Below are 72,089 nucleotides of genomic sequence, written 5' to 3'. Positions count from 1 at the left end.
TGACGTGTGTGTAGGCTTAGATGTGAGTGTGTGTGAGAATTTAGATCTAAATGTGACCTATGGAGGGCAGTAATACGCTTAACAGCGTCTATACTGCTGAAATCCTATAAGAAGAAGATGTGAGTGTGGGGGCGGGGATGTTTGTTTTTGTGCGTATTATTACAGACGGAATCTGCGGTGAAGTGGGACAAAAAAATCTACCGGGAAATTTTGTAGACCACCGGCCCTTGGGGGGCGGGGAAGAGATGAATGTTTGGAAATAAGAGGTTGCTGCGGCCCGCTGTACATGTTAGTTTGACCAGCGGGCAGCAGCAGCGGCTGTAGCAGGCAGCAGTGGCGGCCGGAGCAGGCAGCAGCGGCGGCCGGAGCGAGCAGTGGCCGGAGCAGGCAGCGGCCGGAGCGGGCGATCACGGGGGGACATCCTCAGCGGTGTACCGGACTATCTAGCGACCAGGCCTGCTGCTCTATCGTCGGGTAAGACTAGCTAGTGGAGGTGGGCGGTGTTAACACGGACTGCAGAAATAGGGTGCTTGTATCCAACTAACTGCTAACTGCTGGTGGAGTTTGTGACTAGTAAATGCCGACCATTCTACATTCCACACTAATTTACGGCTGTGTTTATACTCTGTGTTTATAGCCCACCAAGCGCTAATGCTAGTAGCTATGTGTTAGCTGAACTTTACGGAGCCTATAATGTGTGTGCACTAGCTAAATGTAGCCTGTTTCGTATGTCGTTTTTATACATTTTAAATGTGTAACCATTAGAGCCACAGTGAAACGTTGTTTCGTGTATATGGTTGAAATGACAATAAAACACATTTGGGTTGAGTTGAATGCTGCCTCACTGTCTGTAAACGGTAGGCGTGGCTTGGGAGTGGAGTCAAAGCAGCGAAGCAAGTGCATTCTGGGATTTGGTGTCTTTCATCCATATGAGCCAAAAACACATTATCTGGCTTATCTCGGCCTAGAAGGCACACATTTCTATAATTTTTTCACATTTCTACTACATAAGTGACCCAATTTAAAGATATATTTGTCTTTCCAACAGTGAAATATCCCTTTAAATAGTTCTTTATTTGATTATCATAAAAATGTGTTTATCGACATCGGTAAATATCGGTATCGGCCATAACAGCAATATTAATATCGGTTATCGGTATCGGTCACAATTTTCACATCGGTGCATCACTACTATTGAATAGTGTGATGAGTAGGGTTGGGTACTGAAACCCGGTGCCAATATGGCTCCAGTTCCTAAACGACCCGTATCTCCTGGATCAAATGATGACAGATTTTGGTGCCTCACGGTTTTTCCTGCATAGAGAAAGTTTGCTTTGGCTCCCCCTGAAAGAGTTTTTTTTATTTATTTTTTAATTTTAAATATTAAAGATTTTTTGGCAGTTTTAGGCCTTTATTAGACACGACAGCTGAAGACATGAAAGGGGAAAGAGGGGGGAATGACATGCAGCAAAGGGCTGCAGGTCGGAGTTGAACCCAGGCCCGCTGCGTCGAGGAGTAAACCTCTATATATGGGTTTTTGATTGAGAAAGATATGTCATTCCGCAAAGGACTACATAGATAAGGCTGTGGATGTGAAAAATAGATTTGCACAGATGGGGTACCCATCACAGTGGTTCGATCAGGCATATGAAAAAATATTGATAAGACGCGTTGTGATTTACTTTAAAAGAGAAGAAGTACTTTTATGTGAACCACTCAATACTCTGTCCACTCTACTGCCATAAATCTGCCATCATTCTTCCATGCTCTTAAAATAATCTGTCTGGCTATCATTAAACTAGTCTGGACCCGGCTTCTTATGTGCTTATCCATCCGGTTTAGGATTGACCCATCTACGAGAACAAATAAACTTGGGCTGAATGGAACCTGGGTCCCTGCAATCAGACATAGCTGACCCGCCTCCGGACCCTGGCCCAGCTGACTCGTCGCCTGGCTCCAGCCCCTGACCCTTCGCCTGGCTCCAGCCCAGCTGTCCCGTTGCCTGGCTGCAGTCTAGCTGATCCTTCGCTTGTCCAGCCTCCAGTGACAGTCAGCCTTCGCCGGCCTGCCCAGCCTCCAGAGGGTTCTGTTATAGTTTTTCCTGTTTTATTGTGTTAATTTATTCCCCGTTTCCTTGTTGTTTATTGTCTCTTGTGTTCTCTGTTGCGTTTTACACTGTTTTCAGTCATCATGTTCACATTTATTTACAATAAAACAAGCAATAAAACCTAACTGGTAAAACACAGGTAAGAACACAGTTAATTAAAAACAATTAATTGTATACAAAATCTAATACATTTCCATCCTGCCACTGCTGGAAGCAGTTCTTTATTTAACACAGGTAAGAACACAGGTAAAAAACAATTACTTTTATATACACTAAACAGAGGCATAGAGGGACCAGCCAGGCACTTTCTGCAGTAAATAGGCGTCTTCACCCTTGGCTCACAATGTCAATGATAAAAATGGTTATCATGGGCTTTTAGCCAAGTTTTGTCCCGTTAAGCAGAGATGCTACTTGAATATGTTGCTAAGTGTTTAGCATGCCCATATATGGTGTTTGCTGTGAGTTACATCACCGCGATACTGGGTGCACTCGGGCTTAAGAGCTTAAGTTCTAAAATACTCAATGCTTTAACAATGGACATACTGTACTTTAATGTAGGCTGCTTAATGTGTATGTTATGATATGGTCTAACATCCATAGCTTCTGTGTAAGTACTGTAGGCTTTATAGCTAAGCTACATAAAATGTCAAACAAGCTACAGATGTCACAGATTTTATTTTGCACGATTGCTGCGCCGTCAGTTGAGGGGGGGTGAAGGATTTCTTTTCAGTAGGAGATGAGAAAAAAAATAAGATAATAATAAATAATGAAACGATAATAAAAATATGATAACAAAAGATCAAAATACCAGAACACCTACTGAAAAAAATACTTAGGGGAATGAAAAAAATGTGTGTATATATATATATATGTGTGTAGAATACATTTTAAAACCTACATACATAGTATTTATAACAATAAAATATGTATAATATTAAATATAAAAACCAGTGTGCAAGTAGCATAATAGTGCAATATTCCATAGCAGATGGTGGAGGAGAACAGAGCGCTGGCCACAACAGACTGGTAGAAAATCTCCAACATTCTGCTGCACACGTTGAAGGATCTCAGCTCAGTAAAAAGAGTCTGCTCATTCCCTTCTTGTAAACAGCAGTGCTGCAGGTCTTCCAGTTTGATGTTGACACCCAGGTATCTGTACTCCTCAACCATGTCCACATTTCCAGTCAATCACCATCTCTCTGGTCTTATCCACGATCAACAGCAGGCGATTCTTACCAGCCCACTCCACAAAGTTGTCCACCAGCGCTCTGTACTCTTCTTCCTGTCCATCCCTTATACACCCAACTACTGCAGAGTCATCAGAAAACTTCTGTAGGTGACGTGACTCTGAGTTGTACTGGAAGTCCGAGGTGTATAAGGTGAACAGGAAAGGAGACAGCACAGGCTCCTGTGGAGCACCTGTACCACTTGCAACCACATCAGACACAACACGGTCCAGACAGACAAACTGTGGACAAACCGACACCCATCAGCTTCAGCTTCTCACCTAGCAGTGGCTGGATGGTGGTGAATGCACTGGAGAAATCAAATGTGATTCTCACAGTGCCGCCACCGCCATCCAGGTGCAAATGAGCTTGCTGCAGCAAATAGATGACAGCATCGTCCACTCCCAGACGAGGCTGGTAGGCAAACTGTAGCTGGTCCAGAGAAGATTTCACCTGCGGCCTCAGGTAGGCCAAGAACAGCCTCTCGAATGAAATGAAATATTGACATATGAAACTGCAAATCAGATTAATTTAGCCTACTTATTAATCAAAAGTGCGGGAACGCCATTCTGGAGCATCCCGGCATTTTAACTGGTTACGTGAAAAACATCTTAATTCTTAACATTAACATAATACTGATGCCTTTTTATATTATTCTTTATTATATTTATTTAGCAATATGCTTCTGTAAGTTTGACATCTGTAATCAATCCAAACTCTCCATGCCATATCTCCCCCCTCTCCATGAGTGGGTTAGAGATTAGGTTCAATAGTTGAATAAAAATGTCACACCTCCCCCATGTGTTCAGCCACATCTTTTGTTTTGGTAATGACTCTCCTGCTGCTGCTGTCTGGTAAAAGTAGGAAGGTAACAGCTTAAGGTGCTGACACACCAACCTGATTACCAGTCAGGCGAGGTCGGTGACCCGAGTCTGTTTGGTGTGTTCCGTGCCGTCGTCAGTCGGAGGAGCCATTGGCATTCATTTGGGCCAATTTTACTTGTTGAATCGGCCAGTGGGCAGTCGGACTCAATGACCAATTACCGGATATAAGGAGCGGGATGAGCGTGACGAATGCCTCTCGTAATCAGACAAAAATCTTTTAAACTGATCTTTGTCAATCTGAAATGAAGACAGATTCAACTGCAACTGCATGGCCTATTTCTCGCTTAAAATGTTTTCAGAAACACGTTTTGGTAAACTATTTTCGTAAAATATGAGATCGTATTCCGAACAAGCCGCCATTGTGGTCTGGCTTTGAAATTCGGGAGAAGCCAGACCCACGTGACATGTTCATCCAATCAGCTGCCGGTTTTCATTTTATGGGCGACAATACAGATTAACGCTGCCTGCTGTTATGGAGACGTATTATGTCTCGCGCACGCGCAGAACGTACGCTCAAGTTGGCGTCGCTTCGGTGTGTTCCGAGCCACTTTTTTGACCAACTCGGGAGACTGATCAGTCCGACTGCCTTTTCTGCTGATGGTCGGTCGGTCATCGGGTTGGTGTTTTAGGGCGTTTTCACACCGACAGCCTTTAGTTTAGTTGAATCGAACTTGAGTTTGTTTGCCCCGTTGGTGCGGTTCGTTTTGGCAGGTGAGAACGCAAGTCTGAGCTAATGTCTCCTGTAGTCAGGTGTTTAGCAATCTGCAGAAGAGCAGCAAACTGTAGCAGCTTGTAGTGTTTCTATTACAGAAATAGACTGCAGTCAAGCTTGCCGTCCGTCACTCATATCTCCATGGTCAAACCAGCTGCCGCTAAAATTGGAGACAGACACCGGCATAGCAGTGCGAAGTCTCGGTGACCAGAGCAGACGTAGTCATGTCTCTTGCAAAACAATGTCTGATAATTTTAATGAAATTAGCTGGTTTGGTTCTATATACAATATACGGGTTTGACCACTAGACCAGAACATAGGACTTTCTTCCTGTATTTACTTTCTGCTTATCCAGGGTCGGGTTGCGGGGGCAGCAGCTCCAGCAGTGGGAACCCCAAACTTCCCTTTCCCAAGCCACATCAATCAGCTCTGACTGGGGGACCCCTAGGTGTTCCTGAGCCAGGGTGGAGATATAATATCTCCACCTAGTCCTGGGTCTTCCCTGAGGGCTCCTCCCAGCTGGACATGCCTGGAACAACTCCCTCGGGAGGCACCCAGGGGGCATTCTTAACAGATGCCTGAACCACCTTTAGAAGGTGAGGGTAGAATGAAAATTGACCAGTAGATCGAGAGCTTTGCCTTCTGGCTCAGCTCTCTTTTTTCGTCATAACGGTGCGGTAAAGCAAATGCAATACCTGAAGGTCTCAGTCCGAGACATAAATAAATAAATCCAGGGCCTGTTGATCTTGATTCGTAGTACAGGCCTCAGGTCTGTCCAGAGTTTTACCCCACCCCCTGAGCCAACTCACCACCAGATGGTGATCGGTTGACAGCTCCGCCCCTCTCTTCACCCGAGTGTCCAAAACATGCGGCCTCAGATAATAATAATAATAATAATAATAATAATTTAATTGATATAGCACCTTTTACAGACAGAGGGCCCTATCTTTCACCCAGCGCAATTGACTTTGTACACCAACGCATGTATCATTCCTATTTTGCCCCTAATGCACCGCTGACTTTTCCCTCAACAGACTCACGTCGGTAAATTAGGGAATGAACTTGCGCTCCCGGGGGCGGTTCAGCAAAAAGAGGAGGCGTGTTCTGGCGCAAACGTTCCCTAGTGCTATTTTGCAGTTTCAGAAAACAGTTCCGCCACAGACCAGGAAAAACCTAGTCTAAAGTCAGTGGCGCGTTATTCAGATGCTATTTTAAGGGCGCATGCTTGGCACACCGCGCATACACTTTGCTTCTCTCATCTCACGGACCCAGCAGTTCCCATTTTTGCAAACCATAGATAAATAAAAGGAAAAATATGACCTTGTTTTACACATTTCCATGAATCATGGATGTGTTGATGACATAAATGAGGAAATATTAGAGGACTTAAGGAGATGTGATGTTGAACTGCATATGCTGATGCCACTTAACCCAAATGCCCCAGCAGCAGCACAGGAGAGGAGAGACAAAAGAGCTGCATCGTCTATAGTGAGGTAATCCTGGTCTAATGTTAGACTACATTGTAAAAATATCACAATGCATTCATAATTCAGTGAGAGTGAGCCCAGAACATCGGAAAGTATGTTTTTCTTTATTTACATTTTGACAAAAAGAAAAATCAATAGCAAACGTCGGTCTCCTCGGCTGTAAACCGCTCCTGGCGTGCGCCCATGGATATATTAAGAGCGTGCGCCTAGCAAATTCGCCATTATCATAGCAATCCGCCATGGAACAAGCGCGCCTGCTTTTAAAGGGAATGTGAGATAACGCTCTGATTGGTTTATTGCACGTTACGCCCAAACCACACCTATGAGTAATGTAGCTACTTCAGACCAATCCATTTTAGATTTGTGTCGGGCACAAGAGTCATTTATCCCGCCGGTATAAATAGCAATAGCGCCCGAGATCCGCCCACGAAGCTACTTGCGTTTGGCGTTTGATACTTGCATTTCAGAACGTAAATTAATAGGAAGGGCGTTCCACAGAGTCGGAGCTACCATTTCAAAGGAACGGTCACCTTTAGTTTTCAAACGAGTGCGTGGGACCACCAGTAATCCCTGGTTAGAAGACCTGAGGGACCTGTTAGTAGGGTACGTATTAGGGATGAGCAAGTACAGCATTATCTGTCTCTGTATCTGTTAACCATATGAATTATTTGTATCTGTATCTGTACTCGGACTGGGCAGGGTCTAACCCGGAAGTGGACGGGATTTAACCCAGAAGTGGGTCGGGTTGTCTTGAAATGGGCGGGGCTTTAACCGGTATGTTATTTTAAGCATGCAATTGATATGGGTTGATCAGAAATTATATTTATTGCTGATTAGAAAACTATTTACATGACAGCATAAGCATTGAGCTTCAGATCAATGGTTTTGATCACGATAACAAACAAACTATATACAGAACAAGTTTTGCAACAATGAATACAACACATGCGGTTGCAATTATGAAGTAAAATGTAATGAACAAGAGTTTTCATACTCAATATAACTTTCTTTTTTTAACTTATAAATTTGTTATGATCAGTGTGATTTTTTTCAGTCAGCTGACGGTTTAAAAAAGAAAAAAAAATCTCCGACAGGCAGAGACGCAACGTGAGTCGCATTCTATCAAGCACCAGGTCTGAACAAACCCCACGTTTACCAGAACTCTACTGGTTAATAAGTAAGTACTACAAACCGAAGTAAAAAACAAACCTGCAGCTGAAGAAACCTTAAACGTTAACGGAGCAGCAACACAATAAATCTGTATGTGTGTAGGGGAGGGGCGCTGTGACTGACTAGCCTATCACAGAACGCAGACACAGTCAGCTACCCAATGAGGATTTTTATTCAATCCGAGCACAGATATTACTCATATTACTTGTATAATACTCGGCAAAAGTGCTTTATCTGTACCGGATACTCGTTTCAGCCGAGTATCCGGCTCAACTCTAATATATATATATATATATATATATATATATATATATATATATATATACTTATATACTTATATTGTTTGTTCTGTTTAACCTGTTTGTTTAACTTATTTTAGAGAATGTGTGACATGCACCTACAACTTGCATGTGTAAAAAACGTACTATAATAAACAATAAAGCTTTTCTGATTCTGATAATTCTGAAGTGCAAAATAGTTCAGGCTACAGCACAAATATTTCCATCCATAGATAATAATAATCAAGTCTTAACCTCTGAATTTCTTTTCAAAGTGCACCAGATTGATGCATTTAAACGTTAAAATAGACAATTTTTTCTTACAGGGGAGCATGCCCATGGACCCCATGTGCCCCAGTGCAGCTCTAGGTCTAGTGAAGCCCCTGGGGCAGTGTTCCCGTTTTAAGTTTTACAAAAATAAAAACATTACCTGTTTTGGAGGTATTTACGCTTCTGAGCTGAAAATGTCCCGGATTTTGTCTCAGAAATCTGGTCACCTTACCTTAACTTAGAAATGACTCCACACTTTCTGACCTGGGACTGCAGGCCATCAGACGTTGACTCAAGCCATCTGTCTCCTTTCTGGAAGGCAAAGCTTGTCGACCTGTTGGACAAGTATGAGTCTGTCTTCTCCCGCCACAAGCTGGACTGTGGCCAAGCCAAGGATTTCGTCCACCCAACGTGACATCATGACTTTGCGTAAACATACACGCCACTTTCCTAAAGCCAAGAGGCGTGTTATCTGTACGCATTTTCAGCTGTCCGCGTGTAAGTCTACGTTGTATACAGCTGACTGCAGTCTGCAACGTCTTTCTAAAGCCGTGTGGGGGTTGGGTTGAAAAGAAAAAGCGGTTTGGATTAGGAAAAGAAGAACGGGGTTGAGTTTAGGTTGAAAAGACGAAACGGTTGGGATTAGGAAAAGAAGAACGGGGTTGGGTTTAGGTTGAAAAGAAAAAACGGTTGGGATTAGGAAATGAAGAACGGGGTTGGGTTTAGAAGAACAAACGTGGAAAGGAAACTTCACACGAGGGACACAAAGGAAACGCCACACGCAGGACGCAATCCCTGCTTTCCTGGGTGAAAGTCCTGTGTTTTACCAATTCGCCACCCCAACCAATCTCCTTACACGGATTTTTGGACTTTCATACGGCGTCAATTCACACGCAATCGCACAGTAATGTAAATTATCCATCCACCCAACCCGACTACGCCTGTCCATAAATACTACAAACAGGATTGGTGACAAAGCACAGCCCTGGCGGAGGCCAACCCTCACCTGAAACGAGTCCGACTTACTGCCGAGAACCCGGACACAGCTCTCGCTTTGGTCGTACAGAGATTGGATGGCTCTGAGAAGGGACCCCCTCACCTCATACTCCCGCAGCACCACCCACAGTATCTCCCAGGGGACCCGGTTATACGCCTTCTCCAGATCTACAAAGCACATGTAGACCGGTTGGGCATACTCCCAGGCTCCCTCCAGGATCCTTGCGAGAGTGAAGATCCGATCCATTGTTCCACGACCATAGGACGGAATCCGCATTGTTCCTCTTCAACCCGAGGTTCAGCTATTGGCCGAACACTCCTTTGCAGCACTTTGGAGTAGACTTTACTGGGGAGGCTGTGGAAGCGGAAGTGTGATACCCCTGTAATTGGCACACACCCTCTGGTCCCCCTTTTTGAACAGGGGAACCACCACCCCGGTCTGCCACTCCTTAGGCACCGTCCCAGACTTCCACGCAATGTTGAAGAGGCATGTCAACCAAGACAACCCCTCCACACCCAGAGCTTTAAGCATTTCTGGACGGATCTCATCAATCCCTGGGGCTTTGCCACTGTGGAGTTGTTTAACTACCTCAGCGACTTCCACCAGGGAAATTGACGACAATCCCACATCATCCTCCAGCTCTGCCTCTACCATAGAGGGTGTATTAGCTGGATTTAGGAGTTCTCAAAGTGCTCCTTCCACCGCCCTATTATCTCCTCAGTTGAGGTCAACAGCGTCCCATCCTTACTGTACACTGCTTGGTTGGTTCCCCGCTTCCCTCTCCTGAGGTGGGGAATGGTTTTCCAGAAGCACCTTGGTGCCGACCGAAAGTCCTTCTCCATGTCTTCTCCGAACTACTCCCACACCCGCTGCTTTGCCTCTTTCACGGCAGAGGCTGCAGCCCTTCGGGCCCTTCGGTACCTTGCAACTGCCTCCGGAGTCCTCTGGGATAACATATCCCGGAAAGACTCCTTCTTCAGTCGGACGGCTTCCCTGACCAACGGTGTCCACCACGGTGTTCGAGGGTTACCGCCCCTTGAGGCATCTATGACCCTAAGACCACAGCTCCCCGCCGCAGCTTCAGCAATGGAAACTTTGAACATTGTCCACTCAGGTTCAATGACCCCAGCCTCCACAGGGATGCACGAAAAGCTCCGCCGGAGGTGTGAGTTGAAAGTCTGTTGGACAGGGGCCTCTTCCAGACGTTCCCAATACACCCGCACTACCCGTTTGGGCTTACCAGGTCTGTCCAGAGTCTTCCCCCACCCCCTGACCCAACTCACCACCAGATGGTGATCGGTTGACAGCTCTGCCCCTCTCTTCACCGAGTGTCCAAAACATACGGCCTCAGATCAGATGAAACGATTATAAAATCGATCATTGACCTTCGACCTAGGGTGCTCTGGTACCAGGTACACTTATGAGCATCCCTATGTTCGAACATGGTGTTTGTTATAGACAATCCATGACTAGCACAGAAGTCCAACAACAGACAACCACTCTGGTTTAGATCAGGGAGGCCGTTCCTCCCAATCACGCCTCTCCATGTATCTCCATCATTGCCCATGTGCGCGTTAAAGTCCCCCAGCAGAACTATGGAGTCCCCCACTGGAGCCCCATACAGGACTCCATTCAAGGTCTCCAAGAAGGCCGAATACTCCGAACTCTTGTTTGGTGCATATGCACAAACTGTAATGTAAGTTAATGGAGGCCAAACGGCGTTGATAAACAGGCGAAATAGCAAGTATGTATCTTTATAACACGCAAATCATGGTATATGAATTGGCGCCATACATACGCCACATCATGAGATCAGTCTGGTCCACGGCATTCGTCTGAGTGACAGCAAACCCTTCAGACTCCCATATCGCCGCCTGTATCCATCACACTACGAGAAGCTGAGGTTCGCGTTGAATGAAATGGAGGAAAGTGACATCATCAGGAAGTCTACAAGTGAGTATGCCTCGCCTCTTGTCCTCGTCTGGAAAAAGAACGGCCACCTGCGGCTCTGCACTGATTTTCAGTGGTTGAATGCCTGCACCACCTACAACCATTACCTCATCAGGCTGACGCCTTGGCTGCCCTTGGAGGAAATGCGTTCTTCTCGACTATGGACCTAACCTCTGGCTATTATAATGTGGAGGTCCATGAGGAGGACAAGAAGTTCACAGTGTTCACCTCTCCATTTGGGCTCTAAGAGTACAACAGGCTGCCTCAAGGATTGTGCAATAGCCCAGCCACATTTATGAGGATGATGATGGCCATCTTCAGTGATCAAAACTTCTTGAGCCTCCTGTGTTACCTGGATGACATACTTGTGTTTGTTCCAGATGAGCAGTTGGCGTTGCAAAGGTTGGAGTTGGCGTTTGAGAGTTGGATGGAACACAACCTAAAGCTTGCTCCCAAGAAGTGCTTCTCCATTGATGCATCTGTGAAGTTTCTTGGGCATAGTTCGAGGAAGGATGGCATCTCTACTGACCCTTAGAAGGTAAAAGCCATTGTTGATCTGGATGAGAAGGATTTGATGGAGGAGGGCATCAACATCCTCTCTCCCTCCTAAATCAGATCCTTCCTCGGAATGGTGGGATTTTATCAGCAGTTCTTTGAGGGATACTCCCAAATCTGCAAACCTTTGATAACGCTGACGTCTGGCGTGAAGAAGCTGCGACCTGCCAAGGGAAAAAGGAACCAGCCTGTGTCCAGGCAACTTTCCTCTGCTGACTGTAGTGGAGCATTCAGTAAACTGAAGCCGGCGTTGCTGAATAATACCACTCTCGCACATCCCAACTTCAGTAAGCCATTCCTCCTATCAGTCGATGCCTCCTCTAATGGCCTTGGGGCTGTGTTGTCTCAGTTGGTCGACGGTGATGACACTGCACATCTCATTGCATTTGCCAGCAAATTACTCAACTATGCCATGTCACGCTATCCAGCTCACAGGCTGGAATTCCTCGCACTTAAGTGGGCTGTTTGTGACAAATTCAGCCACTGGTTGAGAGGCCAAAGATTTACTATATGGACTGACAACAACCCGCTCATTTACATTCTGAGGAAGCCGGAGCTGGATGCCTGTGAACAGAGGTGGGTGTCGAAGTTGGCCCCATATGACTTTGGAATCAGATACATCCCCGGCCCTAAGAATGTGGTAGCAGATGCCCTCAGCCGTGAGCCATTTGTGTGATCCACCATAGGGGACCCAACAGTCCCCTATGGTGCACTTCTGGAGGAAACAAATGCCTTGGACCTTGACTGTGTGCAGGAGGCTTTCCGTCTGTCCTGTGATCTACTGAACCGGCTACATATGCACCATCCACCATGCCAGTGGCCTCAAAGAATGCATCCATCTGTCTCCTCGCAGGCAGTGTCTGCAGTTTTGGAACATTCCTTGGATCAGGACCATGTGTTTTCTAATGCTCTCCACTTGCCTCAGCTCATTCAGTCCATCCAACCACCTGAGCTGTCTGGTTTCCGTCCTCTGCCCACAGAGGAACTGTCAGCAATGCAAAGTGCTGATCCCTGTTTGAGTCGGGTGCTTAACTTTGTGGAATGTCAGAGGAAGCCTTCAAGACGGGAATGCCCACATGAACCTGTTGAGGCTCTGTGAGTCTTTCGACACTGGGAACAGCTCACCATCAACATAGGTGTACTATATTGCACTTCCAAGGATACGGTTACTAAAAGAAAGACTTTCCGCTACATTGTGCCCTCTGCTTTGACAGAAGTTGTTCTTAGGGGCGTACATGATGAGGCAGGTCACCAGGGGCAGGAGAGGACACTCTATCTGACAAGACAACAGTTCTACTGGCACAGGTTGAGAGGTTCAATCGCATGCTTGGAAATATGATCAGAACCCTTTCATCAAGAGCCAAGCAGGGATGGCCCACCTTCTCCTACAATGCCACAGTCCACGAAACCACAGGCTTTGCTCCCTTTCAGCTTATGTTCGGCAGGACTCCCAGGTAGCTTGTGGACATGATGTTTAAGTATGTGCTTATGGATGGTCAGGTGGTGGATTATGATGCCTATGTGCAGTTTCTTTCCACCTCACAGCAACAGGAGGGGCAAACTGAGCTTTACAATCGCAAGCTGAGAGGTGCACCTGTGGATGTTGGAGATAGAGTCCTGTTGGCTAACAAGGAAGAACGAGGTCGCAGGAAGTTGGCTGATCGTTGGGAGAGCCACCTCTACACTGTCGTGGAGAAACAGGAGAACACTCATACTTTCAAGATCAGGAACTGTGAAACAGGGCAAGTGAAGGTGGTCCACAGCAATATTATTATGCCAGTGGATTTCCTGCCTGTGCCGACTGAGCCTGAGGATTGTGGCTTTTCTGTCAATGTCCTGACTGATGGTGATGTGGATAAGTCTGTTCTGGATGCGGGTGATAAGTCTGTCATGCTGCCTGAATGTGGACCTGAAGACAGGACTGTCTCTTGGATCTCTAAGCTCCCAGTTTCCACTGTGGGTGGGAAGTGGGTTGACTGATGCAGGTGATGTTCCTGCTGATGATGTTGTGCAACCTGTCAACAGGCCAGACGAGGCCACATCAGACAACCCGGACAACACTGGGCCTGACAAAACGACCCTGACTACTCATGACAAACCAGACCAGTCCAGCTCTTGTAACCCTGCTGTTGACACTGACTGTTCTGTGGACTTGACTAAAAGTTCTGTAGTCACATCAGAGGCAGGACATTCCCATTTTAGTGACAATGTACAGGGATTGAGAACGAGGTACGGGAGGGTTGTTAGACCTGTTAGGCTTATTGAACACATGCACCAGAAAGTTGTTGCTGGTCATTAAAGCCATTTATGTTGGGTATTTGCCTTTGTGCAAATTGAACACCTGTAAGTGATAGTACTGTGTATGTCAGTGTAACCGATGTGTTCTTAATATTTGTTATATTTCACCAAAAATCCATCTTTGTTGATATTTTGTTATTTTTCTGTAAAAAATCTGGTTTAGTATGTATTTTTGTTTTGGGGAGCTTTTATTTTGTTAATTGTATTCTGGCGGTGTGACCGTTGACCTGTTAGTGATGTCACTTCCTGTGTTGTCGCGCTATTCTCCTCAGTAGCAGTACGCTATGCTGAGGAGAGGTAAGACAATCCGAGCGCTCTGGTTCAAAGCGACTTAAAACATGTTAAAACCGCTAAGTAGAAGTTCTTACTATACTTTAACTGTCACTAGCTTTGTTCTTTGTCATGGTGATATTTGTTTGAATGTGTACATACAGTTTTATTGTGTACAGCACTTTATGTGTGAGATGCTAGCTCACTTCTCTCAGGCTAGCTTAATGAAGAGCACACGTGTGGATTCTTATGCGCTGGCTCTTTTCTCCCTCCCATTTAAAGGTGTGCGTGTGGGAACCCTGAGTCGCTGTACTGATGTAATGTGTGTTGTACACAGGTATGTGAGAACTCCCCGTGTTTTTTTGTGACACAAATGTTATTTTTATACGTGTAGTTTTTTGTATGTTCATGTTTATATTTTACATTTATTAATGAAATATAAAAATTGCCGTTGGTATGTGGGGAAATTGTTTCGATTTTAAAATGAGATTTTGACTATACGATCACATTGAAATGTATTTTGTTATATTATTTTAATAAGAACACTGCACGTGTTACTCGGTAGCAGTACGCTATGCTGAGGAGAGGTGTGCGTGTGGGAACCCTGAGTCGCTGTACTGATGTAATGTGTGTTGTACACAGGTATGTATAATAAACTCCCTGTCCAACTGGCAAAGCAGAAGATGTCTGTCGTCCATTACTAGGCAAAGCAGAAGATGTCTGTCGTCCATTACTACGCAGAGTCAAATTAGAGGAGTGTCAGGCCAGACCGGCTACATCAGGTAGTTCATGATTGTACTGTCTTTATGATATGAAACTTAAGTAGTTTAACATGTAGTTAGGCATGTTTTCCTGTGGTTGTTGGAAGGCTTTGCAACCCTTTCACATTCTAATTCTTAAGGAATGATCTTCTGGGTATCTTTTATCTGTACAGTACTTTGCACACAAGGAATTGTTGTTTTGTTATTTTCCCTGTTGTATACTGTAAGTACCTGGTGTGTTGGGTTTTAAGGTAATCCCACAGTTCCGTCTCCTTTCTGTGTTCTTTTGTTTTGGATGTGCAAGTGAAGATCAGTAGGGGGGAATGTAGCTTTAGAGCTGTAGAGTTAATGATTATCACTTGCCATCACTGTGTATTAATTTCAATATACATTTTATATGATTTCTTATCAGTCATCAGTTTATTTTAATATTGTTAACTGTTTCAATGTATACAGCATTTTATCTTGTTTTATATTAGTTTATTTTTCGGAGATTTATTGTAGAAGTGTTTGCAATGGAGACCTGGTTGTGTGTATCGGTGGTGGCCTCTGCTGTACCCCTGCAGATGAACGGTGCACCCTGACATTTCTTTACAGTCTGCATGTGGCGTCTCCATGCATTCCGTGCGAGACTTACTGAACTGTGGTGAACTACTGTAACTGTTATCCTGTGTTACTTATCAAGTAATAAATGGCTGGTTGGAGCCAAAGTTAAAACATGTTTCATCGATATACACAACGCACAAGAGTACACAACCGCTACATACATCAACTACAAAATGCCTTAATGCCATAGAAAGTACTTTTATAATATAATAATATATAACATGTTTTTTGCTATTATGAGCATACAGTGATATAGGGAAATTACTTTTTCTTTGGTGTTTGGAGTGTGTTTTCAGGTAAGGACAGTTTCCCTGTGGTCTGCAGATGGGGTGACAAAAGGAGGCCCTTGTGTTAGAAATGGTGTAAACAGTCACAGGGACGGGTCTGTCATTTAATTGGCTACAGAGGAAATACATAAACCCTGTGTATACTACCAACAATGTTTGGGTATGTTATGGACCAAAAACTAAAATGAAACCTGTTGACACTATAGGCAACATGGCATATACTTACTTGGTGCTCCAACAGCTGTTGCAACAGCCTCCCAACATTTACTATTTCTTTTTTGCTGTTGTCCTTATAGAAGATGTGCTGAGGATCAAACAGCTCCCTGTACTGCACCACTTCAACAATTAGCTTTGTGTCGTCCATTCCAATTCCTCCTTTGGTTGTCAATGTATGGGCTCTCTTTCTCTCTCTCTCTCTCTCTCTCTCTCTCTCTCGTTGGCTGTTTGACAGCCAAAATCACCATAAACCTGGGTGTTTTATTTTGAAATTTGTTTTATTTTGTAAAGTGTCCAGCTGCACTGTGGCCTTCCTGTGTGATTACTTAACTTGGGTGACACATTGGCAAGCGGAAGAAATAGAGGAGACACCGAATCGATGACTGCAGCTGGTGTGGCCGGACAAATTGGATAACATGGGCGGCAAAATGAAAATAGCTCCGCTCCATGGCTATTCGCGCCGCTTCAGTGTGCGGTGTGTGTAGAAGCTGAGTCCAAACTAGTTTAATGATAGCCAGACAGATTATTCTAAGAGGATGGAAGAATGAAGGGTTGCCGTCAATCCAGGAGTGGGCTTGTGAGATGACTAGGGTGGCGGCGTTAGAAAAAATTTCATATAAACGGTTTGCCAGATTGGATGTCTACATGGGAAAAGTAATTACGCTTTCTGGAGGGCTCCTAGTAAGCTATGCGCTGGGGAGAATCACATACTATTTGCTTATGGTGTTATCACATATACTGTACATATGTTTATTTGGTTCACCGTTTATTGTCTATTTGGTTATTTATTTATATTGTCTTTTGTCTATGTAAGTGGTGATGACGAATGGGGGATTCAGGTGGGGAGGGGATATGTTCATGTTGTAAAGGTTATGTTTTGTATGTTGTTTTACAAAACAAATAAAAGTTGGTAATCACTGAAAAAAGAATAGTTCACTAGCAAACAGTGTTGCACTCAATTTGAGAAATGGTCCCAAGAAAGGAGTGTACAAGCTGCAGGTTTATTGCCATCTTTTTGTGTAGGATGTCAGTCGAGCTGCGCTCAAAGGTAAAGCTAAAAAGGCATTAAAAGCAATCATTAACAGCAACTTATTTTGAAGAAATATAGCACATTAACATTTTGTCTGTGTTCTACAGGTTCCAATGTATATTCTCAGATTATCTTAATGTTCTACAAAAGCGGTGCAAATTAAAACCTCCTGCTGTATCTAAAAAGGTTACTTATGTGACCGTATTTACCTAAGTTTCCAGTGTTGACCAAATTGGATCGTGCTTTTCAGTTTCTAAAGTTACATTATGCTACTTCTACTGTATGTTGTAACAGACTGGGCTAGCAATTCCTGGAAACTTGGTTTCACCTTTACTCTACAAACCTCCCACAATCTCAGTGAAGCCTTATGCAGGTATTTTATTATGAAAAACAGTCAGACAATAATCCCTTCTCAGTGAAGACGTTTCACCTGTGTCTTGTGCCAATAGTGCAATAAAGACCTAAATATAGTAATGGAAATAATATATAATATTTGAAAATGTCACAGTAAAAGCTCTAAACAGTATGTTTACTGTATTGGGCTGAGATTTAGTTGTATAAACCCTAGTTTCAATTTTCCAGACCCTCCTCCAAAGCGTGCTGTACACCAACAGTAATAGCAGTTACCTTATGGAAGTCACTCTATATTAAAAAAAAAAACTCCTGCTAAAACACTTCCTCAAAGCCCTCTTACTGCATTATATTCTATAATATTTTTATTTTGAATTGTTACCTTTTACCAGAATTTTGTGTTTTCCTTCACGTAAATAGATGTTTCCACAATACATTGGTGCATAAAAATGTATCAGAATGCAGGAAATTAACTCTTTGATTGGGGGAGGACCCCCAGACCCCTTACTTTAATATGTGTCCCCCAAAGGCCATTCTGAGCATTAGCATACATTGTAACAAGGGGAGAACTGACAGTGCTTTAGATTACAGCCTGCATACCCTGTAATTACCCAAAAACATTTTGCAAGAAGTAGCTAACAGTGCAGTTCTCGTGAACTTGTGAAACATTATTAGTCGCAGCAAAGTACTGTTCCAAATCAATAGTCCGCATCTAGCCAAGTACAGTCCAAATGCCCGGATGTGTTTTGCTCTGCCCACTTTGGCAGTGATGCATTGGACTTCGGACAGCTAGGTATTCCAGAATGCATTTCACATTAATCACAAAAGACATGGTGGAGGAAAAAACGCACTGTAACTAAGTTATAATTTTCGTAATACTACTGTTGTGTCACAAAAAGCAGTTTTAAGTGCTTGAGTGAACTTGTGTAACATTTAAACAGCTTAAATCTTAAGTAGATAATTAATAGCGTTGGGTATGATTCGGGTTTTTATTCCAATACCAGATGCTGCGAGGGGCACGAGCACAAGGGGACTACTGGTGTGATGGTTAGGGTTAGGTGCCTTGAAGTCAACGGTCGCAGCGCTGCCTGGAAGGAGACGTTGGGGGCTTAAAACACCATCGAGCGAGAACACACCGAGACGCGCTGTGGAAGATGATCAAGGACTTTGCGGTTTGCAAAGAGCTGGGGGTCGCCTTCATCGAGGATCTCTGCAAAGCTGAAAGGGAGGCAAGAGCTGCATTATGGCGAAAAATACAACAAGCAAGAGCAGATGGGAAACGGGCATACTACAGAGGCGGTGATGGCTATCAATGGACAGAAAATCACCTAGGAGCGCCACAAAAGAACATTGTTGGTGGTCTATATGACTGAGCAATAAGCAGGTGCTTTGCCTTCTAAACAGGTTGGATGGTTCAGTAAATATGTTTTGATATTGAAGGGACATTGCCAATGTGCAAGGCTCTCTTCGGTGGACTTTATATTTCAACTGGTTGGAATAGGTTTATAGCATTTGCTATTTTGTGTTCACAATCAGTGTTTCCTTTTCCTGTATCTCACTTCATGCTAGGGGCTTGAGAGAAAACGCTAAGAGAAAATCAAGGGCGTAAGGTAAGGGCGTAAGGCTGTAAGGGTGAAAAAGCTAACTTATTTTTTTTGCAAGAAACGCACTCGAAACTTGAGGATGAAAAATTCTGGATAAACCAATGGGGTGGCAAAATTATCTTTGACCACGGTTCTACTAATTTAGATCAACAGGCTTGGCTATTCTGTTTTGTAACTCCCTGGGTAAATTGATCACCTCAAGAATGAGTAATAATGGTCTTTGGCTAATCTGTGTCCTGGAAGTTGACGAGCAATTCTGTGTTTTGGTTAATATTTATGGATTTAATAATCTAACTCAAAACAAACAGGTGATTTTGAGATCAATTTTATATTAGCAACATTTATCATTCAGACATACAGAACAAACTCCACAATGTATGACAGTCAGTGTAAATTGGTGCATACAACAGAAAAACACAAACAAACAAAAACCCTTGCCCACCCCCCCACCCTCTGCGGTTTCAACGAAAACAAAACAAACAAACAAACAAACAAACAAACAGAAATCACACCTTGCCTAATCACTCTACTCTAGTTCTTGTGGTACTGAGGTGATTAGGTCTGATATTTGTGCTGCTGTGCTTTTCCATTGGTTGATAGTTGATTTGGCTTTGTTTATCCTTGCTGTAGAGAGCTCAAGCATAACTATGTCTAGAAAATATGCTAACCACTGTTTTATATAAAGCGTTGAGCTGTCATTTTCTTGGTTGTAGTTGAGCCAAATCTTCTGTCTCTCGAGCAGGTGTAATTTAGAGTCATCATTAAGTAACAAAACAATCGGGTCAGTAGGAATTAGACATCCTATCACATCACATAGTATTGATGTTGTTTTATGCCACAACTCCTGCACCTGTTCACACTCTCAGACCATATGCAGGAAAGGTCCAGTTTGTTCAGGTTGACAGAACGTACAATAGGGAGTGGGAATGGCTTTTGAGACGTATCTCTTCTGAGGAGTCCAATATGTCCTATGGCATATGTTGAAGTGGATATACTGGTGATTTGGGTTCTTGGAACAGTGGAAAATGTCCCAAACTGCCTCCCAATTAATTGTATTTCCCTCAGGGCTCAGCTCTCGTTCCCATTTCTTTACTATTGGGAGTTCTCCTATGGATACTTGCAACAGCTTAGCATAAATTGTGTACACCTATCCTCTCACAGGGAAATAAAAAAAACATTTAATGACTAGGTGCACCTCAAGACTGTTTCCCCATGGCACTCCATGACATTTTAGGGCTGATCTTAAGCAAATATAAAAGTAAAAGGATGTCCTGGGGACCTCAAAACTAGCTCTCAGGTCTTCAAAACTCAACATACCTTTCTCATTGAATAACTGGTCTAGAGTATAAATACCTCTGTCACTCCACTGCTTACAAGCAAAATGTTTGTTACCAGACATTAAGTGTGTATTGTGCCATATTGGGGTATTCACGTGCCACTTATTGGTGTAGCGCAGGTGCTCCTCCACCTGTTTAAAGTTGGCCAATGTGTTGGTGATAATGGGGCCAGAGGTTAGCATACAATTTTTTGGACAAACACGTGCAAAGGTCTTGCAGTCTTAGACTTCCAATGAGGTTTTGCTCTATTCCTCTCCATGGAACTGTGGATGAGGGAGGGCCTGTAGTTGAAAGGCCTTGTGATACATTTTAAAGTTGGGGAGGGCGAGGCCTCCAGTGTTTGTGGTACATTGTAAGGTACAGTATTTTAGCTTAGGTTGTTTATTGTTCCATATATACTGCCAAATTAAAGTATCAAGTTTCTTCCAGAAAATGTTCATTTTAACAACAGCAATCCTGGACCGCAGTGATGCCGGCAGCGCAGTCCACCTGGCCAGATCCCTTTGAACATTACTTAACATAGTTTTATAGTTGTCCTGGACCACTCGCTGTAGTGATGCATGTATGATGATGCCCAAATATGTAATTTTGCTTTGGGTTGGTATTGTACCACTACTAGCTGATGTCACATGCCTGTTGTTCAATAAAAGAAGATTAGATTTATTCCAATTAATTTTATAGCTGGAGATTGAGCCAAATTCATTGAAGATCTTAAGAATTTTTGGAATAGAGTCCTCAAGATCAGAGATGTACAACAAAATATCATCTGCGAATAATGATATTGAGCTGTTATTGGATTTAATCTGGACATTACATATTTTATTTTGCCTTATGGCTTGGGCTAACGGTTCAAGAGAGATCGCAAATACCATGGGGGAGAGCGGGTATCCCTGTCGAGAGCCCCGGTCGATGGGAAATGGCTGAGAATGCAAGCCATTGGTTGAGACTATGGCCGTGGGATTCGCATATAAAGTATGCAGCATGTCAATGAATTTGGCCCCCAAACCAAGCCTCTCCATTACTTGCCAAAAGTAGTTCCACTCTAGGCGGTCAAAAGCCTTTTCCGCATCCACTGATGAAACTGCTGCCGTTGTTGAAAGGTTTCTGGCTTACATGAAATAATCTGCGTACATTGTCTGCACCGTGACGCTTTGGTATAAAACCTGATTGGTCGGGGTGGACTAGCTTCTCAATAAAGTGTTCTAAGCGGAGTGCCAAGACTTTGGAATAGAGCTTAATATCAGTCCCAATGAGGCTGATGGGCCTGTAATTTGAGAACTCCGTAAGATCTTTGCCCTTTTTGGGTATAACAGAAATTAGCGCAGTGTTGGTTTGTTGGTGAAAAGTACCCATCTCTATGGCCGAAGTTAAAGCTTGTAAAATGATAGGTCCTAATATGTCAAAGTACTGTAGAAGAAGTTCTGATGGAATTCCATCCAGCATCCCGGTGTTTTCACTTTTTTTTAATTGTTTTTAATGCTGATTTAAGTTCCTCTAACGTTATAGGTTGACCCAGTTCTTCTGCCTCTTCTGGGTCAAGAAGAGGCAGATTTAGCTCTTTTAGGAACTCCTGACACTGTGTCGGATCTGGGTTGCAGGAGGACTCATACAACTTTGAATAAAAGGACTGGAAAGTGGCGTTGATACCTTTAGGATTTGTTGACATACCTCAGTCTGTGCGGATGCTGTTGACAGTAGTTCTGGACTCGCTTTGTTTTAATTTCAGAGCCAGCAATTTGCTTGGTTTGCAACCATTAAAATAATAATTTTGCCTCACTCTGTGCATTATGAATTCAGCTCTCCTTCTTAGCAAATCATTTAGCTCTGTTCGACTTGTGACTAAAAGAGTATGTGTAGATTTAGAAAAACACGTCTTTAGAGACTGCTTTAGAGATTTACAACGTTCTAATAACTCCGCAATCCTTGCCTCTCTTTTTCTCTTCAAAGATGTGAAATCTCTAATATAATACAATCCTTCAGTTGCTTGCCAAATGAGTGCCGGGTCCGAAACTGAGTCAGTATTGATTGATATAAATTGGCTCTAAACTCTGCCTCAAAAGCTGTGTTCTGGAGAAGGGAGCTATTAAATTGCCACCTTTTAGATCTGTTTGTGATAAAACAGAATTGCTGGTTGTATTGCTATCGTGTGAAACATTGCCTTAAGCTCACTAGAACACAAAATATAATCAATGCGGGAATGACTTGCGGAAAAAAAGGTGTAATCCTTGCGAGTAGGATTGTGCATCCTCAATATATCTGTAAAATGGTGGGATTCTACAACTGCTCTGAACATGTCTGATGTTGCCCCCTGATCTATCCTGATTTAAATCTAGCACTGCATTCATGTCTCCCCCTATAATTATAATTAGTGAATATTCATTGAGAGAGAGAGCAATTCGTTGGTTAGACGCGGGAAAAAGCTTACCTCATGTAGACGGTGCATATATCAAAACAAAGGCTATTTTCCTTCTACTTATTGTGGTGCATATATAAGATATCCTGCCTGATAGATCTTTACTACTTTTATCTACAGTGAGTGCGCTTTTCCGCGACAGTAACACAATGGAACCCTTGGTTTTGGTGTCGTCACTAGATGAAGCAGCAATCTTGTAGTAATTATTTTGTAGGTGATTTACATCTTTTACGTAAATGTGACTCTTGTATAAGCGCTACATCTATATTCTTCCTTCTTAAATAGTCCAGGAATTTAGCTCGTTTAATCAGCCCGTTTAGCCCGCTGATGTTAACTGAAAGAATTGAAAGTTCAGCCATCTTCAAAATATACACACATACATGTCTTGTGTACCCTACCGGACTTGTCTCGGCCCCTGGAGGATTGCTTGGCGCTCCTGTTATCTCAAACACCTGAAAATCTCAGTATGTGTCGTTGCACCCTTGCCGTAGATTCTGTGTGCTCTGTCAGGTTCAATGATAGCCCTGTTTGTAAGGAGGGGATCCACACCGGTAACTGATCTTGCAGGAACCCAACTGGGCCATCCTTTTCGCTGCCCTCTTTTAGTCCAATGATGCGTACATTGTTGCATCGGACTCTGTCTTCCATTTCGGCTAGCTTATGCTCAAATTTCCACTCACCATGTTTCTCATCTGCCTGTTATCCCCCTGCGTCTTGTCCATTCGTTGCATCAGATCACATACCGTAGCTCCCTGCCTCTCAAGCTCTGTCCTGATGTGTTGCAGCGAGGTATTAATTTCTGCTAGCGCTCCCCTCACTGCACTGTGGACCACCGATTCAAGCACACTTCGTTGCCCCTCCAAGACCTTGGCTACAATGTTTTCCAAGTGTAGGTCCGCGCTAGCATCAGTTATCAGCCATGTTAGCCGCCGCCATGTTAGCAGATTTCTATGTCTGGGTAAATTTGTCAGGGTTTTGGTATTTTGTTCGGTCTTATTGTTGTAATCTTGTTTTTATGTTATTTTCTGTTTCCTGTTTTATTTTGTAGTCTGTCTTGTCTCCCTTGTCTTGTCTAGTTTACTTCCTGTCTTTGTTTGTTTCCTGCCTTTTTTGATTGTTCCACCTGTTGAGTCACCTGTCCCTCATTAGTCCTCGTTAGCTGTGTATTTAGTCCCTGTTCTGTCTTTGTCTCTTGTCGGATCATTTCATTCTGTTTCCCGTACATTCTGTTTGCCTTGTATTCTGTTGCCGTTTTTCCTGTTGGATGTTATTCTCTGTGCTATTGTGGACTCTGTTTTTTTCGTTTGTTCCTGCCTGGATACCTGCCTGAGGAAATTTTGTGTAAGACTCTTTTTGTTTTAATAAATCCTCTAACTGCATTTGGGTCCAAGCCTAGTCTTTCCTGACCAAACGTGACAGAATGATCCGACCACAAATGGATCCAGCAGTTTTTGAGCCTCTCATTCACCCGTTGGACTCTAATGGTGAATTCATGATTACATTTTTTCGTGATCTGTATGAGGAGGATCCTGCCCTTGCTAGGCACATCATGGAGGCTCGCTGGCAGGCTATTGAAAGAGAGTTTAGCTTTCCAGTCTCCAAGCCTGTCAGTCTTCCAGAGTTTCAGCAGCCAACTCGCCTCTCTGTCTTCAAGCCTGACTGCCTTTCCGAGCCTCATGTGCAGCAGACAACCAGCCTGCCTGGTTCACGGCCTACTAGCTTCCTAGCTACTTGCTCTCTGTTCCTGACCCAGCCTGCCTCCTCGCCTGCTTCCCCGGAACTTTTTTCTGTTAGCTCTACTGCTGCCTGTCTGGCGGGCACCCCCAACAGCAAGCAGTCCTTTGAGGGGACCCGCCTGGCTGTGTTTTCTGGGACTCGTGGAGGCCGAAGACGGAGGAGGGGAAAACATGGCTCCCAGCGCCATGCCCTGCATCAACCTCTTGTCGGACTTGAGCTGACCTGTGTTTCTGAGCCTGAGCTGACCTGTGTTTCTGAGCCTGAGCTGACTTGTGTATCTGAGCCTGAGCTGACTTGTGTATCTGAGCCTGAGCTGACTTGTGTATCTGAGCCTGAGCTGACCTGTGTATCTGAGCTTGAGCTGACCTGTGTTCCTGAGCCTGAACTAACCTATGTACCTGAGCCTGAGCTAACCTATGTACCTGAGCCTGAGCTAACCTGTGTACCAGAGCCGGTGCTGTGCGGCGGACCTGAGCCCGTGTTGTTCGGCGGACCTGAGCCTGTGCTGTCCAGCGGTTCCGAGCCCGTGCTGTTCAGTGGACCTGAGCTCGTGCTGTCCAGAGGTCCTGAGTCCGTACGGACCAGAGTTACTGTTCCTGAGTCTACCAGTGTTCCAGAGTCCGAGTTCACCATTGTTCCTGAGCTGACGTGCAGCCTTCCAGAACCTCCGCTGATGTACAGCATTCCAGAACCTCCGCTGACGTGCAGCCTTACAGAACCTCCGCTGACGTGCATCTTTCCAGAACCTCCGCTGACGTGCAGCCTTCCAGAACCTCCGCTGACGTGCAGCTTTCCAGAGTACCAGCTGACGTGCAGCCTTCCAGAAGCTTCGCTGACGTGCAGCTTTCCAGAGTACCAGCTGACGTGCAGCCTTCCAGAACCTTCGCTGACGTGCAGCCGCCCAGAACCGCCGTCAAGAGTCTCAGATGACAGCTCTTCAAGAGTCTTCCAGTCATCCAGAGTCTCCGATGACCGCTCTGCTAGAGTCTTCCAGTCGTCCAGAGTCTTCGATGACCGTTCTCCCAGAGTCTACGTCGATTGACCTCCCAGAGTCTATGTCGACTGACCTCCCAGAGTCTGTGCTGACTGTTCTCCCAGAATCTACGTCGACTGACCTCCCAGAGTCTGCACTGACCGTTCACCTAGAGTCAACGCTGACCAGTCTCCCAATGCCTCAGCTGACCAGTCTCCCAGTGCCTTTGTGGACCGCGGCCCCTGAGACTGTGCCGTTGCCCGGCACTTCAGAGACTTTGCCGTTGCCCGACACCTCAGAGACTGTGCCGTTGCCCGACACCTCAGAGACTCTGCTCTTCCCCGGTACCCCTGAGACTTCACCTGTCTCCGGCATCCCAGAGATTTTGCCTTTGCCCTGCCCCCCAGAGACTTTGCCTTTGTTGTCGGTCCGACCGACTCCTGTCCCCCATGTTTTGTCGGTAGTCCGGCCGACTTCTGCTCCAGTTACCCTGTCGGTGGATTTGTCGACTTCTGATCCTGTTGCCTTGTTACCTGTTCCTGTTGCCTTGTTGGCGGACCCGCCTACTCCTGTTTCTGATACCTTTTTGGCAGACACTGGCCCAGCTGATTCGTCGCCTGTCTGCAGCCCTGCTGACCCGTCGCCTGACTCCAGCTCAGCTGACCCGTCGCCTGTCTTCAGCCCAGCTGATCCGTCGCCTGTCTTCTGCCCAGCTGACCCATCGCCTGTCTTCAGCCCAGCTGACCCATTGCCTACCCGGCCCACAGAGGGGTTTAGCCTTCGCTGGCCCGCCAGGTCTCCCGAGGGATTCAGCCTTAGCCGTCCTGCTTGTCCGCCTGAGGGATGCTGCCTTCGCCGCCAGCCTCCAGAGGGGTTTCGCCTTCGCCGTTGGTCTCCGGAGGGGTTTCGCCTTTGCGGACGGCCTCCAGAGGGGATTCGCCTTCGCGGATGGCCTTCTGATGGGTTTTGCCTTCGCAGCCGGCCTTCAGAGGGGTTTCGCCTTCGTGGACGACCTCCAGAGGGGATTCGCCTTCGTGGATGACCTCCAGAAGAGATTCGCTTTCGTGGACGGCCTTCTGATGGGTTTCGCCTTCGCAGCCGGCCTTCAGAGGGGTTTCGCCTTCGCCTCCGGCCTTCTGAGGGGATTCGCCTTCGCCGCCGGCCTTCTGAGAGGATTCGCCTTTGCCGCCGGCCTTCTGAGGAGATTCGCCTTCCCCGCCGGCCTTCTGAGGGGATTTGCCTTCGCTGCCAGTATCCAGAGGGATATCACCTTCGCCGACGGCTTCCAGAGGGATTTTGCCTTTGCAGACGGCCTTCAGAGGGGATTCGCCTTCGCAGCCGGCCTTCAGAGGGGATTCGCCTTCGCCGCCGGCCTTCAGAGGGGTTTCGCCTTCGTCGACGGCCGCCCAAGAGTCTTCGACATCCTGCCTGGTCTCCAGAGGGTCTTCACCTTCGCCGTCCTGCTCGACCTCCTGAGAGTCTTCGCCATCCTGCTTGGCCTCGAGAAGGGCTCTGTTTTCGCCGACCTGCTCGGCCGTCTGAGGGGCTCTACCTTCGCCTTCATGCTTGTTCGCCGGATGGGTTTCGTTTTCACCGTCGGCCACCAGAAGGGATCCGCCGTCGCTGCTGCCCGCAGCCCCGGGGTTCCCGAGTCCCAGTGCCCTAGTGCCCATGGTCGCCAGTTCCCACTATCCTCTGTTCCCTAGCCCAGTTTTACTTTTTCCTCCGTTCGTCCCTACTCCGGTCCCCCTCCGCCCTCCCTGGGTTGACTTTTGTTCTGTTTTGTTTTTGGGACATCTGGGATCTGTCCATGGGGGGGGGGGGGGGGGGACTGTCAGGGTTTTGGTATTTTGTTCTGTCTTATTGTTGTAGTCTTGTTTTTCTGTTATGTTCTGTTTCCTGTTTTATTTTGTAGTCTGTCTTGTCTCCCTTGTCTTGTCTAGTTTACTTCCTGTCTCTGTTTGTTTCCCGCCTTTTTTGATTGTTCCACCTGTTGTGTCACCTGTCCCTCATTAGTCCTCGTTACCTGTGTATTTAGTCCCTGTTCTGTCTTTGTCTCTTGTCGGATCATTTCATACTGTTTCCCGTACATTCTGTTTGCCTTGTATTCTGTTGCCGTTTTTCCTGTTGGATGTTATTCTGTGTGCTATTGTGGACTCTGTTTTTTCGTTTGTTCCTGCCTGGATACCTGACTGAGGAAATTTTGTGTAAGACTCTTTTTTTGTTTTAATAAATCCTCTAACTGCATTTGGGTGCAAGCCTAGTCTTTCCTGACCAAACGTGACAAAATTACTTAGAGAACAACAAGACCTACTTTATTGCGCCAACAGGCATTTCACTGACTCACTGTGGTAACAAATAAAACGATTGACATCTAAGAAGAAGGAATAGACCTGGTTTTTCAATGAAAATACGGAGGTAGGTGAGGAGCTCTAGCTCTGAGCGACCATTGCGGTTGACGGTCACGTGACCTCTCCAAACAGCTGATTTTAGATGTCTAATGCCACTGAATCCCTTAAGCTTATTTATCCAACTGCTAACATTGTTATAGCAGGCGATTTCAATATGGTTAATGATGACTTTGCTAGAAATCATCCAAAATCTCAAAACAGCTCATTGAATCCTGTCCTATCTGGTCTTTGTTGCACTCACAATCTATTAGGTCCATGGCATTTCTGACATCCAGATATCAGACAATACTCCTGGTTTAAACCAAATGATACAACCAAATCGCTTCTGGCTAATTTCTTTACCGATGCTAAGCTATATTTCTGACTGCTGTATATCTGCAGCTCCTCTCACGGATCACGCTGTTATTAAGCTGTCTTTTAAAACCTCCTGGTGGATGTTATAGAAACAAATGGTACTGAAAATTTAATTCTAGTTTATTAAAATGCTAGGCTTTTCATGATGATGTTAAAGCCATTATATCTGATGTAATGCAGGAAAAGTCGTATCTCTAAATGGGATTTTTGGAAGTTTAAATTTAGAGAACATTCTATTAAATTTGGAAAGTCTCTCAATAGAAGTAACAAAATATGAGAGATTAATATTATCAGAGAAATAAATAGCTGCTGCAACTAGAAAATGCATTTCCTGCAGAAAATGCATGGGAATGCTGAATAGCTAAATTGCTAAAGCTAAACTGGATTAATAGCTTAAATCTGTAAGAAGAAGTTGAAGTAGTGAGAATAGTTGGAAAAGTATGAATGGTTTTAATTAACTTGAATTTCATTCAAGTTGAATAACACCACTAATGTAAAAAAGATGTGGAATAATTAAAGTGCTAACTGGATGGCTGGTTAAAATGTCTAAGAAGAAGGTGAAGTTGTAAGAAATGTGGAAAAGTGATAATTGTTTTAATTAATATAAATGTCTTTGAGTTGAATAATAGACATATTGTATGAAAGTTGTAGGTGTTATAACAGTGGCACAGCAGTGGCAAGCGAGCGACATCTATTCGGCAGAGTGGTAAACGTCTGCAGACTGCAGTTCAGTGCAGCTGCCGCATACACTTGTTTGCAAGTTGTGTTGTTTGAGGGCAAAATTTTCTTTTGTTGCATATTTTAAATGTTTTGGCACGGTTAGAGCCTTTTGCAAACAAAATGTCTAATTTTGACCATGAGTGCCACTGGTTCGGCCTGTGTGTTAACTGTTTTGAAAAATGAGAACAAAAAAACTGTAACGTTACTGATAGACTTCCAAACGTGCGGCCGGCAGAGCAGGAATGGCTGGAGCAGCCGAGGCACGAGAAAATATCCCCGGCTGGCTTCAAACTTCATTTCTGCTCCGACACATAAACTCATCAACTAATGTTACTGTACAAAGCACCAGAGACAAAGTTTAGTTACAGCTTAGTCATCCTCCAGTGTGTTGCACACACACACACACACACACACACCAATGCAAAGTTTTGACACTTTCATTACAACTAGTGTTGTTGTAACGTTACCCTTGGGACATAAAAAAGCTCCACTTCCAGACAAGGAATCACACCTCGCGCTGTAGCTAGTTCAGTGTCTCAGCGCGGGGACATTTAGCAGAGAGTGAAGCCCACAGGCACACAGACAGAGTTGTAACTAATATGTTCTTATCATGTCTCGTCCTGGTGGCTCCACAGCCCCTTGTTCCCCAAGGATCCATGTTGGGAACACAAAAAAAAAGTCAACGTACCGTGAACCTCCGCCGGCAGACAGTTCCACAACAACAACAGCAGCGGCAGCAGCTCCAGCAGCACACCGCCCATTGCAAGTCCTCTGCGCTGCCGCATTAGATCCACAACTCCCGCTCCATTTTCCGATATCTACTCCTTAATTAAGCTCTAAACACTTTTCTCTCTGTGTACATGTACACATATGGGCCAGTATTCCGTTGTACAGCCTGGAACACTGTATTTACGACCGTGGTTCATTTTCAATATCCTTGAAAAACTTCCAAACTTTCTTCTTTGTAATTCTTGTGGAGCAGCTTGCAGCTAAACTAGTGTCTGAGATCTACGCGACCTACATTCAGAACACCAGCTGGTCTCAGACCAGTAGTCTGTATGTAAATTTTGGGGCGTGACAAAGGTACAGACCAGAGCCAATTAAGGTACAACCACTGAGTTGACGTCAACTATTAGCTTCGTTGGGATTCGCCCGTTTTCAGCGGCAGTTTCAAATTGTGAGATTTGCATAGGAAAGAGGTGTCAATGGGACTTTGAGCTTTTCTGTATGCATTTTACCCACCGAACTGTCGTTATTCAACTATGACAAGGTAAACTCGGTTTTGCATTCTAAGGGTTTGCAGTAGTGGTGTAACTGGCTTGCAGGTTCCTTTTTGTTGGGGCATTTTGGTGGAATAAATCTGCTTTTGCTTCAGCATCATTCGTGCTTTGTGTAGGACAGTGTTTGTGCCACGCTGTGTGTTTCGCTCTGATGCAGGCTTTGAGTGTTAATTAGGACACACCTGTGCACAATAATTAATTAAAACGACACATTTGCTGTGGAGTCAGGCACAAAGGGGCTCTGTGGTTAGTTCACAACAGTCTGATGCTGGTAACACAAAATTTAACCAGTGGATCTGCTGTGCGTAATTGTGGCTTATCAGTGACTTATTCACTCCTGTTTGACTTTTTTCCTGTTGAGGCTTTATTTTTTGGCTCATCCTGACTATCCTGTTATGATGAATTTACCAGCTTGGACCTTTATTTAAAATCAATATGTGTTTTGTGTGTGTCTGTGTGTGTGACTGTGTGTGTGTGTTTGTGTTAGAGTGGTGATCGGGCCGCATTTTTCTGTCCGAGCCCGGCCTGCGTCCAACAGAGCAGTAACTGAACCCGACCCGAGCCCGACAGGCATCAAGATATTTATGTCCGAGCCCGGCCCGAGTCCCACACAGTTAAAATCTAATTTTTTTTCTCATACTAATGACACATGTACGTTTGTTTGTGTGGAAAGCCTGCTTTTATTAAGCAACTGTAGGAAGGCATTCGGAAATGTCAACAGATAAGCGCATCAGCGCACACGGGGCAACAAGCGCACGTTAATAAGCTGTTTAATTTAAAATGTTCAATGTTTTAACCTTTCCTGATTGCTTCGTTTCCGACCGTGATCAGAAAACCAGGGGAGACTCGTTACCTCCAGGGCCTACGTTATAAAATGAATAACGTCGGGGTTAAAATCCAGTTTCTGGTGAGCAAATGAATGAACTTGGCTTTCAGTCTGGGGTTTATTTTGGACACTGCACACACGGTGTACTTAAAAACTTAAACTTATTCCACCAACTCTGCTTCGGTCGCATCTACAACACATCTGCTTCCTCTTTCTCTATCTCTCCTCTGCCCACTTTCCACACACACACGCACAGAGCTCTCTTAAAGGAGCCGCAGCACCATTTTACAACAAATGCCTTATCGCGCTGATGTGACCGAGCCCAACCCAAACCTGAACATCATCGGGTCTGGTATCACCACTCTAGTCTGTGTGTCAGTCTGTGTGTGTGGCTCTCTGTCTGTCTCTGTGTGTGTGTGTGTGTGACTGTGTGTGTGTGTGTGTGTGTGACTGTGTGTCTGTGTGTTTGTGTGTGTGTATGTGTGTGGAATGAGGAAAAGCGTGCTCTCAATTTGACTGTCTGCGAAAGTGCCAAGTCATGTTTAGTAATCAGTGGCCATGTTTGTAAACACAGTGGGGAACCCTTTGATCTCTTTAATGAGCTAACGAGTGTCACCTGTGGCACTTTGCTGCTATTAAAAGACACTGAGAGCGACTTGTCAAATAAAGGCTCAGAGAGCCTAAATCAGGGGTCACCAACACGGTGCCGGTGGGCACCAGGTAGCCCCCAAGGACCACATGAGTAGCCCTCAGGCCTGTTCTAAAAATGAAAATTGAATATTGACATTATCTGTTTCCCACCTTGTTAAGTCATTGTTGATAATTATTGTGAGAAATCATTAACGTAATCAGTGTCTTCACATAGATGAGTATCATTAATCATTAATAATCATATATAACTAAAGGCAAACTGAGCAAATTTTTTATTTCAGAAGAGCATATCAAACTGGTAGCCCTTCGTATGACTCGGTACCCATGAAGTAGCTCTCAGTTTCAAAAAGGTTGGTGACCCCTGGCCTAAATGATAGGTGCTATCAGGGAAATGACCTCATCGTGAGGGCCAGAAGGATTTGGAAACGTATTGATATAAAATTTATGTGGAAAGTGAAAGCCACGTGTAGCCACAATATCTTATGACCAATTGGATGATTTGAAAATATTAGAGATCGCCCAAGCCTAGTACAGAAGCAGTGACAGCGGAGTACAGAGGAGGAGACTCCAGAGATATGGGAATGCTGACCAATCAGAGCAGACTGGGCATTTTCGGGAGGGTGGGCTTAAAGAGACAGGCGCTCCGACAGAGCATCTCAAACAAAGGGGGCATACAGGTGCAGCAGCCATGGGCAGTATGATATGATAGTGTTTTTTAACATTAAAGCATATAAACATGTTCTAGTTGGAGCACAAAATATAGAACCTGAAAACAGTTTATAATAGTGGAGTTATCCCTGCATGGACATAAAGCTAGGGTTGAAAGTGAGTAAAGAGGATCCATGTAAGTCATTTACTGTGTATTTCATTGTCCTTGTGTGAATAACCCTCTGTGGTGAAAGAAAGCCATCAACATTGCAACACTTTTGAAATCTCGCTTTTATTACAAAAACAATAAACCTTTAGCTCTACTGCTGTTGGCAAGTTACCAATAAATCACTTTTTGTCTCATAGAAATGAAATGTCTCACTTCGATCACCATATATTTAACAAAAATAAACATTATTGGAAGTGACTAACAACAACAATGGTAAGATATGTCATCTTAATCAAAATATATCCGCTTATTTGTTCACATATAGAACACAGCTATGAGAACAAAAGTGTGTGTGTGCATGCATGCGTGTGTAGGAGGGGGGTGGACATGGCATACATCAGACTAACACACTGGGTGAACAGTAGTTCTGTTTAATAAAGATGCCTCAAATCGCCCCCTTTCAAAGAAAAAACATGGCTACATTGTGATCCAATTAACAAATGAAAGTGACTAAGTCTGCAGTAGGACTCACATGGAAGTGAGCTGTGTTAAAGGGGTGATAGAATGCAAAACCGAGTTTACCTTGTCATACAGTCTGACGAGGCAGCGGCAGCCTGCGGCGCTCCATACCCAGGGCAAAGTCACATTGGGCTGCCAGCCCCAGGCTGCTGGCATTTGGTAGTCCAGTAACCCAGAAACGGTGACTTTGCCCTGGGTATGGAGCGCCGCGGGCTGCCACTGTCTCGTCAGACTGTGTGGACCTCTGTGGAATATAATACATCAAATATTCTTATATACTTCAGTTTTATTATATATACTTCAGTTTCTATATGTTGCTCTCACTTAATTGCATGCACACATATCTCTTCTCTTCACCTATTACAGGAGATAGCAACAGGATGTAGCAACAGGATGTAGCAACAGGGGGTCCGAGCAGGGAAGTATCATAAAACTGGTTTGAAGTAGGTTAAAGAACATGTCGTGCCCTTTTGACCCGAGCCTCAACATATGGTGTAGCCTATAACGTATGTGTGTGTGTTTGAACCCCAATAAAAAGGGCGGTAAGAGGAAGAGAGATCAGAACTCACTTGGTTAGTGCAGGCTGAGGAGCCTGTAAGAAGAAGTGTTGTTCTCCTTCAGCTGAAGCCTATTGTGTGTTTAACTTACTGTGTCTGTGAAGTTATTACTATCTATTACAGTGAAGAAGTCCTCACCTGGGAGTGCACCTTAGAAGCACAACACCTCCTGAAGTCCAACACCGTCCTACCAAATTTGCAATTAGCCATCAATTTTCGTAAAATGGCCCATATTTCAGCTTTACATAGTTGATTTCTTGCATAAAAAAGTCTCAGAAGTGAATTTAGTAATGAAATAGCAGACAAACAATGTATAACATTGCAGTGTCTGAAATATGAGACCTGCTGGCTCATCGCCACTGTGTGTGTATGTGCTTCAGTCAACCAATCAGCGCGCAGCTCATCTAAATATTCATGAGCATACTATATTTGGAAGAAAAGCTCTTGTTCCAAATAGGGCCATTCCATAGGGTAGCATTAAGGAACAGTGTGAACTACCCTATATGATCATTCTATCACCCCTTTAAGGCGCTGACACACCAACCCGATTATTGTCCGTCGGACAGTCTGGCGAGGTCGGTGACCCGAGTCTGTTTGGTGTGTTCTGTGCCGTCGTCAGTTGGAGGAGCTGTCAGCGTTCATTTGGGCCGTTTTGACTTGTTGAATTGGCCAGTGGACAGTCGGACTCAATGACCAATTAACGAAAATGAGGAGCGGGATGAGCACGACGAACGCCTCTCAAAATCTGACAAAAATCTTTTAAACTGACCTTTGTCGATCTAAAATGAACAGCAACTGCATGGCCTAGTTCTCGCTTAAAATGTTTTCAGAAACACGTTTTGGTGAACTTTTTTCGTAAAATACGAGATCGTATTCCGAACGAGCCACCATTATGGTCTGGCTTTGAAATTCGGGAGAAGCCAGACCCATATGACGCGTTCGTCCAATCAGCTGCCGGTTTTCATTTTTTGGGCGACAATACAGATTAATGCCTCCTGCTGTTATGGAGACGTATTACGTCTCGCGCACGCGTAGAACGTACGCTCAAGTCGGCCTTGCTTCGGTGTGTTCCGAGGCACTTTTTTGACCCACTCGGGGAGAGTGATCAGTCTGACTGCCTTTTCTGCCGACGGTCGGTCGTCGGGTTGGTGTGTCAGAGCCTTTAGATGAACAGAACTCACAGCGGAAGTACTGCATGTGGAGTGTTTGAGGAGGCCATGCATGAAGCAGGTGCAGAGCGGAGGAGCGCTTCATGTGGCCACGTTGTGTGGATCAGCAGGGATGCTCCCATCATCCACTGGGAGCACACACTCAGCCTGCTCAATAGTAATGGAGCTCCCATCTCTGTTTCAAGTCCCAGGAGCGTTCTCCGTCATTTGAGTCTCCTCCGTCCTTTTGCACTGCTTTCACTCCCTGCAGTGATTTGTTGCAGCAGCAAACATTGATTTAATGTGAGCCTCGTTCCCCTGGTGGGAACTGACAGCTGTGTTTGTTTTTGGTATAGAAAGTGAGAAGGTTGCAGGTCGATGTGATTTTGGTTAAAGTCTCCTCAGTGGGCCAACAGATAGGGAAGGATTTTATGCAGGAACAGGAGAGTGATGCAGAGGAGGGGGTCCATGGTGCTCATCACACCACAGCCTGGATCAGACACAAAGAAAGAAGAAAATCACAACAGTGTTCTGCAAATCACACGTAAACATATCATAGATATCTTGTTTTATAATGTTTCTTAAGACTTTTGAGGGTTTCGTGCATCCTTAAGTCCTCAAATGTGTTTGTAAAATGAAAATTAACGCACAAAATCCAAAAATAATGACGAAGAAATTACAAAAAAATGTATGTTCGTCAGGATGAGAGCAATGCTTCCACCAAATTTCATAAACATCAAAGGAACTTTATCCCAACCTTGGCGTGCGTTTGGGGCTACTATGGAGCCCGCTGGCCACACCCGACACCAATCACTGCAGAACCTTTTGCCCTTAAAGGGTTTTTTTTTTTCAACCTGAACCCTATTTTCTTATGTTTTGTGTGTAAGTGACTTACAGGAATAACAATCTTTGAAATTGGTCCAGTTTTAAGCGTGAACGCTGTAACGGGCAGCCACAGACCGGGCTGCAATGTAACCCTATAGAACAAATGTGCATCGTCAGTTAGCGTCCACTAAAAGTTCTGTTTTTGCCACTGACAGGCACAGATTATTATTCTAATAAAACCTCTTTGAGACCTTTCTGTTTAACCAGAAACAGCTCTGAGGTCGCTGGCGCTAAACCCACCAAACTCCATTTAAAAAAGCAATACTTTTAGCCTGTATAAAACTAACATATTTTCCCATGTAAATCGGTAAACTATGTGTTTATTTCAACCAAAACTGGTCAATCATGAGGTTTCAGCCCGTTTATAGCATCAAATAACTACTAAAACCCAAACTGATCAGAAAAATGAACACTTGAACAAACAGCGTGATCAGAACTACCTAGAAGGACTAAAACTTTTTTTTTTTTTTTTAAATAATTTATTTATTGAAGGAATTGCACAATACAGGTTACATCAAACAGTACATTTTCCTCCAGTTTTTCTTTTTGTAAACAGGAACAATATTACCCTCACCCACCCTCCCCATACACCTCTTGGCAGCTAGTATGTTCACATAAAAAAAAACATTTCTCAGTTATGAATGTACATTCTCACAGCTATGCATCAATATTCTTTCAAAGCATAGGCCCACATATGTCCATAACATATTAGGTGGCTCAAATTCAGTAATTCTTTACAATTTGTCAACCATTCCGTGAGGTGATCAAATACCAACAGAAAAAAAGACATAAATAAATAGGCAATGAATAGAAAGAAGAATGGTTTATAAAAAATAAACAGTAGAAAGGATAGGGAGGGGGGTCTCAGTTACAATTAGGGACACTCACCCAGTGGGCAACTCTTTCAGACTGAAGTAGAACCTTTCCACAGACCCTCTCAATGTAAACTGTATCTTCTCTAGCTTTAGAAAAAAACATTACATCTTCCAGCCAAGCAGAAGCTGAAGGGGAAGTAGAAGATTTCCAAACTAACGAAATTCTCCTACGGGCCAAAAGTGACATGAATGCAGTGATGGTGGTGGTTTGCATTTAAACTCAGGATTTCATCTGCCACACCAAATATTGGTATAAGTGGACAGGGCTCCAGCATCACTCCAAGAATCTCGCTATGTGTTTTAAAAACTATTGCCCAGTAGCCTGAAAGTTGGGGGCAGCACCAGAGAGAATGCACTAGGTTGGCTGGAGAAAAAAAACCCAGGGTATATGTTGGCAAGCCTTGCCTTGCTTAAATGCACCCTATGTAAAACCTTAAACTGTATAAGCCCCAGTCTAGCACATGAAGATGACGAATTGACTCTTTTCGACAGAAAACATTTTTGGGTAAAATGTATTTGGCCCATGTCCCATTAACTAACATAGAGGGGGCGGGGCTTATGACCTATACTGCAGCCAGCCACCAGGGGGCTTCACTTATACACTATGCACCAACCCCTGGTATACAAGTTCAGTCAGTCCATCTGCATGGTGTGTCCAGCTCACACAGCAGCAGTCACACCACACCAACAAGAAAAGGTACAGAGACCGACTGCCCATAGATTTGACAACCAGAGGTTTATTGACTAATGTACCTAAGCAAACCCAAACTCCACATCTGTGATATGTGCTGCTGGAGCATTCTGACAGTTCTCCGGAGAACGTGGCTAAGCTAAGCTTACGTTTTACAAGTGTATGCACCCATTTCATTATAAAGACTTCCCAAAGTCAACATTATAAATGTAACCGGCCTGGCCTCAGTACCGGTTACCTGCATTGTGTCTAACGTGTGAAGCAGACGACTGGAGACTCAGGCTTTGGCACAGGACATTTATTGCTGCTGCAAGCTGTTCAGTGTTTTAGAGAGGAGAAACACAGCATTGGTCATATGCCCTCAACACACGCCTAACAACATAAAGAGAATATGCATATACTTATATGGGCACAGTGCAGGACACAAAATGGCGAATGTCATGCAGATACATGTGAAAAACATGGTATGTAAGCTAGCTCACTAAAACACTCTGAATAATAAATAAAAAGACACGGAAGCGAATGAAGCAGTCCAATTGCTAAAAATCTATACTAACCACAATCAGCCTGTCTAATCACTTAAATACACATTAAACATCGTATTTTATACATCTGCCTCGCACTACACAAAGTACCTACCGCTCTCGGCCAGATCCAACATCGTCTGACGAGAGCCGGGAAAACAAACAGTACGTCCACAAAAACGACCAGCAGAGGGCGCATTACCCATGCAAAATACATACACAGTTCCTTCATTGAACAAGGAGCAAATAAACAAAAATGAATACACAGTAAAATGAGGGATATTTGGTGGAATACAAACACTTTTCCATACTTGCTACATAAACAGCACAATATGTAAGATGGGTTGTTTCGTAAAATATAAAAAAAACATGTTATGGGAAGACACACACACAGAAGGTAATACTTGATTTCGACATAAATCAGAAAAAAGAGATGGTAAAACATCTGATATTCCCTAAACAAGTTTTTCAATTCAATGTACTGTCATCAAGCTGCTGGTTTAAATAGTTTTAATCTATTTAGTGTGTCACAGACACAACTGTTCCACAGACCACTCCTTTAACTGTCATCCATGTTTGTCTTGGGACCATAGAAACTCCTCAGAGTTTACTCACTCAGTATTTTTTCCATCATACATTAATAGTGCAGTTTGAGGTTTACCATATCTCAAGATTTAACAATATGTGAGTTTATAAATAACATATGGTTAGTTCATGATAATCAGCTATTCATTTACACTCCTTTGTTAGAAGAAACACTGACATGTATTTTGTCACTGTATTACTTTTTGCTGTGTTTTCATACATATACACTAGGGCTGTAAAGATTCACTGATACAAATCGGTCTCCGATTGTATTATCACAGATACAGCTACATAGATACATGGACTGCATCGGTCTAAATGGACCAAGATTCGGCCGATGGCCCAGTTCTAACGTTACGAATTGGCTGACTGAAGCTTTGCTGTCAAGTCAACGAAGCTGCTGCGGTGTGCGCATGCTGTTGATAGAGACGGATGTGTGTTTATTTGCGAGGGAGACAAAAGCCTCTCCATTTGTGTGATTAAGGACTTGGTCATTCATGTTCGGGTTGGCAGGGATCAGCCAATCAGTGCCTTTGGCTGTGTAACGTGGACCTGTGTTTAAGTTACTGTCTCTAAGATCACAGCAGTTTCATTTAACATGGAGCTGATGTGGATGTTATTTGGTTATAAGAGGCTAGCTAATTAAGTTGAAGTTACAGTGTATACTATTAGCATCTAACGTTGTCTTTACTATTCCCTCGTCCCTTTTACAAAATAATTTATATATTTATTTGAAGGTAGGCAATGCTTCTTTTAAGGGAAATTGTCTTATTTTAATTTATAATGGGAAAGGAATGTATACATTAAACAAATATTAACTGTATCCATCAGATTGAACCGTATCTCATTGTATTGCACCTAATCATTTCAACATTGAATCGAACTGAATCGTTATTAAAATGTTTCGTCCCTGAACCGTATTGTAGCCCATGTACAGTTGTGTTCAGAATAATAGCACTGTTTTAAAAAAAAGTGAATACTGCTCAAAATCCTTAGAATAGCTTTTAATTCCATAATATCAATGCATTGGGAACACTGCACATTCAATTCCAAATCAAAACATGACCAAAATTGATCACGTTTGTGTTATACCTTTACAGAAAGTGAAGAAAAAGGAATATTAAAAAAATAGCAGTATTTGCATTTTTCTTTACAAACTCAAACATTTACTGTATGAATTGAAATATGTCTCAAGGGTTTGCTTTACTTTGAATCACTGCACTAATATTTAGTTGCATAACCATTATTTCTGAGAACTGCTTCACATCTGTGTTGCATGGAGTCGACCAACTTCTGGCACCTGTGAACAGGTATTCCAGGACGATTGAACTACATTCCACAATTCCGCTGCATTACTGGGTTTTGCCTCAGAAACAGCATTTTTGATGTCACCCCACAAGTTTTCTATGGGATTGAGGTCTGGGGATTGGGCTGGCCACTCCATAACATCAATCTTGTTCATCTGGAACCAAGACTTTGCTCGCTTACTGGTGTGTTTTGGGTCATTGTCTTGTTGAAAGACCCATTTCAAAGGTATTTCCTCTTCAGCATAAGGAAACATGACCTCTTCAAGTATTTTGATGTATTGAAACTGATCCATGATCCCTGGTATGCGATAAATAGGCCCAACACCACAGTATGAGAAACATCCCCATAACATGATTTTTGCACCACCATGCTTTACTGTCTTCACAGTGTACTGTGGCTTGAATTCAGTTCATGGGGGTCGTCGGACAAACTGTCTGTGGCCCCTTAACCCAAAAAGAACAATTTTGCTCTCATCAGTCCACAGAATGTTGCCCCATTTCTCCTTTGGCCAGTCAATGTGTCCTTTGGCAAATTTCACCCTATTCAGTACATGTCTTTTTTTCAGCAATGGGACTTTGCGGGGGCTTCTAGCTGATAGCTTTGGTTCACACAGCCTTCTTCTGATCGTAACAGTACTCACAGGTAACTTTATGTCTTCTTTGATTTTCCTGGAGGTGATCATTGGTTGAGCCTCTGCCATTTTGGCTAGTCTTCGATCCATTCGAATGGTAGTTGACCGTTTTTTCCCACGTCATTCAGGCTTTGGATGAATTTCAAGGAATTTGAAATGGGCCATACTTGACACCTGTTTCTTCACAGAATCAATCACCTCACTAATTGAACACAACACTGCTATTATTTTAAACATGATCCTTTCAATTACAGATTCAATTACACAGAATGAGCAGCATGCATGTCATGACTGTTGGGTCTGTTGGTTTTCTATGACTCTACAACACTTACTAGTAAATTATTTGCCATGTAGAAATATCACTTCTACCAAAAAATTTGATTTATGAGGTTAGTGATGTTGGACTGCTATTATTTTGAACTCAACTGTATCTAGATACATATCGGCGCGTCTTATAAGGGAGAGATGCACACCCCTAATTTACACACATAGAGACGTGTACATGTGCTTGAGGATCAAATTGTTTGTTTGTGTGCAATTCTAGCATTTTAACTTGTTATAGATCAGCAGCAGGGAGTGTCAACATGGGAGAATTCAATTTGTGGTAAACTTTATTCCTTCTGGATGAAAAAATAGAATGATAATCAGGAGGACTCTCATCTCTTCAACTCAGGCCAGGAAAGCAGCAGTTCTCCCCTTCGGAGGTCAGTAGTAGACATTCTGAAAGCAGCGGTCTATTCCACGTCTGGGTTCTACTATGATAAAGATTAGAATGGAAGAATTTTGAATCCTGCAACGCCAGATCTCTCTGCTGCTGCTTTGCCTCTGACCCCAACTCATCGACTGCAGAACGCCTACAACTGCTGCATCCCTGGAAGGCTGCGACTCTGTTGGCTGCCCGCCACACAAACGGAAGAGGGCTGACATTCAACACTGAATTAAAGAGACAAAAAAAAGATTCTGAATTGTACGAGGTCTGGCGAAAGCATCATAGCTACTAGACGACCCAGTGGTCTGCTGAGAGAGAGATGGAGAAAAACAACTCTAGCCGAATCAACACGTGGAAGCAGAAAATGTCAAGATGTCGAAGTATGTAAAGCCAAGTGGACCAAAAATGAGGCATTTATGGTCCACTTAGCTTTCTACATTCGAGAGCTCTATCCAGTAACTCTTCTCTGCCCAACATAACCACACATTTCCATGTGTTCTTAATTAAGAAATTATTAATCATTGACTAATACACGTTGGACCAAAAGTAGGATCACAACAACAGTATTTAGGTGTTATTATTTATCAGAATTTATCAGACACCTAGATTAAGCTTCTTTTTTGGAAGAAGTCCTGTTTTTCCTTGCAGTCAAAGAAACATTTTTACATTTATTGGATTATCGCGATCTGCTCTTTATGAATGCACCTGACCCAGAACTTAAGGACCTCCCTTTGTCCCGGGGCCGAATAAAAAAGGGTCGGGGACGATGAAAATTAATTAAATTAAAAAAATATTCATAAATAAAAATACATAAAAAACAAAAAATAAGAAAGCATTTATTCCTACATACATAGGTTAATAAATATTTAAATTGGTAGAAAAGATGGCCATAAAAATATATATGCACATAAACACCCACACGTGCCAATATAACGGTTCTTGATCAATGTAAACTCAGTTACATACATATATATGATGTTAAGCTGATAGTTGATGACTTGGCTTTGTTAATCCTTGCTGTAGAGAGCTCGAGCATAACTATGTCCAGAAAATATGCCAACCACTGTTTTATACAAAGCGAGGGTCATAGGTCAGCATATACTTGCGAGGGTCATAGGTCAGCATATACTTTTTTGGACACACCTCTGCAAAGGCAAGGTCTTGCAGTCTTAGACTTCCAGTGAGGTTTTGCTCTATTTCTCTCCATGGAACTGTAGATGAGGGGTCCATCCACACTCTAAGGGCCCGTAGCTGAAAGGCTGTGATACATTTTAAGGTTGGGGAGGGCCAAGCCTCCCGTGTTTGTGGTACGTTGCAGGGAGTATTTTAGCCTAGGTTATTTATTATTCCAAATATACTGCCGAATTAAAGTATCAAGTTTCTTCCAGAAATGTATTGGTGGGGGTAAGGGGATCATTGTACTTAAGAAATTCACACAAGGAACTATGTGCATTTTAACAACAGCAATCCTGGACCGCAGTGATGCCGGCAGCGCTAACACTAATGGCTGATGTCACATGCCTGTTGTTCAATAAAAGAAGATTTGAATAGAAGGATTGAAAAGTGGCGCTGATATCTTTAGGATTTGTTGAGATACCTCGATCTGTGCAGATGCTGTTGATAGTAGCTCTGGATTCGTTTTCTTTTAATTTCAGAGCAAACAACTTGCTTGGTTTACAGCCATTAAAATAATAATTTTGCCTCACTCTGTGCATTATGAACTCAGCTCTCCTTCTTAGCAGATCATCTCTGTTTGACTTGTAACCAAAAGAGTATGTGTAGATTTAGAAAAACACGTCTTCAGAGACTCCTCTAGAGATTTACAACATTCTTCCAACTCCGCAATCCTTGCCTCCCTTTTTCTCTTCAAATTGACCACAAAGGAAGATGTGAAATCTCTAATAAATCCTTTAGTTGCTTGCCAAATGAATGCTGGGTCCGAAACTGAGTCAGCATTGATTGATATAAACTCAGCCAGTTTGGCTCTAAACTCTGCATCAAAAGCTGTGTTCTGGAGAAGGGAGTTATTAAATTGCCACCTTCTAGATCTTTCTCCTAACATATCACAGTAGAATGTGGTTATTAGTGCATTGTGATCAGACAGAATTGCTGGTTCTATTGCTATCGTGTGGAACATTGCCTTAAGCTCACTATAACACAAAATGTAACCAATGCAGGAGTGGGTGTGGTGATGTGCGGAGAAAAAGGTGTAATCCTTGCTAGTAGGATTGTGCATCCTCCATACATCTGTAAGATGGTGGGATTCCATAACTGCTCTAAACATGTCTGATGTGTGTTTTTGGGCCTTTGTGTAGTTGCCCCCTGATCTATCCGGCACTGCATTCATATCTCCCCCTATAATTAGTGAATATTCATTGAGAGAGGGCAATTCATTGGTTAGACATGGGAAAAAGCTTACGTCATATGTAGATGGTGCATATACCGAAACAAAGGCTATTTTCCTACTCCTTATTGTGGTGCATATATAAGATATCCTGTCTGATAAATCTTTACTACTTTTATCTACGGTGAGTGTGCATTTCCGCGAGTAACACAATGGAGCCCTTGGTTTTTGTTTTCACTAGATGAAGCAGCAATCTTGTAGTATTTATTTTGTAGGCGATTTACATCTCTTTTACGTAATTGTGACTCTTGTATAAGCGCTACATCTATATTCTTTCTTCTTAAGTAGTCCAGAAAATTAGGTCATTTGATCGGCCCTGATGTTAACTGAAAGGATTGAAAGTTCAGCCATCTTCAAAATATACACGCATCCATGTCTCGTGTACCCTACCGGAATTCGCTGATAAATTTGTAGCAAAGGGTGAACTGTTAGATCTAAGCAAAGTGTGGTAAAAACATAAAAAATAAAATAAATCCCCTAGAACTAGGTCTCAACCGGCTATTAAGTTCTGAAATAGGCTATGCGAAAAACACACCAGCCTAGTAGGGGTAATAAACATAGACTAGAAAATGCATTTCCTGCAGAAAATGCGTGGGAATGCTGAATAGCTGAATTGCTAAAGCTAAACTGGATGAATAGCTTAAAACAGTAAGAAGAAGTTGAAGTAGTGAGAATAGTTGAAAAAGTGGAAATCGGTAAAATGAGTATGAATTTCATTAAAAAGTTGAATAACACCACTAATGTATAAAATAGATAGATACATATTTTATCTGAAATTATGAATCAGTATGGAAAACTTACAAATGCTGTGAGAAACATTGATGAAAATGCAGAAACATGGAACAAATTGTTTGTTCTAAACTGCTGAAAAACTTGGAAGTTGGAAGCTGAACTGCACATGAGTTAAGAGCTAAAATACATTTTAGAAAAGCTGGAAGCTAAACTGTAATACTGTCAAAAGTGGAAGTTTCAATGAATTGACTAAAAAGACTTATCATCAGGCATATCCATTGCATAGAACAAACAAGCAGAAAGAGAGAGAGAGGAAAAAGAGATGAAAGATAAAAGGAGAGGAAAAAGAGAAAAGGAAGCAACTTTCAATTGCTATATATGTCAGTGGTAACACACCTTTGGAGGGAATATGGGTTAAGTGTTTACCTCAGGGACACATTGACTGATGTACCTCAGTGGGATTTGAACCCAGCTCTCCCACATGACAGGCATGTGTCATATCCAATACACCATCACCAACCATGGTTGGAAGATGGTCCTTCAGCTCTAATGTGTGTCTGTATATATGTGTGGCTGTGTGTGTATGTGTGTGTGTCTGCATATGTGTGTGTGCGTGTGTTTGTGTGTATGTGTGTGTGTGTGTTTGCGTGTGTGTTTCTGCATATGTGTGTTGGCGTGTGTCTGTGTGTGTGTGTGTGTGTGTGTGTGCGTGTGTGTTTGAGTGTGTGTGTGTGTGTGTGTGTGTGTGTGTGTCTGTCTGTGCTGTTGAACAGCATTCCCACTAATTATAAGCTGAATAGTTCGCATTCATCATGTTCTTTCAGTCTAATTAAATGTTCCTTTAAAGCTTGGTTCCAAAACGTACATACAGTGTTCTCGAGTCAAACTTGTACAGTAATCCAGATACCGCTAGTCCATAGCTGCTGGGTCTGCCAGCCCCGGCCCTGCCGCTGGCTCCAGTACCAGACGAGAAGTCCCCCGCAACGTCCGCATCCTTGGCTGTAGTGAAGGTTAGCACTCTCCCTCTGTGTGTCACTCTCAGGGTGGCCGGATAAATAAAGAAGTTTGAGATGCCTTTAGCATGTAGCTTACGCTGTGCTCCTATAAATCCTTGGCGCCACTGGATAGTGAGTGCGCTTTAATCAGGCTTAGAGCATAGTGTTGCTTTGGAATCACGAATCGGGCCTTTCTGCAGTATTTGTCTCGCCCCTGAAGGATTGCTTGGCGGTCTGATATCTCAAACACCTGAAAATCAGAGTACGTGTCGTTGTACCCTTGCTGTAGATTATGTGCGCTCTGTCAATTTCAATGATAGCCCTGTTCTGTAAGGAGGGGATCCACACCGGTAACTGATTTTGCACTAACCCAACTGGGTCATCAGTTTCGCTGCCCTCTTTTAGTCCAATGATGCGTACATTGTTGCGTCGGGATCTGCCTGTTCTCTCCCTGCGTCTTGTCCATTCGTTGCACCATATCACGTACCGTAGCTCCCTGCCTCTCAAGCTCTGTTCTGATGTGTTGCGGTGAGGTATCAATTCCTGCTAACGCATCTTTCACTGCGCTGCGGACCACTGATTCAAGCATATCTCGTTGCCCTTCCAAGACCCTGGCTATAGCGTTTTCCATGTTTAGGCCTTCAGTAGCCGTGTTAGCTGCCACCATGCTAGCAGATTTCTGTGTCTGGGAAGACGACAACAAGACCTGCTTTTTTGCGCCTGCAGGCATTTCACTGAGTCACTGTGGCAACAAATAAAATGATTGATGTCGAAGAAGAAGGAATAAACCTGGTTTTTCAATGAAAATACGGAGGTGGGTGAGGAGCCTTAGCCTTGAGCGACCATTGCGATCATTGGTCATGTGACCTCCCTCAACATGCTTCCTTTTCAAAACAAAATAGTTGTAAGATTGCTGTTTTGACAGCTGTTTGTGTTTGAATAAGGTTAGTGGTTTGGCGGAAGTATTTCGGCGAGGCAAGACATCTTAAATCCAGTGTTTTAATCATTGCTCTGAACCCATCTTTCTCAACAGTCTGTAGTGGGACTGTAGGTGGATTGTTATTGCATTCATAATGTTGCTCCGTTGCATGGTTGAGGTGACAGGTTTAACGGCGCGGCCGAGTAACATTAGTACGACGAGTACACTTAGCACGATTTTTTAAAACTAAAAAACTCCAAACAACAGACATAGCTCCTCTTTTTGGCACAAGTTCTTCTGTGTCATCATGTTCTACTAGTTCTGCAGCTTCGATTTCAGAACTTTCAATGTCTATCCTATCCATCTTCACCGTAATGTAACACCAGAGCACTACTGTTTACCCTCGCCATGCCTTGCAGTCGCACCATGCGTGTTACATTGAAAAGGGTCCCGTCTGAAACAGTGTCGCGCAGCGTAGCGTTCCAAACGTTGTGTAATCAAATACACCATATCATAACGAAAATATACACCGGTATTCGGTGTGAACCGGTATACCACCCAGCACTACTCCATCCAACTCAGGCAAATCTTCCTCCCTGTGTTTGGTCATTCTGGCCGATGTTCTGTGTACAAGTTCATATTGGACTCTGACTGGTTTCCTAGGTGTCTGAGCAGGCCTTCTATCATAGATAGTCACTGTTCTTGGCCCAGGCCAGTTTGCAGGTATCCTCAATCAGTAACCTTCTGCTGACTCATCATCTGAGTCAGATGTCTCGGCACTAACATTTTTGTCACTCACATCACCCGCTTTCACCTCAGAGTTTCCTTGCCTACATGTTGGTTTTGAGGTTGGTTTAGGTGGCTAAATCATTAACCAGCAAAAGCAGATTTCTGTGCAGGGTTCTGGTTTTCCCTTTGTTATCACTTTCTGGGTGGACGACATATACTGGGTTATCTGAAACTTGTTCCTTTACCACATATCGATCATGTTTGTGAGCTCATCTACCTTGGCTGCAAGCTCTTTGATTTGGTATGTCTTTGTTGTGGAGGCTGAGCTCTCTTGCTTGTTGTTATTGTCCTGGACTGCATTAAGCTCAAGCTGTGCGCTATGTGCACTTGTGGTCTGCGGACAGGCAGAACCCATCCTCTTCTGTCTCTCGCTTTCCTCACTGGTTACTCATTACATGACACATGCTTGACAGAAGGGGCTTTGGTTCTCGACGTATCTCACTATGCTTGTAACCTAGTCCCTGATAGACTGTATGCAGGAAGACGTCTTGAACAGTAGCTGTAGTGTATTTTCTGCCTGCGTCTGACAGTTTGGATGTGAATAGGACACATTGCTTTAACCCTATCACCCAGTAGAGAAACTGTTGTGGTGTCTCATTCTCATCTTGTCTGGTGCACATCAACTCTTGGAATAACTATGTTCTGTTCTTCTCTCTTAAGTGAGCTTGGAGGAACCACTTGAGTTCCATGACGGTCAGGTCATCCTTATTTATTAGCATATCTTTGAAATTTCCTGGTTTTATTATTCTGAGCACCCCCCGAACTATCTCGGTGTCCTGGACGCCTTCTTTAATCCCTTCCACTATTTGTTTGCAGACATTATTGTAGCTGATGTCGGCTGACCCCCTTGCACTTTAAACTCCCTCTTCTGTAGGTAAGAGAGGTCCCTTAGGGAGATCATCCCCTCACGAACAGGCTGGGCAACAGGCCGACTTGGTGGAGTCACCACTTAAGAACAGTGGAGAGTACTGTGGTGACTGTGTTCAGGTACCATGATACTTTGTCTAAGCTTCCTGCCAAGCTCTTCATAGCTAGTGAGCAATGCTAGTAACTCAGTATTTGTGGTGTCAGATACAGCATTAGCGTCTACAGCTTGAGACATCTGATCAGTTTGGGGTCTTCTTCTTCGAGTCCGTTGCAATTTCAGATGTCGTTCTGCCAATATCTGGCGCAGGTCACAGCTGATGGGGTCGGTTCAGCCAGGTCCTGGGAGCTGCACTGGGGGGCGTTTTCACACTCCAGTAGTAGAGTTTAGATTCTCGGGCCATTATTTTCCGCCACATCCTCGGGCCGGGCCGGGCCTGGGCCGGACCCTTGATCAAGCAATTTTTTTTTTTTTTTATCCATTACCTTATTATCCTATTTGGGTGGGGAGAAAACAAACAGCGCAGTTTACATGCTTCATCCTTGTTGTATTATTCTAAACGTCAGCAGCCCACTATTAAAAAATTGTCGGGTTTAAATCAGGCTCGGGCTCATAATTACAGTTAATGTGTCGGGCCGGGCTCGGACGCAACGTGTTCGGGCTCGGGCAGGTTTGGGCTTGATTTTTTGGGCCGATTTGGGCCGAGACTGTTGACCTTGGCTTTGGTGTTCTGAAGGTGAGTTTTGAAAGAGAGTGTCCTGTCGAGTGTGACTCCGAGGTACACAGGGTAGGGGTGGTTGGAGAGTTTGTGGCCATCCCATGAGATGCTCAGTTCTTTTTTCGCATCATCAGTTCACTCCGGATTTCCACTGAATGCAGAACGTCTGCGGACCGGCTCCGCTGCGTGTCGGCTGCATGCTCCGCCGTCCGTCAATACCTGCTAGGTCCAGATTTGTCGCGGCACGGCTGCGGCCATGACTGACAGCTGTAGTCACGAGGACCCACAAGATCTCGCGAATTCACGTAGAATAAAACCACAAAACCATCAACAGTTTGTTTCCATCCAGAGGAGTAGAGGGGAAACAACTCTGTGCTGTGTTTTCAAGTTGTAGTGCAGGGAAATATGATCCGCCGTGAGCATGGTGTATTTTATTTTGAAAATTAACCGGATGTTTTATTTTGTTTCTGTGCTCGACTTCCTGTCCTGCACAATCTGAATTGTGCTGAATTGCTGCGGAGCTCTCCGGCATCCGGCAAAAATAGAAACTCTGCATATCTGCTCCGGAGGGCTGTGGACTAGAGCTTAGATCGGCCCAAAAAATCAAGCCCGAACCTGCCCGAGCACGTTGTGTCCGAGACACATTAACTGTAATTATGAGCCCAAGCCCGATTTAAACCTGACAATTTTTTAATACGTGGGCCGTTATAACTGGCGTTCTCAACTACAATTCAGAGTTGTTTGAACTGCAGAAATCTGTTTAGAATAATACAACAAGGACAAAGCATGTACCCTTGTGCATGCTTCTCAAATGTACTTTGAAATTCGTGGGATTTTTCCATTTAATAAATTGTCCACATATTTTACCACCTTACACTGCAAGGCACTTGCTTTTATCTGACACAGTCATAATCAAATAGGACTCTGTCACTTTCTTCCGACTTTCGGTACCGCCATGATGCCAGGTGAGGGGCATTGACTATGCCTTGTTAAATTTGAAATGAAATGTTGGAATTTATGGGTTCCCAGTCAGAAACTATATACTGTATGTCTTGGCATAGACTGTATAAAACAGGTCTATGGTCGGAAATGTCAACGTTATTTGCTTTATGAAAAACATTGACAAAGAAAAAAACTAAGGACATTTACTCAATCATTTTATTTTATTTTAGTTAGTTTTGCAAACAGACATTACAGTTTTAGTTAGTTATCGTTTTTTTGTAATGCCTCGTTTGTAATTTTATTTCAGGTAACGACAATGTTTTTTCCCCACCTAGTTTCATTATTTTGTTCGTTTTCGTTAACGTTTATAACCTTGACACAAACACACACACACACACCAATATATCCCTGCCAGTATAACTAATTGACATTAGTTGACTGTGGTGTCATATATCGATTATTGATTTATAACAAACGGTGGCAATCCTAGTCTTTCCAAACCACAGACTGTTATTTCTGATAGCTAACGTTAGCTAAATTAGCATAATCGTAATTAAAACTATAACGTTACGTAACATTAACGTTACCCAATACATCCATTCTTGTGCTTATATTCTCTGACATGTAAAAGCCCCGCTGTTTATGTCCTGTTAAGAAAACAGTTTTATATATTAGGGAACTCACAGTGTCTCGTCCATTGACTTGTTCTGTGCGTTGCTCGTGTAGGAATTTGCATGTCGCTCTGCCTGTCAGATCGCCCCCCTACCTGCCCGCTCGCCTCTCATTAAAAATAAAGTACTATCGCTGCGGCCTTCTGGAAGACGTAGGGCAATGTTTTTTGTCCCGCCTACTACAATAGTGAAATGTGATTGGCTGATTCACCTGTCAACTACTAAACTAACACACACACTCTGGAATTCTGTCCCGGTCATTAAGTCCTAACCAATGAGTGAACTGAACTGTAACCTTTTTTTCTGCCTAGAGACAACAACTGAATCTGATTGGATAACTCTGTTTTTAAGATTTTAGGACACTAACACTGTCATTTCTGAAGCAAATTTAATAGAAAATCAAGCTAAAATTAGAATTAAAAGAGGATTCTCTTTAATTGAAATATGTTAAATATGACATTTAAATGCTGATATGTTGGGACATCTCTGAAGTCATAGAAGTCCCTAAGGGTTCCCCTCTTAAACGCAGCAACAGGGGGGTCAGAGTCACTGTTATATTCAAAAGTTACCATAATGCATCGGTCATGTATGCTTAGTTATTTCTTCATGTGAACAGAATAACGTTTTGGAGTGGTTGTAGAAGAAATGCACCTCTCACTCATGAAATGAATCACTTTGTCATTTCTTGGTGTTTCAGCCTTGTAACAGAGGGAAATGTAATCACAAAGATATATTAGCACTGGAACTGCAACAACCCAGTCCAAACATGGAAGTGGAGCTTTGGACTCTGAGGTTTAATGTGCTGTGTCAGTAATCATCCAGAATACAACCAACAGATGTAGGTTACATAAATAAGACCGTGGACACATGGCTTCACAGCGTCCTTGTTAATCATTGGTTGGTTTTGGGTTTTCTGAGAAGTACACAGATATAGAGGGAGGAAATCTGTGTGCAGTAATAGCAGGTCTGGAGTTATCACCAGTTGACTGCTTGTGTCTGGAGAGGGGGGGGGGCTTTCCTGCAGGACAGTTAACCTAAAACTAACTGATGCTGGGCCATTTATGTGTATTTTACAGGCTACTGTATTGGCCGTTTGATAGAAAGTGGCAGCCTGTTGCAGTAATATGGCGTAACTTCTGTGTAACTTCAGAACAGTGAGAACAAGAGGGAACACTATAAATTTGGCAAAACATCTGAAGGACCGGCACCATGGTGGATACCAAGGTGCTGGTCAATAGGTAATGCTGCGTTAATATAATTTCATAAGTGTACAGTTATCATCCTAAATGAAAAACCAAGTGGCTTATGATGCTGCGATGTGATCTGATGAGCTCAGAAAGTTTCCCCAGAGGAAGATATAGATGTTGTGCTTTTGTCTTTCTCTGTGAAGTTAGCAGGAAGTGATGTGGCTTTATGTGGAGAGAGCACTGCGTGGATAAAATAGCCTTTTAAATACTACATTGTTTGTCAGCTGGTAGTCTGGCTCTGCCAGACCTTCCTCCACAGCGCTGAAAAGGAGGGTCTGGCTAGTCCACACAGCATTCCTGGATGGGAGAAAAACGTGCTCTGGTTTATTGGCATTTCTTTAAATCAATCACAATCGTCATGGACGGCGTAAGCTCCAAATAGTCTCGGGAAGGAACTTGTTTTGGTGGAACGTGTACGTTCAAAAGTTGTTTTAGTCGTTCAACAGAAAACCCTTGGACAGTATTGACACAGATTGGACAGATAGTCTAGCTAGCTGTCTGGATTTACCCTGCAGAGATCTGAGGAGCAGTGAACCATAGTTATCATAAATCCACCGGAGTATAGAACACCAACACAAAAAAAGAGGAAAGTAACGGACAGTGGAACGTCGTGGATATAGACTAGTCAGCTGGTTATTTAGGAGGCAATTTGGACTTGTGTGCTGAGCTTGAGTTAACACACCAGTGTCATCTGTGTCGGGGGTGGGGGTGGGGGGGGGGGGGGGGTTGTGCTGGTTTTGAGCAACCAACCGGCATCAGGTCCTTAAATGTGTGCAACAAGATGTTTTAGCAATGTGCTGCGGCAGCGGCAGGAGAGCCGGACACCAAAAACAAACTGATCACTGATCGTCTGCCAAGCGGCTGCCAGGAAATAGGTCTTACACCTTTATACATACGTCCACTAAAATGCTGATCCTGATCTAAAGAGATTAGAACAGTGTGACAGAGCTGTGGCAGGATCAGAAGGAGATGATGATGAACACTGAGCTGAGCCTTCATCAACACATCATACGACAAATGAGCGCACACAGAAATGTCCCTGCTCTCACATGCAGCGCTGCCACCAAATCTGAATCATGTTATTGCAACAGAGAAAATGTGTTTTATGATAAGTGATAATAGAAACTGTACATGTAGATGTCAAATGTGAACAAAGCTAGAGTCCCTACTGATGCCAGAATGATAAAATATGAACGTAACACAATAATATTAGACTCTCTCCCACACTCCAGTGAGTATTAAGTCATTCCAGAATATTAACAGGACAATATGATTATTTGAAGTATGCGGTGTCCAGTCTGACAATAAGACATGGCAATGAGAACGTTACAACTGATGGAAGGACCGAAGCATCCTACACCACAACACACAGAGAAACATCAACCTGCAGCCCCCCCACTCACCCGCTCCAAGCTGCTGCCGGAGGATGGCAGCGCTCCCTGGCATCGCTGAAGCTGACGACTTGGCCAGCGAGGTGCTGCTGGTGGAGCTGACCGGGGGGGGGCCGGGCCCCCGCTGGCCCCCCCGGCCCGGCTCCACGGTGGCCCACCCGGCCCCGCCCCCTCCCAGCGCTGTATTGCTGCTCCTCAGTGGCCAGCGGTTCTGGATGTGCGACACGGCCTCCTCTGCCACCATGCCGCCGCCCCCCCCTAGCGTGACCCGCAGCGTGGCGCGGACTGTGAACTTGGTGGCGTCGGCGTCGTCGGCCCACAGGTTGGACACACGGCACTCGTACACGCCCTCGTCCTCCTTCTTCACCCGGGACAGGCTGAGGCGGTGCGAGATGGCGTTGCCCTGAACACGCACAGTCTGGAATCAGCACAGGAAGGAGGAGACACTGAAACACTTCATCAACAACAACAACCTACCAGTTTTAGCACGCATTAATCATTAGCAACATATTCTGTTTGGATATTCCAAATAAGGCCTTTTTCCGAATTCAGTATTTTCAGATTAAGAAGATTATATATATATATATATAAATATATATATATATATATATATATATATATATATATATATATATATATATATATATATATATATATATATATATATATATTCTGGTGTTATTCTGGTTTTAGAGGCACTCTTTGGACGTATACAGTGCATTCAGAATCTGCGTATCAATCAGGGTTTTTACTACAGTTTGTGACAGTTTACGGCCTCTTGCCTGTTTACGGCTTCCGGTCAGCTCTGTCTGTTGCTATGGTTACTGTATACAAACCAACTAGCCGACAGTTTGCAGGGCTGCGGTAGAGATGCACGGCCAAAAGAAAAGAAGGAGAAACAGCTACTTTGAAACATTATCAAAGACTTGGATATCCACAGGTTTTTGGATATGAGCCAACCTTTTCTAGAAGCTGGTTGAATGAAAGAGCGACGCTGTGTTCACAAGCTCCAACAAGTCCTCCACCGCTGGAAAACTCCTATTTTGCACGGCTACATGTAAACAGGAATATTAGTGGAATATTCACTTTCATTAGTCACGTAAACAGCTCAGTCACAATATTGTCTTTTTCGGAATAAGGGCAAAAACCGGAATATTATGTGCATGTAAACGTAGTCAATGATCCCTAATAATGTAACAGCAAACAGACCAAAACACATTGCCAAAGCTCCAGCTGCCACAGCCAGTCTAACACTGACCCCAGGCTGAGACAGCTGAGACACAGACTAATACATCAGCTGATTTAAAGGGTAAATGTGTATAAATATGCATGAAAGGATCTCTTGAACTTATGTTTTGAGATTCCAAGATCATGCTTTTATTTAGCCGTAATGATGAGAAGCTTATTTCTCATTAAAGGAGCACACAAAGGACTAAGCCAGAAAAACCCAAACAGGCGGTGAGTCAGGTGATGGAGCAGGTTACAATGTTCCACCTTTAAATCAGAATACACTCCACCACGTCAGCTAGTGCTCTCTTTCTCTTTAGACATGCTATGTGATGTTCTGTCAAATAAATATGCACGTCATTTATCAAATGATCGTCCTCTGTGAAGTACTACAGACACTTACGCTTATTTTGGTGGCTTCCCTTGGAACGGCCTGAAAAAAAAGAAAGCATGGTGAATCCCATGTACAACATGTTTACAGTTAACACAACATCAGCTGGCATTTTACTAAAAGATGCACATATTGGCAACAATAACACAATATGTGTATTATATTTGATGGAGAGAGCAAACGGCATGAGCTGCTGGTGTACATTTCTCAAAGACACCATTGATAACCTCTCTCTCTCTCCCCCTCGCTCTCTTCCTCTCTCTATCACCCCCCCCCACACACACACACACCCCCACCCCACGTTTTAATGTGCTTAAAGTGCAGAGGAAACGTTGCCGATGGAATGACTCCTCAGAGAACTGGAATAGACTGATTTGTCATGCTGAAAGGAGAAAGTCATTCCCAGCGCATCCTGCCAGACCATCCTATCATGGCGGCTTTCTGCAGCCGACCTGAGAGGAATGTAATGCTGTTGATACCCAACAAGTGCCTTTTTCAACATCACCCTCAGTCATGCACGTGGTTCTAACACTACTGACTCTTTCTTAAAGAAAAAATGAAACATACTGCAGATCAGAGAAACACTCTGCACCAGGCTCATTATGTAAGTATGTTCAGAGATTTGCAGCCTGTGGATTTACACTGCTAATGCATATATGCAAAGTGTACAGATGTGGATCGTTGGTAGATTTACATCTGTGCTTATTGTCACATTTCCAGCTGCTGGCCAAGACATTGTGTTTTGTAGCATCTCTGGTGTGAACATACAGGTTTTATCCAGAGAATGTATGGTTCATGCAGGGCAGAAACAACACACACACACTCACATTCGTGTGCAAATACAGAAAACACAATCCAATACAAAAATGTGCTGCAAATAGAGAAAACACAACTAAATACTGTACATCTAAATTACACACATTTGAATCCCTCTACTTGTCCGTGAGTGTGTGTGTGTGTGTGTGTGTGTGTGTGTGTGTGTGTGTGTGTGCCAGTGTATGTGTGTGTATGTGTGGTGTGTGTGTGTGTGCCTGTGTATGTGTGTGTGTGTTCAGGGCTGCAGGTACCTGTGCTGTGTTGGCTGGCGAGCTGATCTGCAGCTCTTGAGGCAGATCTTTGTGCTTCAGGTACCACCACTGGATCTCCAGAGACATGGGCACTGAGCTGAGCGCCCTAAAGGCGCAGGGCATCTCCACATCCTCGCCCTCCCCCACACTCACATCCTTAGGGACCTCGGTAAATGCAGCTTTGGTATAAAAGAGGAATGGGGAGAGAGGCAGAAGCACAAATGAATGAGTAAGCCTGAGACAGTCCATGGTGTGGCCAATGGCCATCCATGCACACTCCTCATTAGAGCTGGGCAATATATCGATATTATATCGATATCGTGATATGAGACTAGATATCGTCTTAGATTTTGCAGATTTTTAAAGGCTGCATTACAGTAAAGTGATGTCATTTTCTAAACTTACCAGACTGTTCTAGCTGTTCTATTATTTGCCTTTACCCACTTAGTCATTATATCCACATTACTGATGATTATTTATCACAAATCTCATTGTGTAAATATTTTGTGAAAGCACCAATAGTCAACACTACAATATCGTTGTGGTATCGATATCGAGGTATTTGGTAAAGAATATTGTGATATTTGATTTTCTCCATATCCTACTCCTCATTAATACTCTGAAAAGCTTTAATAGATAAAAAAAAGCACCTGACTGACAATGTGGCATCCTTTCATGATGCTGTGATGTGGCACAGCTGGCTCATTCTATGTGTTTGTTTTTTTAATGTTGAACTGTTGTTATTGCTACAATGTTCCACTATTCAAATCAATGCAAGAAAAAAATGGCACAGGCTCAGTTTCGACACAGCAGGAGAGGTTTAATCCTGCACACAGCTGCCATTGATTTTAAACTATTGCTTTCTAAACATTTACCATTCTCTATTTGCTTCCTTTCTGGGGTTCACTTACCATTTGCACAAATCATAAAGGGCCAGTTGAGAATGAAGTAATGTAAAGTAAGGAGGCTGAATTGTCCCATATTACCCATGTCACACTCAGCACACATTAGACGCTCAGTTGACCTGGATGTGTTCCGTCCTGTTAACTCTAATCAGTCCAGATATGGCCATAGAAGATCTCCATCCGTCAGCCCAGCAACATGTAGTCTACCGCCCGCAGAATGAAAACCCCATTTCAGCCAAGAAACAAGAAGAAATGAGGAATTCTACAAATAAGTGATTTAATCCCTCAGTGAAAACGGGCCTCCTTTATTCCGCACTGAGCGTCGGCTGGAACTTCCCGGTCAGCGGCAGAAACCTGCTCTTCATCCTTATCATCATCATCAGACCCCCGGGTTCCGCTCCAACCTATCACATAACCATCCTCTGTGGGTGTGTGTGTGTGTGTGTGTGTGTGTGTGTGTGTGTGTGTGTGTGTGTGTGTGTGTGTGTGTGTGTGTGTGTGTGTGTGTGAGCAAAAGCCGCAGAGGAGACACGGAGGACACCTCCTGACGCTGACAAACAGGGATGATTTCTGGGAAGACCCGCTCGTCCTTCTGTCAGTGTTTGTGGTTCCCCCTCCGTCCGCCAGCTGTCAGACCCGGACGCTTCCCGGTTGGTGTGAGCGCGAGCGCGAGCGCGAGCGCATCGCGAGGAGGCGCGATCAGCAGAGGTCTCTGGGCGCCCCGCCCCCTCTCTCTCTCTCTCTCTCTCTCTCTCTCTCTCTCTCTCTCTCTCTCTCTCTCTCTCTCTCTCTCTCTCTCTTTCTCTCTCTTAATTTTTTTCGATTTTAATTTGCTTTATTGGCATGACCAAATCAATAGATCTGTGTTGCCAAAGCATAGAAAAAAAACAACAGTACAATAAGTAAGACGAGTAAATACATCTGATATAATAATGAAAGTAAACTGGATAATTATGATCTCATTGAAGATGAAAAACAAATACTATACCTCAATAAGCAACATGTGGAAAAAATAACAAATAAATACATTAGAAATTAATAATAGGCTATATACACCCAGTAAGCACACATAGCCTATGTCGCTGCGACGTGTTTAAAAGATCGCTTCATCTACAGTTGATCGCGGGTCATTTTGAAGCATCATCTATTGAGCGTCTGGACGTCTAACCCTACAGTCACATTAGCTACGAGATAGGACAATAGGATTTTTACTTCTGTAACCACACTGTTGAGCTCTATTATGGCATGAATCTGTTCTGGATCAGAAAAATAAAAATTGGCTTGATAATTTTATATAATATATTTTGTATATTTATCAAAATTATAAGAACATAATATAAACATCAGGTAACAAGGTTTTTTTTTTAAGGATGAACTGGACCTTTAAATTATAACAGCCTACAGGTAGCATATGTACAGTTGTGTTCAAAATAATATCAGTGTGATTTAAAAAAGTGAATAATGCTCAAAATCCTTAGAATAGCTTTTAATTCCATAATATCATTGCATTGGGAACACTGCACATTCAATTCCAAATCAAAACATGACCAAAATTGATCAAGTTTGTGTTATACCTTTACAGAAAGTGAAGAAAAAGGAATGTTAGGCTGTTCAAAAAAATAGCAGTAATTGCGTTTTTCTTTACAAACTCAAACATTTACTGTATGAACTGAAAAATGTCTCAAGGGTTTGCTTTACTTTGAATCACTGCACTAATATTTAGTTGCATAACTATTATTTCTGAGAACTGCTTCACATCTGTGTTGTATGGAGTCGACCAACTTCTGGCACCTGTGAACAGGTATTCCAGCCCAGGACGATTGAACTACATTCCACAATTCCTCTGCATTACTGGGTTTTGCCTCAGAAACAGCATTTTTGATGTCACACCACTTTCTATGAGATTAAGTCTGGGGATTGGGCTGGCCACTCCATAACATCAATCTTGTTCATCTGGAATCAAGACTTTGCTCACTTACTGGTGCGTTTTGGGTCATTGTCTTGTTGAAAGGCATTTCCTCTTCAGCATAAGGCAAGGTAGTTGACCATTTTTTCCCACGTCATTCATGCTTTGGATGCCATTTCAAGGCATTTGAAATCATTTTGGCTGAGCAGCCTATAATTTTCTGCACTTCTTTATATATTTTCTCCTCTCCAATCAACTTTTTAATCAAAGTCCGCTGTTCCTCAGAGCAATGTCTGGAACGACCCATTTTGCTGAGTATTTCAGTGTGAAATGCACTATAACCAGCATGCACAACATTTGCTTCCTTCCTTCCTTAAATATGGGCCATAATTGACACCTGTTTCTTCACAGAATCAATCACCTCTAAACTAATTGAACACAACACTGCTATTATTTTGAACATGCCCCTTTCAATTACAGATTAAATTACACAGAATGAACAGCATGCATGTCATGACTGTTGGGTCTGTTAGTTTTCTATGACTCTACAACACTTACTAGTAAATTATTTTCCATGTAGAAATATCACTTCAACCAAAAAATTTGATTTATGAGGTTAGTGATGTTGGACTGCTATTATTTTGAACACAACTGTATGTGGCTACGATGAGGAACATGATATGCCATCCAAGTCCCAGACAATAACTTTCCTCTGAGGAAAACTCTGTACAGGATTCCCAAACTATCAGTGTCCAGAACTACAACGCGATGGACAGTAAAAGGATATCATAATATAGGATAATAGGATATGATTTACAACTTTAATCTCAGAAATTCTTGGAATATATAATTTTTTCCCCTACAATGGCCCTATAATACGCTGTCGTAATTAAGTGACACTTACATTTATGCACAGCATGTAAGGTGGGAACATCCCAATCATATGACTTACAGTTGTCCATCTTGGCAGTTCAAGAAAGATTCAAGAGTGGGCTTGTGAGATGGCTAGGGTGGCGCCGTTTGAAAAGATGTCATAAACGGTTTGCCAGATTGGATGTCTACACGGGAAAATGGGGAAAGTACCTGAGCTTTCTGGAGGGCTCCTAAGAAGTTTTGTGCTGGGAGAGACGTGTTTGATGGGCTTGTGATGTGGTCATTTATACATTTATTTGGTTTATGGTTATTGTATATTTTGTTATTATTTTGTTGTATGCTCTTGAATATTGTACAAAGTAGTTACTGTTATCTTTTCTTGATTTTTGTCTGGGTGGGTGAGAGATTCTGACTGCATCATCAAATTCCAACTGAAGCTTTTTCATTTTGCCGTAGATGCACCTCAAGTGGAGTGTAGAATAGAGTACTGTAGGCTCTAAAAAGGGCTGTTTTAACATCATCTGTGCACATTTGGTGCCAGCATATTGGCTTGTGCATACAGTTTGCAACACTGGCGCTGCACATCATCGTACGTCAGCTGATGTAATCATAATCATGTACAGATTTTCATCACAAAAAGACGTCCAGATGCTCAATAGATGACGCTTCAAAATGACCCGCGATCAACTGTAGACGAAACAATCTTTTGCAGATGTCGCGGCGACGTATGTGTGCTTACTGGGCAATTCTCTACTTGTTTTGCCTGATAGTTTACCTTGCACGGCAGCTGGATTCTCGCAAGATCATGAAATCACGTGAGAATTGTAGGACACATATCACACGAAAATCCTTCTTGTCAGGCTTCATTAAGTCTCGCATTATCAGACCTTACTCCACCCCGCATAAAAAACACCACATACAATATTAAATGAATTTTCGGTAAGAGGAATACTTTCAACAGCTGGTAATTTTGTTATTATTTAAGTGTTTTGATCCATCCAGTATGTCACTGTGAGCAGAGCAGTGTCCCTCTCCTCTCTCGCCTTGTGCATGCAGGCACAGCGAGCTACTATGGTTACGGGAATCTGCGTCGCCAGGTGCTTTTTATAATTTAAGTGTTGGTCTTCATAACACGCAGTAACAGCCTGAATGCAATGTTTGCAGTTCTGCAGTTTGGCTGATTGTTTCTCCTCCTGTAAGGTTAATTATTGTTCCAATAAAGTAGAATGAGTTCTAAAGGAGCTGAGTTGTTGTGCATTTGGAAAGTAATATAGAAATATAACGAGTACGTAACTAATTACTTTTGATACTAAATAATGAGTAAGGTAATATTACTAAGGACTAATTAGTAAAAAGTAACATATTATACTTCCTAAGTAAATTGCCCAACACTGCCCAGAGTAAAGTTGTAACTCTGCCTATTTCCCTGAGATCTGGCTCTCCTCTGAAATACCATAACGCTGGTCAGTGCCCATGTCTGACAGTACTGCTCTAGGACGGACAGGTTGGGTTGTAAACCGTCTTCTGTTGGGGACAACAGGACTAGATCAACGGCATAGAGCAGGAACTTGATGTTAATATTGTGAAGTGTGAGACCTGGGGCTGCAGATTGTTCCAACATGGCTGCTAGGTCATTGATGTAATGTTAAACAGTGTTGGAGTCTGTGCCAATTTTTACTGCAGATTTATTTTCCATGCACAGTGATTCAAGTTTACCCCCTACACCACTTTTAATAGGTTTATTAAAAAAGCCCCTCATTCCATACTAAATCAAATGCCTTTTTAAAGTCTACAAAACATGCAAACATTTTCCCCCCGTCAAATCTGTCACTATTTTTGAAAATAGGGATTACAAGTCCATGGTTCCAGATCTCAGGGAAATAGACTCTAGAAGAAGGTTGAACAGCTCGTGTAGAGCTGCCATAGACTGTTAAAATAATGGACAAAGCTTCCAGAACTGAAAAGTGAAGCTTGAAGTGCCTTAAAGCTGCATTCTATCTAATTTCCCAACCCAGTCTCACGGCAGTTTGTGATGGCATCACAAAAATAAATCTATTAGATAGTTTTTTAAACTAATGTATTTCAATAGGAAGCATCTTTCGTGATCACAGCACGATTCTTTCTGCCAGTCGGCTGCAGCAGAGAAGCTGTATACAGCTTTGCTATTATTTGGTATTTTTAGCCCAATAACCGCTATTTTAATCCGACATCCTATCACATCAGATATTATTGATGTTGTTTTATTCCAGAACTCATGCACCTGTTCACACTCCCAGACCATGTGCAGGAAAGTTCCAGTTTGTTCAGGTTGACAGAACGTGCAATAGGGAGTGGGAATGACTTTAGAGACGTATCTCTTCCGAGGAGTCCAATATGCCCTATGACATATGTTAAAGTGGATCTGCTGGTGATTTGGGTTCTTGGAACAATGGAAAATGTCCCAAACTGTCTCCCAAATAATTGCGTTCCCCTCAGGGCTCATCTCTCGCTCCCTCATTTCTTTATTATTTCGGTCTTATTACCGGTGAAATATTACAGTATGCTGTAAGACAGAACAGTAGGCTACAATATGAGCCGAGCTGGACGCATTCAAAGCCAATATCCCACAACGCAATGCAGGCATTCATATCAGAGAATCGGACAGCGATCAACGGGTCTTTAACGACAATATTACGGAGCCCCGGAGGTGACATGGAGGAAAAAAAAAAAAACGAAGGAAAAAAAAAAAAAAACATGTACTGGGGGCAAACACTAACTCGAGATCTTGAGTTTGAAACTCGAGATCTTGAGTTTGTGATGGAGAAAAAAAAAAAAAAAACGAAGAAAAAAAAAAATATATATATATATATATATATATATAAATAAAAAACGTACTGTGGGCAAACACTAACTCGAGATCTTGACTTTCAAAGTGATCCAGTCCAGATGTCAGCGGAAGGCGGAGATTTCCGGCCGGGGGCAGCGTGTCCTCCCCCGGGCAGGAACACAGCTTTGCCTCGTTGCTGCACCGGTCCCAGCTAATCCAGATGGCAGCGGGAGGCGGAGACTTCCGTGGCCGGCTGCAGCGTGTCCTCCCCCGGGCAGGAACACAGCTTCGCCTAGCTGCTGCGCCGGTCCCCTGGTCATGCCAGCCAGACTCCCCTTAAGAAACTTGTGATTTAAACTTCAGCAGCCTGTGAGAGTCCGCTCTGCTCAATCCTGGTACTGGTTCTCCCGGGCTTCCCTTCCTTCCAGCGGGCCCAGCAGTACGATCAGCAGGGACCCCTGCTGATCCAGATGGGACCGGACAAAGACACAGTGGTGATCGGGGGGATCTTCCACGTAGTCCAGGACGACCTGTACGTCGTTTTCGGCGGAAAGTTCCATTGCCTTAGCCGGTGGCAGGCGGACGGAGAGGAGCTATTGCGGTGCGGGGCAGCAGAGTCCATTTGCGGCTGCAGGATCTGGAGCTCACTGCCTGCTTCCTGGGAGCCAAAACCAACACCACGCAGCTGGAGCCCCAAGCCGTACTGCTGGGCCCGCTTGAAGGAAGGGAAGCCCGGGAGAACCAGTACCAGGATTGAGCAGAGCGGACTCTCACAGGCTGCTGAAGTTTAAATCACAAGTTTCTTAAGGGGAGTCTGGCTGGCATGACCAGGGGACCGGCGCAGCAGCTAGGCGAAGCTGTGTTCCTGCCCGGGGGAGGACACGCTGCAGCCGGCCACAGAAGTCTCCGCCTCCCACTGCCATCTGGATTAGCTGGGACCGGTGCAGCAACGAGGCGAAGCTGTGTTCCTGCCCGGGGGAGGACACGCTGCCCCCGGCCGGAAATCTCCGCCTTCCGCTGACATCTGGACTGGATCACTTTGAAAGTCAAGATCTCGAGTTAGTGTTTGCCCACAGTACTTGTTTTTATTTATATATATATTTTTTTTTTCTTCGTTTTTTTTTTTTTTTTTCTCCATCACAAACTCAAGATCTCGAGTTTGAAAGTCAAGATCTCCAGTTTCAAACTCAAGATCTCGAGTTAGTGTTTTCCCCCAGTACATGTTTTTTATTTTTTTATTTTTTTTTTTTTTCCTTTGTTTTTTTTTTTTTCCTCCATGTCACCTCCGGGGCTCCGTACAATATTGCTTCAATTCAGCAAAATATTCCGGAAGTGACGTAGTAATTACCGCTCCACATCTGTGAAAGATTGCTGCACGTTGTACATGAGAATTTATACAATAATAATACCAATAATGAAAAAATAGTGTTTTATGCTAAGCACTTTGATTTTCCTTGTCGCAGAAAAATACTAGGCCTATGTAAAAAACCTACAGTTGAGTGTTTAGAAATACTGCCTAATGGCTTGTTTGACTAATTTGCATTTGTTTTGACTTGAAACAAAAAATAAACTATTTACAAAGAGAAGCATTTTTTATTTTATTTTCCATGCATCGTTATTTAAAAACGCAATTTTCAAATTTTGCGGTTGATGAATGTTAATAGCAAAGACTAAAGGGAAATACATGAGCATATTTACGTGTGGGACTTAGTTTGATTTAAAATCACAATGCAATATTAGTTGTTTTAAATAAATTACTTTTTTGAAATAACAATTCATGGTAGGCCTAACATTAATTATTATATTCAGAAGTAGCACTAAATGCTTGCTCTTGGGGGAATTACTATTATACTAATTGTTGGGGCTTTGTAAACTATAGAGTGTGGTCTAGACCTACTCTAAAGTGTCTTGAGATAACTCCTGTTATGATTTGATACTATGAATAAAATTGAATTGAATAGAAGATGATCCTCATATCAATCACCATGGTTACAGCTTGTAGCCATCCTAACCTTTGTAGTCTTTACTGAGGCTACCTTTTCAAAATTAAGAAGGGACTAGTTTTAGGAAGCATTTTCAGGAAATTAAAAGGATAAGCAGATTGTTGCCGAGGTTTTTGTTCACAGAGTAAGATGTATATAGCTTTGTATGGGTATGTGTACATATACAAAATGTGTTTCGGCATTTTTGGCACACTTCTACCTCAGCCTATACTGTACACAGACACAAGTACTTTTGCCTATTCTGCTGAAATAGAGACTTGTGGTGCCATGCCAACAATCTCATTCAACCATTTCACAAACTGAGGAAAGGGTTGTGACATGGGTCAGAGGGTATCAGAGGTCATAAATGATGAACCAATCAATCGGCTCTGCTCCTATAGGCACCTTGGTGTTCATATGGACAACACCTGGCTGGAAGGCCCGTGTTGAAAGTGTGTGTTATTATTTAGAGCAGACACTCACAGTGAATCAGAGGGTTTATGTTATACAAGGCTGCATTACAGAGCATATTCATGTCAGAAAGCATGGCGATATCTAAAAACATCTCATTTAAAGATTGCTTGCCAGGTGACTGTCATGGAGGTTGTGTAGAGGACTAGAAACTAGTCTCTCCAGGCAAGCACAGAGAATATGATCTGATCTATCTTTATTCTCCATGCCAGATGAGCTCTTATCCTCTGGCAGAAGAAATAGGGTACCCCAATGTAAACTAAATATTTCTAAACTACAGGCCTAATTTGAACCTACCTCAATTAAAACTTTAAATATTGTTGCTTGAGGCTGCAGGTGTTTCATGATATGATGCATATAGGGTTGTGTGTAGGTTGCTCTTGTCACTGTTTGTAAAAGATGAGCAATAGATTGTGGCTGTGTGATGTGCTTCAGTCTGGCTACATATCACTTTGTTTATGTTGTTTTTTCATTGTAAGTATAGCTGTATGATAAAACAATATGTCAAGTGTTATGTGTGATGTGTGATGTTTTTTTTTTTTTAAGATTGTTTTTTTGGGCATGTTTGGCCTTTATTTTTGACAGGACAGATGAAGACTTGAAAGGCGGAGTGAGGGGGAATGACATGCAGCAAAGGGCCTCAGGTCGGAGCCAAACCCGCAGCTGCTGCGACAAGGAGCAAACCTCCATATATGGGCGCCTGATCTACCAAGCAAATACTAGGAAAATATCCCTCTGGGGACAATAAAGTATCGCCTGCAAATTGGTCTCCATGATATGTAAAAATTAAAACTTTGTCGTAGGACTATAGCAAACACATCGTTGTAAAGGTCTCAACCTGGAGAGTAACGAATGTCAGTCTGAAGAGGATACATTACTCCTGCTTTGAAATATTGACCTCTAAACCTTGAACCCAGTACATGTTTGAAGGCTTGTCATTTAGCAACAGAATGTGCTACATACATAGGACCAGCTGTTATAGAAAGCTCTGGACCTGTCATGTAGTTATGGTCTCCAAAGTTTACCCACTGTAAGCACTGTCAAATATGGTAATAAGCTATTTTCACCTATTTAACGATTCAATTTTTAAAATCTGATGACACCAGTGTGTTCCGCATCCCAAAAAAACTCAGGGTGTATCCAAAATTCTACACTGCCAACTTCTACTTATGAGAAATATACCAATATATTTAAAAACTCCAACTCCCACTATAGACGCGCCCCAGAACCTGTTGCAAAGCTAATGTACTTGTAGTTCTTCCGGTGTGGGTGGGAGGACATGTTCGACTCCTGTGTTTCTGCTGTCTGCCCGAGCAAACAGTACATGAGACAAATACATGAAACTGTATTTTATTATTATTGTTATCTTTATTGTTTAAATCCTCAAATACAATGTTAGACAAAAACATCAATATTCTGAATATTATGTATTTGTATCTTTCCTATCCACCAGTGGTAATTACTACGTCACTTCTGGAATATTTTGCAGATTTTTTTAAACGTTATTACGGTGCATAACTTACTGGAACAAAGCTGAGCAACGTGTTGTTGCTGGTGACAAAACCACTGATTAAATATGTACATTGAAGCGATATTGTCGTTAAAGACCCGCTGATCGCTGTCCGATTCTCTGATATGAATGCCCGCATTGCATTGTGGGATATCGGCTTTGAATGCATCCAGCTCGGCTCATATCGTAGCCTACTGTTCTGTCTTACAGCATACTGTAATATTTCACCGGTAATAAGAAAATAAAGAAATGAATACCATGACAACATCTAAATAAATGTTGATAGATGTAGCGTTATAGTTTTAAAAATATCAATAAACAACAAAGCAATCCAGCTTCCCTGGCTGAAATAGACAGAAATAATAACATTAAAAGAAATACATATAAACCATGATAACATTTGGTGAATAAATGTTGATTAAAACAGCGGTTATACCAATAATAGCAAAGCTGTATACAGCTTCTCTGCTGCAGCCGACTGGCAGAAAGAGTCGTGTTGTGATCACATAACATGCTTCCTATTGAAATACATTAGTTTAAAAAAACATGACTCCCATCACGAAAATCTTCAAAATATCGTGATGGTATCACGATCTAATAGATTTCTTTTCGTGATGCCATCACAAACTGCCGTGAGACTGGGTTGATTTCCAGCAGAGGTCGACTCTACTGGCTCCAAAAAGAAGTGTGTTTCTATAGAAGTCTATGAGAAAATGAGCCTACTGCCCACATGATTTAATACCTCAGTAAACATTTATATGTTTATGGTTTCAATCGCTAGTTTAAAGTATTCTTTAATACAGAATGAAGTTCATTTAGTAAATGATGGTCCCATTTATTTTAAATAGACGATAAAGCAGGGGTTGCTTTAGGACCTGTCAATCAGGACAGCTAGGCTTAGCAATGCTAACCATGCTAACACTCTGGACATTAAAATAGACCTCAGCTTGTTTTGGGTGTTGTTCATGTTTTCATCTTCAACTTTGACCCTCTCACTGTGTTTTCACTTCGCAAAGTTAATTGGAACTATTTGGTTGCCTACAAATGTCTTGTTCAGCATTCTGCCAACTAAGCTAGCTAGTTAGCTAGAACTAGTGTTAGCTTGTAACTTAAGGGAAAGTTTTCTGAGTTTCTGTACTGCCATACGTGCAGATGAATGACATCAGTGGATTGGCCCTGTCATCCTCCCCAGATCCACCCTCTTGGCAATCCAAAAAACCAATGGGTGACGTCACGGATGCTACATCCATTATTTTTACAGTTCATGGAGCTGCCTGCAGTTTAGGGCTACTCAGATTTAGCTCTTACCAGCCTTGTAATTTCTGTGTTTATGGCCCTATTTTAACGATCTAAGCGCACTGTGTGAAGCGCATGACGCAGGTGCGTTTAGGGCACGTCCAAATCCACTTTTGCTAGTTTGATGGTGGAAAAAGGGTCTGTGCGCCGGGCGCATGGTTCAAAAGTAAGACACAGCAGCAGTACAACCAGCAGGGGGGCTTCTATGTGCGGAGTAGTTTTGGAGACATGACTCTCTGTAATTTTTTTGGCAAAAAATATTTACCAAAATTATGAATATGCTTATTTTTTAAAAGTAAGTGCTGTAGTACAACTAGCAGGAAACAAGTTATAATTGAGGTAAGTTTGGAGACACTACCTTATTTAATCATTTAATTAATAAATATTTTTGTTGTATCTCTTTTCGGTGTTGTAGTTTGTAGACGGTCCCTAAGCACTCGTCTTACTGCCATCTCACCGCTCGGCTGCAATTGTTGTTTTTACTAAAGTTAATTATTTTAATATTTTATTTCATAACTAGTTTATCAAGTATATTGTTTAAATGCTGTGTAGCCAAATTTATTCCATCTTTTGTTGTTTTTCTATTTATATTTATGATAGAGTTCATACATTTAGCTGGTTTCTGCCTGAAGACATCAGCTCAAACTCACCCAAATCACGTCCTGTATAGTGAGTTTGAGCTGATGCCTTCAGGCAGAAGGTACAGGTTACCAAACTGCAAGCTTAACAGGTACAAATTCTCATTTGTGCCGCTTTCAGTCAAATTAATGAATAATAAGAGATAAGATGTGTGTGTGTGTGTGTGTGTGTGTGTGTGTGTATTGGATGCAGTGATGTATGTGTGACTAATACTACTAAATAAGACTTGTGGTACTTAACATTATGGTTATAGGATGTACAATGATAGGGTACTGGTGTAGATAGATAGATAGATAGATAGATAGATAGATAGAGATGCAGTTACACGGTTTCTCCAGCAGAGTGCGTTTGGCACAGCGTGACTGTAATAAGCAGTGAGCGGTACCTGAAGTCCCCACTTTTGTAGCGGGGGTCACTTTTGAAGGCAACACCTAGACGAGCAGACAGCAGATGCGCAGCTACAAGCGAACTGAGCATTTCCTGGTATAAAATGCCATAAAACAGTTCCAAAACCTTGATTAATCCAGTCATATTAAATCATTTTGGTGTTGATAAGTTGCTCTTTTATTAGGTCGCGAGCTGTGAATTTATTGGATACAATTCCTGTCGAGTTATAAATGTCTTTGAACTCCGGTGAGTAGCCGCACGTGGCACATGATACTATGTTGTTTTGCTAGCCACTGTGAGGAGAAAATAAATGATAAATGCTGTTTAAGTTCCGATACTTTTTCTATAAAACCAAATGGAGTTATGTGAAGGTTTTCCAAATGTTTTCCTGTACTTTGGTGTGCATTGTGCCATTGTTTTAATATGTAAAATAGATTGCTAAAGCTATCGCTAATCGCTAGCTACGATGCTAACGCTAGTGGCTAAATCATATTGCTAGTTGGTTGGTGATAAACTGTGCTAAATGTTATGCTAATTGGCAAGCTAATTGCTAGTTCTGGTTGCAAAGCAATACAGACATGGTGGTGAAACCTTAAAGGAGCATTTCACTTATTTTGTTGCTACTAAAGCACCTTGATTAGCAGAATGAATCAACTTTAAATGTGATTTAATTCATTCTGGTTGTTAAAATGCACTTGTTTAGTGAAGGAATAATTATATTCACTTTTCTTGTTAAAATGTAAAATATTAAAAATGTATAAAAAGATAAATGTTTACTAAGAAAAGATAAATAATTAATTGTTTATTAAAGTACCATGACATATGGTAATTAATGATAAGTAATTCATTCTTTGTAGTTAAAATGTTAATTGTTGTGATACAAGACAATTAATTTTGTATAAGTCTATACTTGTTTTTATTAAGAAGTTGATGTAGTCAGAGTAGAATCAGATAACTTACAAGTCTGCACTATTTGTGCAGGTTGTTTTTTTGTTGAGTACCAGAAATACTGACGAACAGAAGGATGGCGAGCCTTGCCTAGCAGATCTGTGGACGGTGTGGGATATGGTGTGGCCAACCATAAAGACCTGCCACAGAGGAATTGGATTTGCAGATTCATTCATTCTGACACAGATAAGAAACGCACTAACCTACCCAGGTAGTAGTATTAGAACTTGACATTGAGCGCACACATCCGGATATTTCCCCCCAAGACTAAACTCTCTCTTGGAGGTTGAACAATTCTCCTCACTACAGAGGAGCAATAGAGTTGGAACACCCAACTCAAAGGGACCTAATTCTTTTGTTTATTATTTTAATGAAGAGCTCTATTTTATTTTGGTATACATACAGTATTGTCTGTGAATGCAGTAAATGTTATGTTGATTCATGGTGACAAGCATTAAAATTGTCAGCTGTTAACCCAACACTTACTTCCTTCGTGAGTCATCTATTCCAAGTGTATTCTCCTATAGGACCTAGAGTGATGTAAGTGTCTCATCTACCATATCAGGTTAGGACCAGAGGTGCTACAGATAGATTGACTTTTATTGATCCCAAAAAAATGGGAAATTCCAGTGTTGCAGCAGCAAAATATCAGACACACAGAACACATACAGAATATACATAAAATAATAGGATACAATATACATTAGATAATAATAGGATAGAATATAAGAACAAATAATTTTAAATATATACAAGTTGGGAATAAAACTGTTTAACTAGTATTGATAACGCTCTAGATAAACATATTGTGCAAGGTGCACACATGGGGTGCTTTCCATAAAATCATCTCTCAATGAAAATCAAACCAGCTATTAGGCTAACCGACATAAAACCATGCCAATCTCTAGGTATGGTGAAGGGTATGTGATGATGTGGGGCTATTTTAATTCCAAAGGCCAAGGGAACTTTATCAGGATGCACAGTATCCTGGATCCATGAAATAACTGGCCTTTAAAAATAAAAATCTGCCTGCCTCTATGGGAATTTAACATAGGGGTGTACTCACTTTTGTTGCCAGAGGTTTAGACATTAATGGCTGTGTGTTGAGTTATTTTGAGGGGACAGCACATTTACACTGTTATACAAGCTGTACACTTAATACTTTACGTTGTAGCAAAGTGTAATTTCTTCAGTGTTGTCCCATTAGAAGATATAATGAAATATTTACTAAAATGTGAGGGGTGTACTCACTTTTGTGAGATACTGTATCTGCAGAACTTATTTTCCAATTCTGTTTACAACATTATTAGAACTTTGTCTTTATGGTATTGTGTGCGCTGGCACTGGGGAGATTAGCCAAATAATTCAGTGTCTTTCCATCTACTTCGATGTAGTCTTTCTCTTTGCCATGTACTGTAGGATAATGATATCCATACTATTTACACTAATTACAAATTCAGGACTTTTGGTTTTATAGTAAAAGTTGAGTACAAACAATTGATATTCTAACTACTAATTGAGCATGATGACATTTTTTTATACTATATACAGTACTGGATCTGTGTTTCACATAGAAATATTCAATCTACAATCCAACTCATATTATATTAAGTATTGTAATCTACTATGAACATAAATATATTTTTGTATCTATGGTTTCTAATAATGTTGAAATAGCCCATGTTATTTAGCAGTTTTGTGCAGAGCAGGGTGACCAGGTCTCTTATGTGGTTTGGGTTCCAGTAGACGATGGTGGTAACTCTCTCTCTCTCCAGTGAGCCTGTGCCATGTCTTTTCCTGCTACTGGCTTCCAAATAATTCAGTGTATCTTTCTTTGAATTTTTGGAAGCACACACCACACACTTTTCACAATTCATCAGGGCTGCCGCTTTACATTAGGGCATCAAGATAATCTATACTGCCTAAGACAGACAGTTCCAAAGTCTTTTTTTCGCATTAAAATCCTCCATTTGAATCAAATACTGTTCTTTGAAAACCACTCGGGCTGGTACAGAGAGGAGAAATGCACAGTTCTATGATGTGTTTCCCAGACACTGTTGTGACTGGCCATTTCAGCATTCCCAAAATCTGCATTGGGCATTAATGTCAGTAGCATCATGTGTGGCATAAAAACAAGTGATTGCTCAGCAATGTAACTGGCCTCCATTGTTGGTTATGATACAGGACACTAATGAAAGAAATGGGGTTGGAGGGAAGGGTTACTGGCCAACAGGCATCAAAGACTGTGGTCTGGAATTTCAGAATAGCTGTAGTTTTTTTGTTTGTTTGTGGTCTTGTGTGTCTTTTTTTAGTTTTATACATTTGAGTGCCTTTTTTTATGTGTGTGTGACATGTAAGTTATGGTTCTAATAGTTGATAATGGTTCTGTAATATAATATATTTTTATATAATGTTTTTGCCTGTTATGTTTACTTTATTGGGCAATAAAGACAGATTTTTGTTAACAAAGAAAGTGTTTCTGAACATCAGTGACATTCAAAACAGTGATAACTGAAACAGATATACAACACACCATGCAGTGTGTATAAAAACATTTATTGCAAACAGACCTAAGTAGTATACAGATAAGAACATCTGCATCTGCACCACCAAAGTGAACATAAAAGAACTATAAAATATATACATGCATATGACACTGTTGTCAAAACCCACACAATCGACATACACACACTTGCAGACGGCATCTTGGAAGTTTGTGATCAATACTTGTCGCCTCTGGTGACGTAGCAAACAGCTAGCGACGATGTTTGATGACGTAACCGTAACCAAGTGGTGTCTCATTTCATAGGGGTATGTTTTCACCCCTAGCCCTTACCACTCTGTTTCGAGGGACAAGGGCTAGGGGTAAGACGAAGGGGTAGGGGAAGGGGTAAGACAGAGAAATGGGATTCAGCCTTAGACTTCCAGTGAGGTTTTGCTCTATTTCTCTCCGTGGAACTGTAGATGAGGGGTCCATTCACAATCTGAGGGCCCGTAG

The 72,089-nt window shown here is 42.7% G+C and overlaps 1 protein-coding gene and 1 pseudogene across 2 annotated transcripts; one reads left to right on the top strand and one right to left on the bottom strand.

Moving 5' to 3' along the window:
- Window positions 1–34,822: 34,822 nt before the first annotated feature.
- Window positions 34,823–57,018, bottom strand: vstm2b (V-set and transmembrane domain containing 2B). 2 transcript variants are annotated; one of them, XM_035999153.1, is made up of 5 exons: window positions 56,280–57,018; window positions 55,366–55,547; window positions 54,314–54,340; window positions 52,696–53,101; window positions 34,823–35,292 (listed from the first exon to the last, which is right to left on the bottom strand). In XM_035999153.1, exons 1-5 carry the CDS (start codon window positions 56,374–56,376, stop codon window positions 35,204–35,206), a joined length of 801 nt encoding a protein of 266 aa, XP_035855046.1. In that variant the 5' UTR covers window positions 56,377–57,018; the 3' UTR covers window positions 34,823–35,203. The 2 variants fall into 2 exon arrangements, with proteins under 2 accessions (XP_035855046.1, XP_031142837.1); XM_031286977.2 differs by having other exon boundaries at window positions 54,314–54,343; window positions 55,369–55,547; window positions 56,280–57,017.
- Window positions 57,019–60,671: 3,653 nt separating this feature from the next.
- Window positions 60,672–62,615, top strand: LOC116041511 (annotated as a pseudogene).
- The last annotated feature ends 9,474 nt before the right edge of the window (window positions 62,616–72,089 follow it).

This window comes from Sander lucioperca, chromosome 3, assembly GCF_008315115.2.
Source record: "Sander lucioperca isolate FBNREF2018 chromosome 3, SLUC_FBN_1.2, whole genome shotgun sequence".
NCBI lineage: Eukaryota > Metazoa > Chordata > Actinopteri > Perciformes > Percidae > Sander > Sander lucioperca.
Note: the sequence above shows the minus strand (reverse complement) of the source record. Positions and strands in the feature narration are given on the sequence as shown.

Bases quoted from the DNA above. Each gene is read 5' to 3' on its own strand.
- vstm2b (XM_035999153.1), bottom strand. From the start codon at position 56,376: ATGTGTGCTGAGTGTGACATGGGTAATATGGGACAATTCAGCCTCCTT. The intron at 54,341-55,365 runs CCTGCAGCCCTG...TTTTTTCAGGCC, and splicing joins CAGCCAACACAGCACAGGTA to GTTCCAAGGGAAGCCACCAA. The intron at 53,102-54,313 runs GTAAGTGTCTGT...TGCTGATTCCAG, and splicing joins GGGAAGCCACCAAAATAAGC to ACTGTGCGTGTTCAGGGCAA.